General features: G+C 35.7%; 1 protein-coding gene across 6 annotated transcripts; it reads right to left on the reverse strand.

The window, feature by feature from the left end:
* Window positions 1-38,928: 38,928 nt before the first annotated feature.
* LOC125681356 (hillarin-like) lies at window positions 38,929-59,388 on the reverse strand. Of its 6 annotated transcripts, XM_048921409.2 has the most exons (12): window positions 59,072-59,388; window positions 55,616-55,669; window positions 45,037-45,231; window positions 44,613-44,845; window positions 43,681-44,229; window positions 42,581-43,575; window positions 42,047-42,211; window positions 41,294-41,491; window positions 40,947-41,029; window positions 40,656-40,700; window positions 39,692-39,877; window positions 38,929-39,604 (listed from the first exon to the last, which is right to left on the reverse strand). In XM_048921409.2, the coding sequence occupies exons 1-12, from the start codon at window positions 59,111-59,113 to the stop codon at window positions 39,500-39,502; spliced, it is 2,850 nt and encodes a 949-aa protein (XP_048777366.2). In that variant the 5' UTR covers window positions 59,114-59,388; the 3' UTR covers window positions 38,929-39,499. The 6 variants fall into 6 exon arrangements, with proteins under 6 accessions (XP_048777366.2, XP_048777381.2, XP_048777395.2 ...); XM_048921424.2 differs by lacking the exon at window positions 40,656-40,700; XM_048921438.2 differs by lacking the exons at window positions 55,616-55,669; window positions 59,072-59,388 and adding an exon at window positions 49,101-49,201.
* Between the last annotated feature and the right edge of the window lie 1,560 nt (window positions 59,389-60,948).

The following is a 60,948-nucleotide window of genomic DNA, read 5'->3' on the forward strand; positions in this document are numbered from 1 at the left end:
GGGTATTTTGTTACAACAGTACCGTGCCATAAGTTTAAGAGAAATAAAAACATTAAATATCTCTTAGTAATTCGTTGTTTTACGCTCCTTCAGCCTTATAGTTAGACAGTTGCGTTTGATTTACATACCACAAGTTGGGATTCTCCTGATCCGCGTGGTGTTATTTATAGAATGTCTAATTTATGCGTACCCGCTACTATTTGCTTTTTAAATAACCTTCTCACTGTTTTCTTTTACATGCAAATATTTTCAAGCATGTAATTAAGGGAAAGTTAATAACTTTGAAAACTAATTTATCTGCTTTAAAGTAATATGTACAAAAATGATACATGAATATTGGAGCATGAAAGGTGAAGGTAGCGAACAGTGATAAATTTCATAATTCCTATAAGCATTACAAAATAGAGAGTTCAGCAAACACGGAGCCCTGGTCATACCAAAGGTGGGATCGGGTGCCTAGGAGGAGTAAGCATCCCCTGTCGACCGGACACACCCGCCGTGAGCCCTATATCTTGAACAGGTAAAAGAAGTTATCCGTAGTCAAAATTAGTGTGCCAAGTACGGCCTAACAACAGTATGAAACATACAAATTTATACCTAATCAAGTATCTGGGCTGGATTTCTCGAAAAATAACTTAAGATTTTACAAAGTTTTTTGTTTTTGTTGAGGAATCTAGGCTGTATTAAGATTTTTAACAATCTAACGATTATCACAATGTAAGACCGTTTTTTAAAAACAATTACATGGTGTATGTAGGGATCTTACGACGAATTTTGGTCTTAAAACGATTTTAGTCAGAAGATAGTGTTTTTTTTAATGCAGGTATGCTATCGATAAAGACTTTAGTCCTCAAGATATATCTTAGGGTTGCTCGTAAAGTTAGAATGTGACGAGAATAACTTACGGCACATCTTAATAATTAAATATGGCTCATATCGAAGTTGGTGTCAAAGTTTCACACTCGCCCTTATTCAATGAAGTAAAGGAGAATAAGAGAACTAAACAGCACGAGATTTTTCGCGTATGTACTCTACAAGTCGTTTGCTAAATATGGGTGCCGCAGCAACTTTCATGCAACTTGTTCGCATGTTTCATTGCTTTGTTGCCTTTTTTGTGCGCCATCTTTTTGATATTATTAGTGTTTTTTATGTATATTGGCTGGGATCAATTTGTGTAATTTACGTGTTTATTTGCTTATTTGCAAACCTAGTCATTAGTAAACGGTTGTTTGTATTAAAAGTTGTCCCAGCCAATTAATTTTGTATATTTTGGTCTATTACGTCATTTTGTTTGAACTTGGTTTATTACGTCATTTATTTGATCATGATAATAAATGACAAATTCACTTAAAATGTGTTTTTCATTAGATATTTTAATGATTATCTAGTCACAAAAACTGAGGTACAGAGTTTTTGCTTGCATATGAGTTTTTCTATTTCAAAATTGCGGAATATAAATTACATATGTGACAGGAAGGGAGAAAATGCAACGGACCAGACAGGGATTCAAATCCGGGCCCCCTGAATCTCTAGTCAGGTGTTCTACCAACTGAGATATCGGGCCACCGGCGATCGAACCCGGCTGACCGCTACACATATGTATATGAAATTAAATCATGTAATTCGATACTAGTGTTTGTCTATCTAATATGAAAATGTCATGTGCATGCTTAACTTTTTCTGCATATGGTTTCAATTTTATTTATTATCATAATTTTTTTTAAAGACACAGAGGTACATTATCAAATAAATTGGTTTTTTGTTTTTTTTTTGCATTTTTAGACAAAATATACACATTTCTATTCGAAATTCATTAAATAATTAAACCACTGATATAATCGATCACTTGTTTTTATGAATATAGTCTAATAGTATAAGGTTTCAATTCTTTAAAAAAAAATCTTTAGAATATCGTAAATCTATCCTAGTTAGAAAAATCCTAAGAAAGCTTCTATATCCAGCTTATGATATATCTCGAGACCATTAGTGAAGTAGAATACAGTTTCGCTGCCAATAGAAATTTTGTTAGCCATACGCAGAAATCAATATCTGAAGAACTTTTGAACGGATTGCTCCAAAATGTTGACTACCCAACCCTAACAGATGAAAAGGTTTCAATTTCTTAGACACAAAATGTATAATGAGAAGCCCCGGATTATCAATCTTGGTTATTATAAAACAAGATTGCGTTTCTCTTCGTATCCTTTTTAAAATATCTCAGATTACGTCTGCATGACCACTGCATTTGCTGGTGGTTTTTAAGATTTACTATTCTGGAATGAAATTCAAATCTTCGCCATTTACATCATTTTACTCCCGAACCGTTAAGGTACATGTATAAACATTTGCCATGAGATGATTTACGGTAAAACAACTTCTGTTTGCAAGAAAGGTGGACGTAAATATTTTAAAAGCAAAATTACACTCGCTTGGTCGACTATGTGCGGGACGCAGGACCAGTCTCCTGAATGATTGATTTTAAAGTGATATTGATTGAAACGGATCTCCTGTACTAAATTCCATGTAGATGGTACTTATATCATCAGTAAAATCAATTATTATTAGGGGTTCACTGGCGCTTGGTTAGCTCCTTGCGACAAAGCTACAAGGGATATTCTAGGACATGTGCATGAGTAGTACTTTGTCCATGGGTGCGGAGCGGTGCAGGTGATTTCAGGGTCATGGTGACCATGCCTAAGCCATTGAGTCGGTACTGTACTGGACTTTGGGATGCTTCACTTTACAATACGCTAACCATTCGCTTTGTTCGCCTGTCTGCTGGGGATAGAGGTATAACACAGAAATAAAACAACTGAAAGTATGTATTCTACAACTTATGGCGATGGGGTACACTGGTAAAATTGCAACATATGTTAATAATAATAATATCATATTTATATAGCATCCTTTTCATACACTATGTACGCTCAAAGGTGCTTTACAATGCATATATACCTTACAACAGAATGTTATACACATAATACATAGAAAATAAATAAAACATTAAAAAGCAATGATATAAAAGGCGTTATCACATGTAAACAGTCCGTAGCTGTACCTATCCTGATTGTACATATAAAACATGAAAACACAAGATACCATAAATATGCTAGATAAAAAAGAAACATCAGTTTTAGAGCGTATTAATTATTAGATCCAGTGAGCTAGGTATTCCGCAGCACATGCCCGCTTGCTCTATATTCGAGCCAAATGTAGTCCGATCCCAGCCTGTTTAATGCATCAGCATTGCCTTGAAATGATAACCCCCGTGAATATGAACATGACTTTATTGATGCTTCAAAAGGTACAACAGCACAATTTACACGATACAACATATGGAATGGAACAAGGTTTGTAAGTGGATGAAAAGGCCGCAATTTTTGTGGGGGATACATGCATGGGCACAAAGGAGGCCGAGTGTAAGCACAAGTGCCTGATCCGAACGATTACCGCGTTCTGGACCAGTGTAGGTGGGACCGCCCTTCTCCCTGTCTCCAGCGCCACCTGGTTTTACATTTACCAGACTGTGGCCTCCCCCCGCTTGAACGAGGGGGAGGTGGGACCAGCCCTGGCAGGCCATGACCCACGATTATTACCATATTTGCACAACTACACATTGTTACTTTGAGCCACGCCCCCTGCTTTGTATGCAGGGTGGGGAGACCACCAGGTTATGGGGCCACTTGATCCCAGCCTACACTACGGTATCCCCCAGTCCCCGCCACAGGACATAGACACTATGTCCCCCCACAAAAATAAGAATTGAACACTTAATTTGAGCTACTCTGAAGGGTAGATGTTAGACGTGTTATTTAAAAACAACTGAATCCCAGATTGCAAGTTGTTTAGATAGATGTCTAGACCTGTTTTGGATAAATGAGTACCATCGTGCCTGAACAGGGCTGTTTCTGAAACCCTGATAGTTGTGTCATGGTTAATATAACAGCCAGTGACTTCTTGGGTAATAAACTTTTTGATAGCCTTATTGACTTTGAGGCGTTTGCTATTGATTTTGCCGCCTGCAGTAAGTGGGGCACCGTGCCAATATAATCTGGGTAACATTGATGAAACAATTAATGTGGTGTTGGGAAGAAGTACATTGTAGCGGTACAAGCTACACTGGATTCTGTGGACAAGCTCAATGCCTGTCAATGCAGGTGTAGTAAGGTCGTTAGATCCAAGATGTATTAGCAAAAATTTTGGTGGGGGTAGATGAAGTAAATGTTCAGACACCACACTATCCAGTTGGTCCCAATGCATTCCCCTGCGACCAAGCCAATTGATTAAAACAGGTAAATTAAGGTTACTTCCCCCTGGCCGTTGGGTTGCTGCATGGTGTCCTGCCCAAAAAGGGATTGATGATCCAAGGATCCAAATTGTAGGGGTACCTACAATAACTTTGGTATGGTTAGCATAAGAGAACATCTAATAAATTGAGAGTTACGTTCGGATATAACTTAAATATGCAGCAGATCGCCATCTTCCCTTGGCCTTGATTTCAGAATCAGAAAGGCCCATTTTGCTAATTCTGTTGCCATGACTATTCTGAAGCTATTTGACCTAAAGTGACCTGATACTCCTATGAATTGCAGTGATTTTTGGAGTACTGCTTGAAACTGATATTTTGTTAAGGCCTTAGTGTTCAAGTGTGCTAGCAAGGGGCCGGTTCTGGATACTCGGTCTCGAAGGAGCAGGAACTGACTGATGGTCGCAACTGGGTTAAGCGTGGAGTTATGATGTGGAGTGATATCCACTTTGGCAGAGCTGCCTATCTGGTCCGTTTTGGACTTTTGTATGATAATTTGGCAAAGGCTGTGATGCACAATAGTAATGTCAGAGCGCTGTAGTGCAATTGTTTCAGAAACTCTCAGCAGACCATAATAAGTGATGGTGAATGCCGCCGAGAATAATGTAGACTCATAAGCAGACCTACATACATTGGGTTGGGAGTGGGCAATTCGGCAGAAAAGTTCGTAGGATATAGGAATACGGATATCCTTGGTTACTCCTGCTGACCTACGCAGTCCTTCAAGGGTTTTGGTAACAATGAAACGTTTGGTTGTATCTTGAAGGCCATGTATTTTATACTTGTAGGCGATGGCATTTAGATAAAGTGATACAATCCTGTAAGATGTTTTGCAATGAAAGGTGCCCAATGTAATGTTGTAACTGTGTGACTGGGACTGGCCAAAATGGGTGGAAATGGAACTGAACAAGAAAATTGTGGAATTTGTTAAGCGCAACCGAATATGCTTGCTGTGTAGATGGTGTTAATGATCTGTGAAGAAGTCGATCTGCCTCCAGCTTTAGATTTACCAGATGTCGTGTGGCAGTGGAACTGGGGACAGGTCTGCTTGGGGTGCCAGTCGCCTGAATCTGCCCCACTGTGAACGAGATAAGGAGTCTGCTATAAAATTTTGTTTGGTTGGGATGTATGACGCCTGAATACAGATATTGGACTTGAGGCATGTTAACACTAGCTTGCGAACCAGGTTCATAACCCGGTCGGATTTTGATGTAGCCTGGTTGATAACCTGGACCACTGCCATATTGTCAATGTGAAATAGGAGTTTGGAATGAGCAAACTGGTTTTCCCATAAGGTGAGAGCGACAACCACTGGAAAATATTCCAAAAAAGGCATGTCTCTAATGATGTCTTGCTCAGCCCAACTACTTGGCCAGGACCCATGTGCCCACTTCCCCGCAAAATAAATACCAAAACCTCCCTTCGGCCCCCCTGCGCTGTCTGTAAACAATTGAATTGTTTCATCATATACCCAATGTTGAAGCAAAATCACAGAAATGCCATTGTAAGACTCTAAAAAATTGCTCCAGACCTCAAGGTCTGCTTTGATGTTTTTTGTTACCCTGATTCTGTGATGGTGTTTAGTGATGCCGATGGTTGATTTGATGAGCCGGCGACAGAAGGCTCGTCCTGGGGCGATGACCTTGCAAGCAAAGTTAAGTAGACCAATGAGAGACTGCATTTCGCGAAGCGAGACCTTTTTGGCGTTGTAGAAGTACTGTAATGTAGACTTAAGTTGATTTAATTTTTCGTGAGGGAGGCGCATGGCCATATTGATGGTGTTGAGTTCGATGCCCAAAAATGTGAGAATGTGGGTAGGCTCCACGGTTTTTTTCATCTGCGATGGGAACGACGATGTCAGTGCATATAGACTTGAAAGCCTGAAGGGAGTGGCGGGTGACAAAAGAATGTGGTGGGCCGCAAAAAAGAGTCATCAAGATAATGAACAATGAACTGGTTCTGTGTATGTTTATGGATGAGCCAATGTAAAAATGATGAAAACTTTTCAAACAATGCGCAACTAATTGAAGCCCCAAACGGTAGCATTTTATCAAAGTAGTACTTGCCTTGAACTCTGAACCCAAGCAAATCGAAATCGCCAGGGGATACAGGGAGCAGCCTAAATGCTGACTTAATGTCAATCTTTGCTAAAATTGCCCCCTTTCCAAGCTTCGCTATAAAATGTACTGCTTGGTCTATGTTGCTATAATGTACTGAACATGCTTTAGGGTCAATAAAATGATTGATCGATGCATTTTCAGGGTAAGACAGATGGTGTATGAGTCGCATGTCACCATCTTTTTGGGGGACCAGGCCTAGTGGTGAAACTTGCAACTTGGGAAATGGTGGTGAATTAAAGGGGCCAGCCACGCGTGTTAAGGCAACTTCTTTGTGAATTTTATTGTTAGCTATTGTTAAATTAGCATTAAGGTTAGGGAGATTATTGGACTCGCGTGGTGACCTAGGCCCTCTATACTGAAGTTTAAAACCGTGTAGAAAACCTTCCCGAATAAATTTGCCGTCCCTGTATCCTTCCAAATGTTTTCATAAATTATATAACTTTATAGGTGTTGCTCCCAAAGAATATATGGGACTGTTATTTTGGGCATCTGCTGCTTGGGTGGTTGTCTCCAACGATGGAATTTTGTGTTTACATGTGCTGACGTCATGCGCAAAGAAATCAAATGGCGAGGCGGCGACCTAATTCAAGTGATGCTCCATTTGTCGGTGTTAGGGCCGTTTAAACGGCGATAGCATCGTATTAATCATGATCTATTTATAGATTTATCTTCCGTTAACTGAATTCTCACGTCTTGGAAGATAGATCCGCGAAATAAAGTTGTAAGAGGTAGGTAAAGCAGCGACACCAGCTGGTGTCGCTGAATTCCCACTTTTCAATATGGAGTCCGCTCTGACTCTCCCCCGCAGAAGTCACAAAATAAAAGCGGGGTTAAGAGTCAGAGGAATCTCGGATTACATTGTAGTATAATTGTTAAGGGCGCCCAGGGTGACAGCCCGGGTGGAAACCTGTACTAAATTAATAGTTGACTATTTGATATAAAATCAAATAATCTTAATTAAAATAATAATAATAATGAAATACACACACGCACACACAGCATATAATGTCTCAGGTATAATACATTAAAACAGAATTGTTTTTTCATTTTTTTCTTTTCTTTTTTAATAAAACATCACAAAATGGTACTCGAAAACTAAGACACACAGTCAAATTAGATAATGCGATGAAACAGCAAACACGAATGACTGAAATGATAGAAACTAGTCCTGGAAAACTTGTGTTTTCAGTGACTTCTTGAACGCACACAGTGTTAAACATATGATTAACATATGTTTTGAAACATATGATAATCATATAAAAGGAGCACTTAAAGGTCAACGTATGTTTTCAAACATATGATTAACATATGTTTACAATATGAATAACATGTTTGTATAATCTTATGATAAACATGAAAGATGAAGATAACGAACAGTGATCAATCTCATAACTCTTACAAGCAATACAAAATAGATAGTTGGGCAAACACGGACCCCTGGACACACCAGAGGTGGGATCAAGTGCCTAGGAGGAGTAAGCATCCCCTGTCGACCGGTCACACCCGCCGTGAGCCATATATCCTGTTCAGGTAAACGGAGTTATCCGCAGTCAAAATCAGTGTGCCAAGAACGGCTTAACAATCGGTATGAAACACGTCAGACAGCATTTGACCCAATGATATGTTGTGATGACGAACTAGATCGTTATAACGACCATAGAATTTGCGAAATGCTGACTTCAATCGAGACTGTTGAAACCCCTGTACCAACAACGTGTTTGTCAGTAGCTTACCTCGATTTAAAAACTGACTATACGCAGAACAAGCTCTTGCATATCGAATCAGTTGAGATATATAAACACCATATGCAGATGATAATGGAATATTGCTACATAAATATCGGAAGTTGACGATGCAGAAGCTGAAATCATCCCGTTTGTCATACAGTTGAGTTGTCAATTTACCGTTAATGTCTACTTTCAATAAAATATATAAGTATGAAGCAGAAGTGGAAGACTCTGTGGTGTCCTTTATTTCGAGCTCACAGGGATATATCAAATCGACATATGAATGAAAGTTATTATTGTTAAAAGACAAAACGTCATCGATATATCGAAATGTCGAATTGAAGGCCACAGCGAGAGAATTTTTCTTCTCACGTAGAAGTTTTTGAATAAATTCGGCTTCATATGAATATAGAAACAGGTCAGCTAACAAAGGAGCACAATTCGTTCCCATGGGAATTCCAACAGACTGTTGGAAGACCTGATCACCAAAGACCAAGAAGATATTGTCAATGAGGAACTCTAGCATATTTTTTTATTTCAACTTCAGAGTACTTGTGCGTGGAATCAACATATATTTTGTTCATATGATATTCAAATGTTTTTCTTATTATTTTCGAATTATCTGCATGAAAAATTGTAACATGTTTATATTAAACATATGTTTAAAATATATCAAACATATGATTAATATATGTTTAACATATATCAAACATATGTTTAATATGTATTAAACATATATTTAACATGCATTAAACATATATTTAGGATATGTTAAACATATATTCAACATGTTTTGAAACACGATAATCGTGAAGGGACACACAGCATATATGTTTTCGAACATTTGTTTACCATAATTGCTGATAATATAAATGTGTAGGGAAATGGAGAATAAATTTTAAAATGTAGTGAATATGTAAAAAAAACAACAACAAAAAACGAGCCTGCATTGCTTTATAGTTGTCTGTAGACCAAGTGTATTGAGAACTCTTTGATTGACAGACATGATTAACAGATTTGAGATCGAAGGTCACGGTGTTTTTCTTGTCCGACCGAAAACTGGAGAAACCTTTCTCCCATGGTCATGCAGTAGGTAGATAACTAGTAAATGACTCCTACTGATGTAGGTCAAAAGGTCAATGGCGCTTTAAAGGTTAAACGTCACGGGGTTTCTAGCATATTAACAGCAATTGGCAGTTCGTTAACTAGGGAGTCCTTCGTCCAATCTTCATCAAACTTCGTAGGCAGATTGGTCATGGCTAGTAAATGTCACCTAGGCCCCTATTGATTTTCATATCAAAATGTCAAAGGTCACTGGGTTTTCTAACACGCATATATCAATGATTGATCGAACTATAACTAACGAACTCTTTTTGATGGTCATCAAACTTCGTAGACAGGTTGGTCATGGCTAGAGATAAACCTCTTGATATGACGATAACCAATGGTATCGCTGGACTTTTTTAAGCATATATACGTAGCAACCAACCGATAACAAAAACATTTTATGCTGTGTTCACACTATCACGATTCAAGCCACGATTGAAATCGTGGTCTTCATCGTGCACTTAACGTGGTGATCCTATCAAATCTTAGTAGACCTTGAGGTCACTTTTGTTTTGACTGTTAACATTTTTTCTTCGATCAACACGATTGATTTTCAGTCGTTATAATCGCATCAGATCGTATTGCATCGTAACAAAGCGCAACATGTCGTATCTAATCGTGCTCCCAAATCGTGATGATACCAGTCAATCTTTTACATGATAAACACCACGCTTTGTTGCGATGTCTTACGATCTGTCACGATAGTTATAATATAAGCATACAGTAATGCTGCAGATGTCACATTGTCATCAACCTCAACTTCCGCCATTTTTAGTGGTTGTGGGTTGTGTTGTTCACTTTCTAGATGCTAAAAATGAAATCAATGGTCAATCGGGCTGTATATGTACCTGTTGTGGTCCAATCGTAACTCAAACAGTGATCATCTTCGATCCTGATCATCAAAGACATCGCGATCACAGTCATGTCCTATCGCAACACAGCGCATCGTGATTAACGTATCTGCACGTGCACGATCGTCCCAAATCGGGAATCCGGATCGTGATGATCATATAAGATCGAGGTCTAATCGTGAACTTGATCAGGGCGTATGTGATCATGACAACAGAAATGTATCGTGAGCTAACGGGACCAAAGCACAACAAATCGTATAAGAACGAATTAAATCGCATCGTCTTGTATCAAAACCTGAAATTCCAGAAAACGTCCGCGATCAGCTACGAATGGTCATTCGTGACGTTCGTGGATCGCAAGACAGTGTGAACCAGGCATTACTAAGTAGTCATCCTACGCAATTTTATCAGAAATTTATTATCACTGGTGGAAGACCCCAAATAGCTTTAGGTTAAAGGTTATGATCATGTTTTCTACCCATGAATTTCGGGTAAAGGAACAAATATGCTTATGCTTTTTTTACTATTTACCTTCGAAAAAGCAGATGTCTTAATAGTCCATTGGATTTTATTAGGTAAAGCAGATTTTCTTCAGTCGTTATGAAGAATGCACTTTCAACTGATAAGTATCATACTTAAGATAAAGTTACTACTACTAATATAATGTGATTAATCGTTAATCACCACTAGTAGATCTTTAGGTGAAGGTCACATTAGGTTTCTACCATTCTTAGATAATTAGGACACGCATCAGGCGGACGCAGGTTACAAGATATTTTATTTTAACGACACGATATGATTCATTGCTCTGATATTTCTTATTCATTTATGAATGTTTGCAGTCTCTCATATTGATAAATCCATCGAATTCATCCTCAGTCTTGTCAAAATTATTTTTGAAAATGTACAGCCCCATCTCAATGACCCCCCCCCCCTAAAAGTGGCAGAAAAAAGAGTGCTGTTTATGAAATGAAATCTGAATTCCAGATCAGATAAAAAGATATCTATTTCGAAAAAAGGCTGTGAAGGGTTTAGACTGATTACTTAAATGAGTTTCGAAATTGTTATATTTATATGAAACGTGACACAATTTGATGTATTTATTAAGTTCTGTGTGTTATCGATCGAATGCTAGCGGAGTAGGGACAAGGTCGATAACCTCAAAAGTTTGTTTTGTTACAGGATTCAATAACGACACATTATTGTCCCGATAAAAAACAATTTGATTTCAATATATGGGTTAATTTATCTGGATTTTTATTATAAAAACTGTGATATCATGGTATTGTAGAAAATTCCCTTCATTTGACTTCCAGGGATTCTAAATTGCTTTCTAAAGTACATAAGAGTAGGATGAGAGAACTAAGTTAACTGGTGTGAAATGGATCCACACAAAATATCATTTGTCAAGGGTGAATGTACATGTACTTATTTATTACAGGGGTTCCAACAGTCTCGTTTAAAGTCAGCATTTCGTAAATTTTATGGTTGTTATAACGATCTAGTTTGCCAATACAACCTGTCATTGCATAAAATGATGTCTGACGTGTTTCATGCTGATTGTAAGGCCGTTCTTGGCACACTGGTTCTGAATACGGATAACGTTTTACCTGATCAAGAGAAAGGACCCACGATGGGTGTGACCGGTCGACAGGGTATGCTTACTCCTCTTAGGACCTGATCCCACCTCATACACGAGGGGTTTGCCCAACTCTTTATTACACCCCCCGCAACAAGTTGTGGGGGGTATACTGGAATCGGGTTGTCCGTCTGGCTGTCTGTCTGTCTGTCTGTCCGTCCGTCCGTCTGTAGACACAATGGTTTCCGGGCTCTAAAGCATTATCCTTTCCACCTACCGTCACCATATCATACATATGGACTACCCATGGGATGAAGATGTTCCCTATCGATTTTGGGGTCAAAGGTCAAGCGCACTGGACATTGAAGTAGCAATATGGTTTCCGGGCTCTAAAGCGTTATCCTTTCCACCTACAGTCACCATATCATACATATGGACTACCCATGGGATGAAGATGTTCCCTATCGATTTTGGGGTCAAAAGGTCAAAGGTCACGCGCACTGGACATCGAAGTAGCAATATGGTTTCCATTTAAAGTCTTTAACGGCTTTTTTCATCGCATGGAGATGCTGTGTTCCTAGATACCTTTTGGATCATAATACTGAAGTTTATTTATACCTATTAACAACACCCTTTGGGAGATTGGGGTAAGCGGGGGGTATTCTTAGTGAGCATTGCTCACAGTACATCTTGTTTTGTATTCCTAACAGGAGTTATGGGATTGATCATTATTCGTTTTATCTTCACCTTTTTATTAGCTATATCTAAGTTAAAGATATCCCGCTCTATTACGAATGCTGCATTTTTCATGGAGTGGAGTAAGAACCTTGACCTTCTCTTTTGAATCTTTGTGGCACCTTGCAATGCTTTCCTTGATATTGGTGTTTTAAATTTCACAGAGGTCATTACGATAAACTCGGTTAATTATCACCACGAGGTACTAGTTAATCATTGCATGGAGCAGAATAGATATAAGACATGAAATACGTGATTTCAGATTTCTTCGTGCTTACCATGCTTTCTCAGCCAATAACTATTAAACGCAATGGATATGGCTGCCTTCGTGAACTGCTGGTAAACGTCCATTGTGATAACAGCGTGCATATGCATTATATTGCCACATGGGCTTTATTGATTAAGATCGTGTTGGAAGGTGTGATCCCACGTGACATTTAATTTGAAGATGTGCATACAAGACTCGTGCTGATACAAAGAATTTAACGAGAAACATTCCATCCATTATCGCATACTGCGTTTCGCCAGTTGTTCGCTTCCCATTGAAACATACATAAACTCTATAGCCTTTCAATATCCAATGTTACTATGATTATGATTGAATAATGCCAAGCTTTCTGATTGGTTAAGATCCAACAAACTTAAAAAGAAAATAGAACGTTGTATTTACTTCTGCAATGCTTCGATGTGAGTAAAACGAATTTTCCACCATCGAACCAAAAATAGAGTTGGAATTCCCAAAATAATACAATTGGTTATTATTTTTTGTCGTCCAATGAAAAATCACCTCTCTTATCACTTTTGACTTGGTCTTGCACTCTTCCTGATACCAAAAAAAATGGCCAATCAGGTATCGTTTTGTAAGCTCTAGTAGCCGGTTTTTATGTTGCTTGTCTTAAAATTATAAACAAGAAAACATTGATATGTTTAAGGTCAATACGATTATTTAGCTACCCAATCGCCCTCCGTGCTCAGTGAATAGTACACTCCTCAGGTAGCTAAAACATCGTATTGACTTAAAAATATCAGAAATTATATATTCTTATAACTATGCTCCACTCTTTATAAAATAAAATAAAGTGATTTTCTCAACTCCTGTTTTTAGAGAAATATTTCTCGCATTATCATTTGATTGTGACGTCATATCTTTTCTATGATTTACGTTACACAGTGAAGTAAAATATTTTTGTATTGTTTTCTTTAAATTTCAATTTAATATAGCTTTCTGGTAGACAGCCTTTGATTTTTAAGTTTACACATATTATGTAAATCATTTTCGGGTATGCTCTCTCTGCCTGTGTAATTAGTTTTTGCATTGAAGTTCAAATGGGGATTTTGATCATTATGAATTTTCTCGAAGCTCTTAAATTTATGCACTAAGCTGTGGGTAAAATGGGAGAAAAATAATCCTTCATTATTTATTCGTGTGAGATAGGGAAATTCCACCTCTGAAACAAGATTCACTCTCAAGAACTCTGCAAAACCTCGTCCTAGTCTGCAAATCTTGTCCCCTCAGTGGAATTTCCCTATCCCACACTCGTACTAATGGAGGATTCTATTAATTTCAACGTACAAAGTATGTCTCTTATGTTTTTCTACGCAATGGTGTTGATTATAATGTTGATAGGTATCACCTGAATAGTTATATATCCTAATAGAGTTTCTGCTTGGGCATGATTTGATCGGCTAAGTGAAAATCAGCGGATCAAATAATCAAGGGTTAATGAGGGGAGGGGTTGTAGACCCAAGATAGGTTCATTACATTTTCTTTGGTTTTAGAACATGTTTATTTCAAATCTTTCCTACGCAACATGACGTCACAATCAGCTGTTACTTTCACACTGAAAATATTCTTATTCCATGGATAAATCATAGTATTTCATCGCTGAACATGTAATAAATGATGATATGTCCAATAAACACACCACGTTTCGGAGCTTTTCAGGATTGGCTGGTTCAAATAGGAAATAATTTCTTTAAGATCTACTAAATACACCAATTTCATTCAAGCATCGTCCTAGTGCTGACTATGGCTACAATTTTCGCCCGATTATGATAATTTCCAACATCTTAACTCCTAATTATGCGCCGTGCACCACTTTTCTTTTCACATATACCGGTTACCTGCGTCATAGCATTTAACATCTCTTTTTTTTTTCTGGAACATGTTCGTAATCGCTTGATAATTGACTCTATTTCAATGTATATACGGCCTAATGCTTTTGTTTTTTTCACTGCGTTTATTTTATTTTATTTTTGCAAATAATTACCACAGCGCTAAAACATACCCCTGGATATTTCTTTTGGTGCATTGCCAAATGTATCTTTGACTACAAAATCAAATTTAAGTTAGCTCTATGCTGATCTAAATTTCTATCAGATTCAAAAGTTTATCGCCAAAGTTTTATTTTAAAAGCGCCGTGTATTCCTTAATGATGACATGTGAGGCGGTATTTTGCGGTTGAAGATATGTGAGTTTTCAGTGTACGTTGAACTGGAGAGTTGAATATTATATAAATCAAATATTATTTACACTATCATATTCGTACAAATATTTGATACTTTCATTTAACTGCACTTTGAATCTTTTCTTGATTTTTTGATAAATAAATGTTTCTATTCAAACAATTCGTTGCTCCACAATGGCAGTGAATTGTTGATCAAAATTCACATAAAGTTTGAAATATCGATTTGCATTTATTGTGTATGCATTACAACATCTTGTCTCTTGGTAGAATATCAACATTTATGTTATAAAAATGAAATAATTTACATTTTCTCTGACAATTACAATACATATGGTAGTTGACATAGCTAACATATTCTTTAAAAGATCATTTATCATACCTGATTTTTCGAAAATAAACCTGATGTGACTATGAGTCAATTAACTCTGGAGAACCTTTAACTCAATTAAAAATGTCTTCAACTTCTTTACCACTGTTTTTGCTTTTATTTTAAATCGCACAGAGTTAGAACTTGTTACATTACTCATGGAATATTGCTATCCCTTTTTGTTTCTGAAAAATACATGATTACTTTACATTATGAATAAACAAATATATATATATATATATATATATATATATAATCCAAATAGAAAGAGTTGATATCACACAGTCAAAATAATTCAATAAAAAAAAAAGCAGGAAAATATACAGTTCCAAAATATATTTAAATCACTAGCGCTTTCTGGATTTTAACATCCATCCTCAGGTGAATACAAATTAATAATAATAAAATGACCAACGACACGAACAACCAGATTGTCAAATGTTCGGGACGACCTGTCCATTCTTCAGGAATAATAACAAAAACTACATATAAATACATCTAACACTACAACTACACTAATCTACAAACGTATTTACAACGCTGACTACATGGTTTGTTGGTTTTTTTTTGTTTTGTTTTTTGTTTTTAGGCTTGCCAATCAATGTTCAAAGCGGAGCGAATTAGGACATGACTTATTCGTACAAAGAACTGATCCAAAATCAAAGTGCTTTGTATAATTTTTTGTATTTGATCTTGTATCTATGTTGTGGATCCGACACTTTTAGGTATCGGGTGTTGTTGGAACTTAGTGTTTATATATATATATATATATATATATATATAACAACAGCAATAAACAAGCAGCCCCACCTCTACAGAACGTGCCAGTTAATGTATTAGTATTAGAATTAGACTACTATATAAAAGGACATTTGCGGTAAGTCGATGACCTTTAATTTGTCTGAGAATTTCTATCAGGAGGAAGTCAAGTTCCTTCTATCTTTCCTTCTGAAACTAATAATCGCCGTATTCAGCCGCTAGCTACGTAGTGTGTATTTGACATACATTGCGCAAGTCTCATTTAACGGCGTATTTAATGTAGAATTTTCTGCATTTCACAATGACAGGTTTGTTTACAAATGTTGTCGTGTTTTGAATTAACTTTTACTAGTAAATGAAAAGTTGAAATATATCAACAAGAGCCGCATAAACCATGACGGAATGCTATCTTGCATAATATCATTCATTGCCAGAAATATTACCGTTTTGCTAATTTGCATAAATCGCCATGTTGGATTCCTGATAGCTAATGGCCGAACAAAGGATTATATAAGAAAACAACAGTTAACATATAATTTATGCTACATACCTTGAATTTCTAAAATCCTAAATACATTCACGAAAGGAAAGGAACTCCCCCCCCCCCCCAAAGCAATAAAATAAGTATAAAAGTGAAAGTTCCAGAACAACTGAAAGCATCTTTTCACAGAAATAGATCCCCCAAAAATGCCACGAAGTGTCAACTTCAGACTTCTGCTCATCGTATGAAAAAATCTTAAAGTTTGTTCAATAGAAATTTTACCATAAATAAACTTAAAAGAAATTTTTTCGACAGGTACCCGTGAACATAATCTTACCCCCTCCCTTAGTTTACAAAATAAAATTACTCGTTTTGATATCTGTTGGACTAATAAATGTAAATAATTGCTATTATTTTGCATCCATATACATATATCTCCAAATCGACTTCATCATGACTAAACACAACGTTTGTGTTCATAGGCGCTGAACCACTGGACCTAGATTTTTCCAGTTTATTTTACAAAGATATTTGATTTCCCTGTATTATACTCAATAAGATGTGAACAATTAAAAAAATATCCTGTTTGGTTGAAGGTCAAAGATTTACACTGATAAAAGAAAACCGGATAAAATGTAAGAAACACAATCCACCGCCTCGATGTTTTCGCTCTAATTTTAGATTTTATGAACTATATTGGACGGACTAATCCGGGTGACCCTTTATTGTTCTGTATGGCCAGTAGTCTGTATGTGCATGTGGACAGTTTATTACAATACTGTGATTTTTAATGTTGATATTATATGTTCCAATTTTGTTTGAACATTTTTGGTATTTTCCGGACGGAGTTCATGAGTTGCTACAGAGAGCGCACCGCCAGACTGAAGTGAAAATCGTTTAGTTTCCTTAATATTTAAGATCACTCTACAGTTGCAACATTTTTGTCTTCTTGACAAATCAATAAAGGATTACTTGTAAATGGACAAGACTCTTCTTACCTGGCTGCACGTACATGTACTTATCACAAATAGCTCCAACCCTTACTATCCAAATGCCACAAAAAAGAGGAGGCCAATCAGGTCCAATCCCTCCTGATGTTACGCGACACACCATTGGCTATCCCCCCTCCGAAATACTCGGGTGTTTTTATTGTAAAACTGTTCCGAAGAGAAGTCTATTAACAGAACTTAGCTCAGTCGGTTAACATGTCTACTGCTGATCTGTATATCACAGGTTCGAGTCCAGCAGGGGTTTTAATTTTTTTCAGATTACTTTCTACTAAAAACTGCATTATTGTTTTTACTAAATAAAGTAAATTCAATGTTTTCAACTTCAGAATATTATTAAACATATCCTCCACGTTTGATCCACATCAGATTTCTGTGGTATGTTATTCGTCCTTAATTAACAACTCATTTTTCTTCTTTAAGCAATCTTTTACTTTTTATATTCTCTTTATCGTACGCTTTATTTCATTCATATTTGCGATATTTATTTTTTCATTAATTTTCCCAATTTTAGCTTTAGTTAGTTTTTTGTTTCTGGCAATACATCCATGGCTCATTCTAAAAACAAATAATTCGTTCGCAATGATCGGGTAAGTTTCAAATGTATACATTAATTAATGTCTTTAACTTTAAAGCTTTCCAAATATCATATTTGTTTGTTTGCATACTTTTTATGAATGATTTACAGGAATTAACCTTGTAAGCATTTCATGTAGATTTGAAAAGCTTGTTTTCTGCATTATCGCTATTGTGTAGTACTCTGTCAAATTTCTCTCAAGTGTTGATACATGTGACTATATTCAATCACATTTCCACACCGATACTGCTTTTAAACTGTCTTTAAAAACCATTTAAGAGATCTTTAACTATTACAGAGAGTTAATGCAAAGCACAAATTGATTGTTTTTTTTAATTTCATTTTTGTCAGAAATTTAAATAGCAATATTTTTGTGTATACATGTATTTATTTTTATAATAAAAAAGAATTCTATGAATGTGTTCATGTTGTTTCTTTAAATACTTAATGACAAGGGGATATTATCTAAAATGTGGAGACTATAGTGAAGGACTTGCAGGGAAACTTCGATATAAAATCATGAAGTTTTCTAAACGTTTGCTTTACATTGAATTGAAATCTCTCTTGTCTCTAAAATAGTTATTTTTCTGAAAAAATTATTTTAATCTAATTTTGATAAATAGTTATACCAATGGTTGATATGAGTCAATGGTTGATATGAAGATGGTAAAACATGTGTTTCAGTGTGCCTGTCTCTAACGTTAAACTCGTCTCGGACATGTGTGTGAATACTGGAGACTACCATTTTCTTAATTAAATCTGGAATATTTTGTCTAGATCTACTTTGGGGGTTAAAATGCCCTATATTTGTTGGGGTTTTTTTTGTTCTAATTTTTTGGGTTTCGAATCATCACTTTGTTGCTACAATTTTCGAGAAAGGTTTTAAGATTCATACATGTTATGTACCTGTTTTCGAAAATAAAGTCTACTACAGTGATTAAGATTACTGAAAAATTAATGGAAAAGGTAATCTGTGAGCAAATACGTACCGATTTACAGTGGTTGATAGTACGATCAATAATCGTTATTTGTCGATTTCGATCATTCTGTTGCTACTATACAAGTATTTTATTATATAGATTTAATTGTTGACTATAAATATATTTTATTTATTTGATTGTTATCTACATACAGATACTTTATTGTATTTAACTGTTCTATACAGATACTTTATTGTATTTAACTGTTGTTTATACAGATACTTTATTGTATTTAACTGTTGTCTATACAGATACTTTATTGTATTTAACTGTTGTCTATACAGATACTTTATTGTATTTAACTGTTGTTTATACAGATACTTTATTGTATTTAACTGTTGTCTATACAGATACTTTATTGTATTTAACTGTTGTTTATACAGATACTTTATTGTATTTAACTGCTGTCTATACAGATACTTTATTGTATTTAACTGTTGTTTATACAGATACTTTATTGTATTTAACTGTTGTCTATACAGATACTTTATTGTATTTAAAAAACTGTTGTTTATACAGATACTTTATTGTATTTAACTGTTGTCTATACAGATACTTTATTGTATTTAACTGTTGTCTATACAGATACCTTATTGTATTTAGCTGTTGTTTATACAGATACTTTATTGTATTTAACTGTTGTCTATACAGATACTTTATTGTATTTAACTGTTGTTTATACAGATACTTTATTGTATTTAACTGTTGTCTATACAGATACTTTATTGTATTTAACTGTTGTCTATACAGATACCTTATTGTATTTAGCTGTTGTTTATACAGATACTTTATTGTATTTAACTGTTGTCTATACAGATACTTTATTGTATTTAACTGTTGTCTATACAGATACTTTACTCTATGGAGATACTTATTTTCACTTGATTTTTAACAATAATTTATATGATATAAAATTATTTAATTATTGTCTATAGAGATAATTTATTGCATTGGATTGTTATTTATAGAGATGACTTACTGTATTTAATTGTTGTCCCAAGCTCCATTCTTGAAACAAAATTTCATTTTTTGATAAAATGTCACTTACAAATTTTATCTTTAAAATGTACTTTTATATGATACAGGTATTGATATATCCTAAGTATTGTTTTTAAAGCATCATAGTGTATGTTAAAGGCTCCTTTTATCTTGTAGGTATAGTAACGCTGCCTTTCGAACACAATTTTTTAATTCCACATTTTTGCTCCTAGAGTTGATGATGGCGAACCCCATCAAAAGTACTTTTTGCAATAACAATTTTCATGGTTGTGACATATATTTCGTAATCAGATTATAATATTGTATGAAAACAGTCAGTCTTTGACAATTGATTTATACATGTATAATGTGAACATTTCTTCACTAGCTATTTTGTGTGCATAAACAACCCCTGTCTGTGTGAATGCAAGCTAACTATGTAAGCTTATTATCGTAGAATATGATAATTTTCTCTAAACGAATTTGTTACGAACTCTGCAAGGTTTATAGAAAAAAACCCAACCCAGATCGAATGAACCAAGAAATGAACTCTTTATTAAGATTTCTCTGTAAATGGGATTTTTCTGTAATCAGATATTTATCATAAATACATTTCTAGACGAAGGAAAACAGTCGTTACATCTACACATACTCCTAACGCAGGTTATGGAAATTTTTCTTCAATGTTTTCGATCTTAATCTCCCGTTTAACAAATCAAAAAAACAACAACAACAACAACAAAAAAAAAAAAAAAAAAAAAAAAAAAAAAAAAAAAAAAAAAAAAAAAAAAAAACAAACACACACACAAAATTAAATAATTACATATGTAAAAAAAAAGAGAGAGAGCATTTCTATCCAGATAATATCACCCGTTGTTAAGTAATCGTTTCCGTTGCTATGTACGATCACCCTGGAGGGTATGACTTTTACTCCCACAGGGAAACATTATGTTAATTTAAAAGTTTCTCGACCAATCACATTCGAGTATTTTACATGAAAGCATAGTGAAAAATAAAATCACATGCGTCAAATTGATGCGCGTTCTGTTCGCCGTAGATTTTAAAAAAAGAAAATACGGTCTGCAGTGTGGTACACTGACACTTGGTTAATTGGTGAGTTTCATACGAATTTGATTCCAGTTTTTTTGGCACTCTACTTTTCCTTTTAGCTCTTACAAGTTTTTTGTCATTTCGAATTTCCAAAATTTCGGCTTGAGCATCACTGAAGAGACATTATTTGTCGAAATGCGCATCTGGTGCATCAAAATTGGTACCGTATTAAGTTTTACATACTGATTGTTAGACCGTTCTTAGCACACTGATTTTGACTACGGATAACTCTGTTTATCTGATCAAGATATAGGGATCACGGTCGACAGGGGATGTTTATTCCTCCTAGACACCTGATATCACCTCCGGTATATCCAGGGATCCATGTTTGCCGAACTCTCCATTTTGTATTGCTTGTGGGAGTTGTGAGATTGATCACTGTTCATTATATTTACCTTTCATAAGTTGAAAACACATTTCCTACGTTAGACATAAAGTTATACTTGTGGTACACATGTCCCGTGGGTTGCCGAAGTGTGTTAGAGGAAGGCCATGAATTTGTGAATTGCTTACCTGTTACATACATCCAACTTATGACTAACTTGTAAGCATTATGTTTGTATACGTTAGAAATTGTATACAAGCACAAAATTTTGATTCATATTCAGTGGACGGCAACTTATGCCACCGTATTTCAATGTGCTTGCAACTTTTTAAAACCTTATTTAAAATTCATTCAACGTACGCTAACGTGTTTGCTTTGTTTTTCATACGTCGACATGCGTTGATGCTAAACGTTGTTGTATGACAGCCGCATTAACGCATGTAGTATCTAAGCTTTTGGTATACTGTGAAACAGCTGCAGTCGCACTTCATCTTCCAGCAGTGTTTGACACGGTTGACTATCACATGGTTGGAAGGCTTCTACATACGACTATTGGTGCGTGAAAGGTGAAAATAACGAACCATGATCAATCTCATAACTCTTATAAGCAATACAAAATAGAGAGTTCGGCAAACACGGACCCTTGGATATACCAGAGGTGGGATCAGGTACCTAATAGGAGTAAAAATCCCCTGTCGACGTAAGTCAGATTCTGTACTTGAATGGTTTTAGACATATCTCTTCTCCAGGTTGGCGGACGTGCATATCAATGCATCAAGATCTTAACTTTTCATTTGGATTTCTCATTACCGCAAGGTAGCATATGTGGGACAGTCATTTATACAGTCTAAGCAAGTACGCTTAAATTTGTATCAAAGAACCCGGAGCTTCGCTGCTTGGATATGCCGATGGCCACTTTATATACGATAGTTTTAACTCTTAAGGCCAATACTGACAAACAACGCATGATAAAAAATAGAGACCGTTGAATTGGACATGATTTTTTGCCTAACCGGTAACAAGATCGGAAACAAGTTCCAAAACTTGGATATCCTCTCCCTCAAGAAAGACAGAAAAAGCATGATACTTAAGTACCCCTGGATTAAGACTTTAGGCACTGCGATTCCGTATGGGTGCAACGACAACATATATAATGTGAAAAACGTGACTAGTCCACCAGGAAATAACATGAATGTGATTGGAATTTTTCTCTACGCACAAAGATGTACACGGTGTCACATCATATTTACCACACGTCAACACACAATTGGGTCTACATCATATTCACACAAAAATTTGCTGTTTTCTGTTGAAAGTTTTGAATTGGTTATTTGAAGAAGTCAAAACTAATCCATTCTTGGGTTTTTCAACATCGCAATGTAGATTGAATTATTGGATTACAAATGTTGCCCAATCACAGGCTCTTTAGATCAGCACGGATGACGGATAATAATCTTTCGATTCGAATTACGCCGTCCATTCCTCAAACTTAAAACTAACAAAGGAATAGATACTGTCAACAGTAGCAACATTTTTCGTCATACAGAAGTTCAGTCTTGTATTCCATCACGAAAAGGTGAAGATAAGGAACAGTCATCAATCTCATAACTTCTATAAGGAATATAAAATTTGGATTTGGGCAAAAATGGACCCCTGGATATACCAGAGGTGGGATCAGATGCCTAAGAGGAGTAAGCATCCCCTGTCAGCTGGTCACACCCGCCATGAGCACTATTTCTCGATTAGGTAAACGGGGTAACCCGTAGTCAAATCATCGTGTAAAACACGGCCAACCAATTGGTATAAAACATGTCCGACAGCATTTGACCAAATGACAGGCTATATTGACAAACTTTGAATTCAAGTTTACACTCTGTATTTCCTACAAATATACTTCTACTATTTCATTCAAACTTTTTGCTTTCAAACAACTTTACAGCACTTGAACCTAGATAATATTATACAAAATCCACCTACATCTTCTTGTTCTTTCAACTATAGTCCAGCTGAACATGCCATCACTGGTGATGTCGATAACGGTGAAAATGACAACTTCAAATCACATATTTTGAAAAGGTCCAAAATTCTGAGAGTTCCGATCTTTCAATTGACGACAGACCTTCATCTCTATTTCGAATTCTGTCGAAGATTATGTCAGACGATGGAATTTGACACCTTTTCAGAATAGATATTTTAATCATTCTGAAAAGGTGTTAAATTCTTCTTTTTCAATAATTTATTCTGAATAAAAGGAATATTCAAATCTCGTAGTAGACACATTAATAGAAACGTTTGTACCATCTATCCTGCTGTGTGTAGTAAACCAGAAGGGGTGACAGCATAATGAATATGCATTGATTCCAGCTGACATAGCTTATAACGGTATTGTCTTTGTTTGTAAAGATCACTATTACAACTGTATTTTAAGTTTACACCTTGCATTTCCTACAAATATACGTCTGCTATTTCATCCATTTCTTTTTTTTTTTTTTTTGCTTTCAAGCAACTTTTTGTAATCCAAATTATACTCCAAATTCCATTTTCAAAGACGAATGTTCTCAAAATTTTAAACACATTTGGTATCTCAGTCAATAAAACGAATGAATATAAATTACCATACCTATACTGGATTCAAAGACTACGCAAAAACCCCTGCAATCATAGATATATACAGAGATACATTGTATGATCCTGGAAATTTTCTACCAAGCCCTCATTTCTATTCCTCACGAAAATATTAACTGCTGTAAAGGAGAAACTTCAGACAAACTGTGCCACAACATACGCAAGAAGTGATATAAATAAGACGTGGATTCTCAAAAATTCCAATGAACTTTTAGTATATTTGAAATCACAATAATATTCCCACATTTAACGCATAAAAACTTTTAATTTGTCAACACTTTACACACCCATTCCTCATGACAAATTAAAAACCAGGCTTTGTGACATCATAGACAGCTGTTTCTCTAATATAAATGAAACAGTGAATTCATATCTTGTGCTCAGCCACCCAAAAATAATTAAACACCATTCTGATTCTACGCACCAGTACTCGGAAGTTGATATGATGCTGGAGTTCTTCATCGACAGTACTTATGTAGTCTTTGGTGATCAGGTCTTTCAACAGTCTGTTGGAATTCCCATGGGCACGGAGTATGCTCCTTTTATAGCTGACCTGTTTTTATATTCTTATAACGCAGAATTTATTCAAAAGCTTTTGCATGAGAAGAAAACACTTCTTGCTGTGGCCTTCAACTTGATATTTAGATACAGATATATCGACGAAGTTTTGTCTATCAATAATATTCATTTTCATTTATATGCCGATTCGATATATCCCAGTGAATTCGAAATGATATCTTATTGAACATAGGTGCTAACAACCAACTGAAAACTCAACATGATGACAAACGGGATGAACAGTTTCTCCATCATCAACTTCCAATATTTAAATAGCAAAATTCCATTATCACCTGTATATGCTGTTTATGCCTCTCACTGATTCGATTCGCGAAAGCATGTTCAACTTATGATGGATATTTGAATTGAGACAAGCTACTGACAAATGATTTAATGTTACAGGGGTTTCAACAGTCTCGTTTGAAATGAAAATTTCGTAAATTTTATGGTCCTTAGAAGGGTCATATTTGCTAATACAACCTGTCCTTAGGCCGAATGCTGTCTGTAGACGTGTTTCATACCATCATAACAATTGCAAGACCGTTCTTTAAGTACTAATTTTCACTATGGATGATTTCGTTTACCTGATCAAGATATAAGTCTCACGGCGGGTGTAACCGGTCAACAGAGGTTACCCTGTGCCGAGGGGTCCGTGTTTGCCCTACTTTTAACCGTGTATTTTTTATGGGATTTATGAGATTAATCACTGTTCTTCGTTTTCACTTTCCATCTTCTTTTTAAACTGACATTGACGAGGAGCAGGAAGAGGTTTTAGTCAGTCAACGTCGATTGAAAGTCGAGTGATTTAAGAAGAACCCAATTTTCGCTTAGTTTAATTCTTTAAAAATCGGCTAATTATAAGTACTATTAGTCAATTGGAAATGCTGTCTGTAAATTTGCATGACCATTATCGCTATCAACATTTGTGGTACATCTAAAGGGAGATAAATTTTACACAAGTTTAGGCAAACTGTAGGTTGTCTAATGATTTCATTCCTCTCCCTGTGTATGTGTGGGTTGGTGGTGGAAGAGAGGAAGATGACATATGTCCAATATTGTACAGGTGTTCATTACATGCGTGGACCCTCCCCAGGTGTTTCACCTCATCTGATAAAACTTATTTTTAAGACCTGTATGGTTTTTTTTAATCACAATATGAGAGTACTTTTGGTAGAATTACTACCGTACAGTATTACCGTGTTTTAAAATCCTTCCAACCTGCTTTTAAAAGAGTGTTAATTTCAAATAGACTACATGTATTGAGAACTGCCAGTGTTAATTTCAAATAGACTACATGTATTGAGAACTGCCAGTGTTAATTTCAAATATCATTTAGAATTATTCACTCAATTTATGTAGCTCTGTCTCATGATTTTGGATTATGCAATGATAATGGAAAAAGATACAATTAATTCGCTCTTCCTATTCAAATACATTCTATTGTTCAATCTTTGATTAACTACCGAAGCGAGTTCTAAAGTGAAATAACCATTTACAGCATAAAGGTTACATAATTAATTACTGAAGCGAGTTCTAAAGGTTACAGGATATGGTGCTGTTTTTCCTGTAACATTCTTTATAATCACGATTATGTCGGACCAACGAATCAACAATGAAACAACTGCTTTGCCTTTAACACAGCGAGTTCTAGCTTGTATATAACTTACAGATAAAGTTAAAAATACAGACACTGTAATTTTGTATCCATGTGTATTCATTGAAAATAGACGACGAAGTAGAACGAAATGTCATGAAATAACAAAGTTGAACAAAGTGAATATAAACTAATGACTAGAAATAATTGCCCAAGGATTTCCCAAAACATCACGAATTATGATGAGAGAGAATAATTATAGAGAGATTCTTTATAAAAATTCATACTGACGAAGACGTGCTTCTCTTGATTATATCGATGGCAGTTGGAAAGCAAAATCGATTTCTATTCTACATACATGTAGTAAGAAACTGTGGCGGGTGAATCCGTGCTTGATAATGACTGGACGGTGGTTTTATGTAATGGAAATGAGTTTATTGGGCAAACTGGGAGCACGTGGGCAGGGTCGCCAAAAATATAATTCGTAAAGAGGCCCCAAGGAACATACTCACGCGCTCGATTTATACTGTTATACACCAAAGTTTAATGATCGATTTCAATAATACAATTATAAGTCAGTTGTGTATTCTTGTACATATTCCCCCCCAAGTGTATAAATATCTAGAGATCTTTATATAAACTAGAAAAGTTTGTTCACGTTCTATAAAAAAATATTAATTCTAAAATGTTTGCGATACAAATTAGTGTGCGATTTCACATCATAACGATCCCCCGCATTAATTTGGAAATTCTGCTCAATAAATAAAAAAAAAAAATGCAGCAAACATACTAATTATAGGGTGGTAATCAATTATTCTGACCTAATTGATTTGAAATCACACTACAACTAGTATATTTGACTGATCGAACGTGTTTTATGAAGTTCGATAAAAATCAACCATCGTCTGAATTAGCACTCATGATAAGCATACTTATCATTACGTATAAATAACACATGATGCGGCATGTCATGAAGTTATTTCATGGAAGCATGATAATCATTTGAGTTTAATGAAAGAAATCTGAGCAATAAGATGTCGCCTAAGTCTTTTTAAGCCTACACAAATATTAGTTTCTTTACAGTATTCTTTTTTAATGAAAGAGGAAAGTATCATTTAATTCTAGTACAGTGAATTGCATTTGACCACTGATTGCTGATAATTGCCTCTTCCTAAAAGTGTTTTAAACAGAAGATCTGCTTTGTCTGGCAACAGGTCTCTGCCTTAGCAATTACTAGCGGGTGCGCCTGATTTGTCTACACCGTGGTACACCCGGTGTAGTCGGTTTACAACTTATAATCAAGTGCAATTTGGTGTTGATATCGATCCTCATTGGAAAATTAACGATTTTAATTCAAATCAAGTACAAAATAAATAAGTACTTGAATTTGAGATTTTATTTACGAAAATGTATTTTAATGTGTTAATAAATTTATACTAGCTGCAATAATGTATCCCTCTCCGTGTTTTACGTCCCTCTCTCGAATTTTTCATTCATATGAAGACGTCACTATTGCCGGTGAAGGGCTGCAAAATTTAGACCTGTGTTCGGCGCTTACGGCCTTTAAGCAGGGAGGGATCTTCAACGTGCCACACCCCTGTGACACGAGACCTCGGTTTTTGCGGTCTCATCCGAAGGCCCGCTCCAATTAGTCGCCTCTTACGACAAGTATGGGGTACTGAGGACCTATCCTAACCCGGATCCCCATGGGACGTCAAGCGTTAGAGTTCTAAGATCAACAGTTATGCCTTCCATACCGATAAGTATGATAATGATTATGCCTGTCTTCAACATGAGACCACAGGTGCTTGAGGACAACGAAACAGCACCTTCCCTGTATAAGAAGGTTCGGGATCTGATATACTCTGATAGGTGAATTCAGGTGGAAGGAAGAAATAGCGCAGGCATTTAGCATTTCACATGATAGCGTTTCAACAATCTTGCATGATCGTTTAGGTATGCGCAAGCTAACTGCCCGTTGGATTCCCAAATCCCTTAGCGATTAGCAAATGGCAACCAGAGCATCTGTATGCAGCACCTTGTTGAAGCGTTTTAGGTCGAAAGATGATTTTCTTTTGCGTCTGGTGACTATAGATGAGACTTGGGTTCATTATTATGAACCAGAGAATAAAGCTCAGAGTCGTCAGTGGGTAGGGCATGGGTCCCCGAGGCCAAAGAAGTTCAAGGCGCAATCATCTGGTGGCAAGGTGATGATCACAGTATTTTGGGACGCAAAAGGCGTTATTATGTTGGACGTTTTACCCAAGAGAAGTACAATAACTGCAGTGTACTATGTAAACTTGCTAGACCAGCTGAGAACCGCCATCCGTGAAAAACACCGAGGTAATCTCTCTAAAGGTGTTTTGCTGCAACAGGACAACGCGAGAGTCCACACTAGTAAAGTTGCAATGGATGTTGTAGAGCGAAACGGGTATGAATTAATACCACATCCTGCCTATTCGTCTGACCTACCTCTTAGAGACTTCTTCATATTCCCAAACTTGAAAAAGGATATCCGTGGGCGTCATTTCCAGTCTGACAAAGAAGTCGTGACGGCAGTTGAGGAGTGGGTCAATGGAAAGGACCCTAACTTTTCAGTTCTAATGTGATGCACCTGAACACCGTTTGTCTAAGTGCATCACACTAGAGGACAATTACATCGAAAAAGAAGAGGTGGATCTCAACCGGAAATAAGGTAAGCTGGTTACTTATTGACTAACCCTCTTAGCACCTAACAGACATATGGACAGACAAACATGTATTTTTTATTACAAAAAGTTGCCATAATGTTAAGCAACACTGAACACACTATGAATTATATACAGAAACCACAGAACAAATTGATCCATCATCTAACAGACCTAAAATGCACTCAATCGTATGTTGTTCCTGAGGAAAATTAGAAAGCATCCGAGCAAGTGAGGGTAAATCATTTATCATCAGGGACAGCATGCAATCGAGTACATCTTAGAATGATACTTAAATACACTGTCACTACTATTTAACAAGGTGGTGAATAATACAGGGTTTAAAACATCTGCTTTGGGAGCCATCAATATATCCCTAAATGCGAATTACTTCGGAAAATCCATAATAAATGCTGAATTATGAATAGAGTTGTCCTCGAACATAGGTCACTTATAACTTCCTCCTTTTCAAGTGAGAAGGATAGTTTTTATACATTCGGTTCATTTCCATCTAAACTTTGAATATGTATTTAATAAGAGCCCAAATAGGTTGAGATGAGATATCACTGCGTATCTTGGCAGTTCTTGTCTGGTCTAGTTACATTATTGAGACGCACAACCAGGCACGTAGCCAGAAAGAAAATGAAGTGTACGCAAAGTATAGCAAGAGGTCTAGGGGCCGGAAGCCCCTGAGTTTTTCCAATGAAATCACCTATTCACAAAATTATTTTCTAAAGTGTTTTATTATGCAAACCGTGTGTGCTAGGACTGACTTTACATTCGTTCTACGAATTGTTTTTCGTTGTTTTCTACTGGTATATATGGTAAATGTCACTGATGACAAAGCATATCCTAATCTGTCTACTACATGTACATGTATGATGTACATCAAAGTGATATTCGGCATGATGTTAATGATTTGAAATTCAAAAAGGACTTTAAATTTCATTGTATGGACATCATGATGCTGATTAAATCATAAACCAGCACTATATAATGCAGTTATTTTAGGTACAAATATCTTAACGACAAAGATCTCTCTCTCTCTCTCTCTCTCTCTCTCTCTCTCTCTCTCGATCGATCGATCGATCGATCGATGTGTACGCAGTGATGTGTACTTGCGTATAGGCAGCAATGCGCCTGACATTAATTATGTATAGTGTATTAAAATGTGAACACATATTCTTGCATAATGATTATGTCTACATCCAGTGGTGGATCCAGAAATTTGGGAACGGGATGGGCACAGTAAACGACTGGGTGTATGGAGTCTGTCTTGAGGACCCCAGTAGGTCCAGGGTGAAGCCTAGGTGGGGTCAAGGGGGAAAAGCCCTGTAACTACTAAGTTCTGCCAAAGGAAGACATATATTTGAATGTTTTGGGCATATTTCTACAGATATATGTCATTTTTGTGAGAGGGCATGGGCCCAACACTGGATCCACCGCTGGAATCTATAACGTTTCTGCGTGGAAAGTACAAAGTCATGCAATGCAGATCTTATTGAAGATAAAAAGAAACTCGTACTCCAACAGCTACTCCACAATAATATTGTCATCTTATTCAGTGTTGCGTTTTAGTTCAGTTAGCGCAAGTGAGGAAGTTGTTACATGGCGTAGATGACTGTTGATCAAAGAAATTTACTAGCATTCTGTAAGCAGCAATTCAATGGAATTTCCATCTCGTTTGTTCATGTTTTTGTAATAAAGTTCTAAAATCACAAACATATACAGCTGCTGAAGAAATATTACCTTTTGATAATTTGATGCTTAACAGGGTGGATACCATTTTTGTGAATATAGATACTGATTAGAAGGAAAATAGTACCAATTCATTTCCCATAAAACTCAATGCATGCAGTACAGTTTTTCTGATGATCGAACTCGAGACCTCTGGTATAACAGTCCAGTGCTCTAACTATCGAACAAAAGGGTTAACCCATCAGTCAGAGGAAGTAGGAAGGTCATGCACAGTAAATGGGTGTGTGTGTGTGGCAGTAATCAGCTGGGGGTTGTTTTGAGAACCTCAGTGGGTGCAGCAGGGTGAAGGCCCGGTGGGGAGTTAGGGGACACAACCCCCTGGAATTACTGAGTTCTGACAAATTAAGATATATATAAATTAAAGTATTATTTTGGACATATTTCGACTATTTAAAGATGGATCATATTTTATGAAGAAGGGGAACGTGCGCCTGGCTCCCCAACGCTGGACCGCCTCATTGGTGTATCTACATTTAACACTAACACATACCCCTACCACGATAATTATCTATCGATATTGTGCAGAAATTTCTCACCCCTACAATTAATTCAAACACATATGATATTTCTTTCAGTTCCAGTTTTCGCCAATCTCGTAACACTTGGGCATTTTATACCGTTTACTTTGAGTAATGGCCGTTCGGTATAACACCCGGAGTTTGGTACTTCTTTTCCATTGAAAATTTAAGTATTGTTCTTCCTTCAGCGCATGACAGGTTAATCGTGCTTCCGCTTCCAAAACGATCTGCAACAGTTCAAGTGTACATAGGTTCCCATTTGAAATATGTATTTCTTGTCCAATGTAGAACGTTTTGTTTATGATTTGTTCGTGTTACTTTCTTCTAATTTAAGAACACAGCCTTTGTCAGGGTTATTAGACTACAATGTCTTACTGATTTTGGAGCCATGTGGATGTGTTTGATATCAATGTGGTATCAGCTGCAATTAAACATACAGGGTGTGAAGTCTGACAGGTGTGCACCAGTTGCACTCTCATCCAATTTTTGTCAATCATGAGAAGGAAGAAGGATGATAATTAATGTCTTCTATGTCCGATTCATGTGTATTGAGTAAATTTACCATAGAACGCATGATTTCTTTTGCAAGGAATCTGAGAGTGTACACCATCCTTTGCTATTGATGCCTATATTGAACAGCTTGAAGAGGACGCCTATTGGTTCTCTCAATACGCTACATATACATCCGGGTGTCTTTCCTTATAATGGTGATCTACTTCTATAATAATGTCGCTGCTATGCTTCCGCAATCGGAGGGAAATCCTTGCTGGAGAGGATGTGAACAATTGATTGAGTTACTGAATCTCAAATATCCCCGAAGCCTTCTATATAACACATTTTCCAATTTAGTTGTATATAGAGTAATATCTTTTTATTTGTTTTTTAACTATTGTATTCTGAATTTCTTGCGACCTTTAAAGATAGTACATGTGCATATACATGTAATAGTGACGCCTTTCTTAAATTATCTTGGGTCAAATTAGATCAACTAATTAGTTACGAAAAAGAGCGATTATAGACAAGCCTATCATCATTTACAGGTACATAATCACGTCAAGCTTGGAAGATTTGTTAAATAGCAATATTGTTACCAAGTTGACAGATTGTTACAAACATACACAATTCCAGTTCATTCTTTTTTTTTTTTGTATACACATGTAGTTCAGTTTCATCATTTGTATTGCACAATATTTCTTCAAATTTATAATGAATTATATCAGGAAGCAGAATTTATTCAGAAACTTCTACGTGAGAAGAAAAAAATCTTTTGCTTTGGCCTTCAAAATTTCGATATATCGATGACGTTTTATCTATTAACAATAATAATTTTCATTCATATGTGGATTTGATATATTCCTGTGAACCCGAAATAGAAGACACCACGGAGTCGTCCACTTCTGCTTCATACTTATATATTTCATTGAAAGTAGATATTAACGGGAAACTGACAACTCAACTTTATGACAAACGGGATGATTTCAGCTTCTCCATCGTCAACTTCCCATATCTATATAGCAATATTCCATTATCACTCGCATATGATGTTTATATATCTCAACTGATTCGATTCGCAAGAGCTTGTTCTGCGTGTGATCAGTTTTTGAATCGAGACAGGCTACTGAAAAACGAGTTGACGGTGCAGGGTTTTCAACAGTCTCGTTTAAAATCATTATTTTGCAAATTATCTGTTCGTTATAACGATCTAGTTTGCCTATACAACCTATCATTGGGTCAAATGCTGTCTGATGTGTTTCATACCGATTGTTAGACCGTTCGTGGCACACTGAACTTCCTTTACCTGATCAAGATATAGGGCTCACGGCGGGTGTAACGCCGGTTGACAGAGGATGCTTACTCCTCCTAGGCATCTGATCCCAACTCTGTTATATCCGGGGTCCGTATTTGCCCGGCTTTCTATTTTGTATTCCTTATGGGAGTTATGAGATTGATCACTCTTCGTAATCTTCACTTTACAGGTACATGTATGTATTCAAGTACCTAATTACATTCTGGATAGCAAGTTTTGATTTTTTCTTAACGTTTGGATAAAATATACTTTTCAAACAATCAACATCAATGATCTTCTTTAAATGAATACATATATAAATAAAAATAAATGTGTTTATAAATAAATTTATTCGGTATACACAATATAATATAGAAATAAATTATATTTACATACCAAGGATAACCCAAGAAAGCTGAAAAGGTTATTTTCAATGGGGTCCTCGGATGTTGGCGCTAGGGGTTCATTCTCTAGTGTTACCACAGGGACCTGAACTATAGATACTACTTACCCATCCTTTTGATATTTTTTGTGGCGATAATTTCTCTGAAATGTGTAGACTCCCTGTCTATTTCATCCCCCTTTCGATTTATGTAATCGTTTTACGCTTTTTGCAAGCTTTAGAGATTGAAAGTGTGCAAGTGATTGCAGCATTGCTTACGGAATTTTGGCAAGCGGCAAGTCAGGGAGATATCATACTACAAGTTTTTTTTAACCCCAAACCCATCTCATCTCTTTTATATGTCACAGTCTTGCGTGCATTGATCGGACAGGGTTTCTTCTCTTCCACTGGCAGCATTAAAGAAGTACACATTTGATGCGCGACGTGTGATTGATCCGCAAATAATCCCGAGACTAAATAATGTCAGTGCGGACCAATCACACGGCGCGTAGCAAAACGAAAATGGAAACCAGCAGAGGCAATGGAATTTTCAGAAAAGTAGCGATGATAAAGATATGGCTGAATTTCTTGGACGCATGACAGACTTGAAAAATGATCTCTGATTTAATAAACAAATGTTTCTGCAACACTATAAGCAGTATTTTCGTTTTCTGAAAAATGTATCCGAATTTTTTTCTAACGTCAAATCATAACAATTTTGAGCACCGATTCGAATAGGATTAAATACATGCAATATTAGCATTTCGAAGGGGTATTAGGATTCAGTCGATTAGATAAAAGTTATTTAACGGTAGTGAAAGATTTAAGTACAATTGATTAATATATTTATGTAGATTTTGCTTACAAAACCTTCTGACCAAAATTTAGTCGGAACGAGCTCGTTGAAAAATGACGTTTGGATGTAAGAGTATGGGGTATATAAGGAGTGTATATAAGGACGTCAACCGAGGCTCTTACTAGTAGGAATAACACTAAAAGCTACACTACACCAGATTATCCGAGGACCGCAGACCTCTGCCAATGCTCCCCAAACACTATTAGTTATCTGCGATATTCTCTTTCACAGATTGTTCCCAAGGCTTAATCAGCTCTTGGAAAGATTTCAGCTAACCCATCGTGAAATTATTAAGGAAATCGCCTCTGCAGTATGCATGTAATCTTGTTCAGACATAAACAAAGAAGTTCAAATAATATTCATCTTATAAAGTAAACAGATGGGTGACATTTTCAAAATACACCAAGATATGCTGCAGATGGATAATGAAAAAATTAAATGAAGATCACCGACGAAAGTATATATTGAGATTAGTTCTACGTGTATTTTATTCCAGTTCAACATCTTAAGATCGCGATCTATACTCTACTGACAATGGCGGGTAAACTACGAGATCCAACTTAGTAATGGTACATTTTGAAGAGTCTCTGCATAAATTAATTACCATAATGAAAGGCGAAGATAACGAACAGTGATTAATCTCGTACTTCCTATAAGCAATACAAAACAGAGAGTTGGGCAAACACGGGCCTAGGAGGAGTAAGCATCCCCTGTCGACCGGTCACAGCCGCCTTGAGCCCTGTGTGTAACTGATCTAGTTTGTGAAAAATGAATAAGTCTTATAAGTTGTGTATGATAACAGACCATAAAACGCAAAAGTTTTCATTCTTTAAAGGAATACTGAACTATGTTTCTGAAAGACATTATATTCAATACAGTTACGTTTGTAGTCTTTTTGGAGTATGCAACATCAAAAATAATGCAATTTGTCATTTTAAAACATTTCTTTGCAATATATTTTTTTCAATTATCGTATGTATTATTCATATTTATTATTGTAAATTTATATGGCGCTTTATCTAATCAGCACACTTACCCTAAATCGCTTTAACATGTAAAACAAACTGAAATAAAGAACAATAAATACATATACATAAAAAGACATAAAATGATATCAAGCCTAAGTAACATAGAATAGGCAAAGCCATGTAAGGTGTTTTTAAACATAAAAATAACTGTTTACATAAATACCGAATTACAAATTAAACGCAAGGTTTTAAAAAGAACTTAAGAATAAAAAATCCAGCGGGAGGCAGTTCCACAGGGTTGATAAGGACACATCGAATCGTCTTTCACCATACAGTTTAGTACGAACACATGGCTTTAGAAGGGATAAGGAATCGACAGACCGAAGGGTTCGCTGAGGACGGAAGACTTAACTAGTTCCTGAATGTATGCTGGACCTAATCCATATAGAGCCTTGAAAGCATACAACAGGATTTGTTTTTCGTTCGATATGTAATGCTGTGAAGCGATATGAGAATTGGTGTAATATGCTCATGTTTCCATGAACGTATCACTAGCCTAGCAGCAGTGATTTGAAATTTCTGTAACTTCTGCAAGGATTCTGAATTAACACCATAAAGAAGTGCATTTTCATAATCACGACGGGATGTAATCAGTATTCTAACATGTCCTGCTCGCATCCTCCGTCATAAGAGATCTAATTCTACCGATATTACGAAGTTGGAAATAACACGAGTTAGTCAATGCACTTATATGACACTCCATGCTAAGTTCACTGTCAAAAAACATCTTAAGATTTTGACACATGAAAAACTAGTGATGATAGATCAACCAAAAGTCAGTTAATATCCTGAGAATTCAGTAACCTTACGTCTTGGGGGTAACGATGATAAGTTCTGTCTTTTCCTGATTTAGCTTGAGTATGTTGTTTTGCATCCAGTTGTCAATATCAGAAAGACACCGTTCAAGTATGTCTGTAATGCTGTCCCAGCTCTTATTCGAATTTATAATCGGGTATACCTGAGTGTCGTCCGCGTAGCAATAATAACACGTGTTGTGCCTCCGGTAATTTTCTCCAATTCGGTTTAGTGCATATTATCCCTTACTAAATTGCAATTTATTTCGTATGTACCCATACCTACCCAACAACAAATTCATAGAAGCACTTTTTATTTACACGGTTTAAAATGGAGGTCAGAGTAAGGGCTGCATTAACTCTGTGAAGATGACAGTTGCAGAAAAGGTGATGATAACGAACAGAAATCAACCTATAGCTCCTATAAGGAATACAGAATTAAGAGTTGTGCAAACACGGACCCCTGGACATACCAGAGGTGGGATCAGGTGCTACATTTGGTATTAAACATGTCAGACAGCATTTTACCCCATGGTAGGTTGTACATGTAAATTAGATCGTTATATCGACCAAAATGTTTGTGGGAAAATACTGACTTTAAACGATTGTTAGACCGTTCTTGACACACTGATTTTGACCACGGATTACTTCATTTACCTGATCGGGATATAAGGCTCACGGCGGGTGTGACCGGTAGACAGGGGATACTTGCTCATTCTAAGCACCTGATCTAACCTCTGATATGTCCAAGAGCTTGTTCTGCGTATGGACATTTTTTTTCAATCGAGGCAGGCTACAGACAAGTAAGTTGATGTTATATGGGTTTCAAGAAAAGGCAAAGATAACGAACAGTGATCAATCTCATAAGTCCCATAAGGAATACAAAAGAAAGAGTTGGCCAAGCACGGACCCCTGGACATACCAGAGGCGGGGTCGGGTGTCTAGGAGGAGTAAGCATCCCCTGTCTTGATCAGGTAAACGGAGTACTCGTAGTCAAAATCAGTGTGTAAAGAACGGCCTAAGAATTGATATGAAGACGTCATACAGCATTTGTCTTAATGACAGCTTGTACTGGCAAACGAGATCGTTATAAGGACCATAGAATTTGCAAAATGCTGACTTTAAACGAGACTGTTGAGACCCCTGTAATATCAACTTGTTTGTCAGTAGCCTGCCTCGATTTGAAAACTTATCTGCCTCGATTTGAAAACTAATCATACGTACAACAAGCTTTTGCATATCGAATCAGTTGAGATATATAAACACCATATGCAGGTGATAATGGAACATTGCTACATGAATATGGGAAGTTGACGATGGAGAGGGTGAAATAATCTCGTTTGTCATAAAGTTGAGTTGTTATTTTGCCGCTGATATTTATTTTCAATAAAATATCTAAGTACCAAGCAGATGCGGATAACTCAGTGGTGTTCTTTTTCATTCGAGTTCACAGGGATATATCGAATCGACATATAAATGAATATAATTATTGTTGACAGATAAAACGTATGCGATATATCTAATTGTCGAGTTGAAGGTCACAAGAGATTTTTTCTTATGTAGAAGCTTTTGAATAAACTCTGCTTCATAAGAATATAAAACAGATGAGTTAACAAAGGAGCACAATTCGTGCTTATGGGATTCCCAACAGACTGTTTGAAAACTTGATCACCAAAGACTACGAAGATATTGTCAATGAAAAACTCCAGGATATTTTGTTTTTATTTTAACTAAAAAGTACTTGTGCGTGGAATTAGAATGGTGTTTAACAAAGTAATTTTTTGATGACTGATCACTAGATATGGATATTTCGTTTTTCCATTTTTGCTGAAAAAGGAACTGTCTGTGGTTTCAAAAAGTCGTGAGGAGCAGAGATAGGGGTTTGGTAGAATACATACTGGATCCAGCAATGTATCTTTGTAATGGTTTTGTGAAGTTTAGGAATCCAGTATAGGTAACTCATATTTATATACCTCTGGTATATCCAGGGGTCCGTGTTTGTCCAACTCTTTATTTTGTATTGCTTATAGGAGTTATTAGATTGATCACTATTCGTTATCTTCATATTTCATCCATCCATCCGTGACTGGGATATCAAATGTGTCTAAAACTGAAGCATGATTTTGAAGACTTTCAGCTTTTGAAAGGGCAGTTGGAGTATAAGTACGATTACGAAATGTGGAATTAATGCCAAGTTTGTTTATAATACAGTTGTAATAATGAGCCTTACAAACAAAGGCAATGTTGTTTACAATCTTTGTCAGGTGGAAACAAAACATATTCCTCATGTAACCTATCTAATTCTTTGATCACTTCTGGTTTATTAAACACAGAAAGACAGATGGTACGTACTTTTGTTTTATTGTGTCTAATACGGGATTTTGATATTCCTATTATACGCTTAGTCCATTCTGACAAGGTTTCAAGTTCTTTATCATAATTTTCGACAGAATTCGTAATAACGTATTTAACTTTCAACTAAACAGAGAGGACACAGACCCCCTGATTCTATAAGATAATCCCACAGCTGCCTTCTATCGGAAGATAATCCCACAGCTGCCGCCTATCGGAAGATAATCCCACAGCTGCCGCCGCTAGGAAAAGTAGATCCGGAGAAGCTACTGGCACCGCAAGAGTATCTCTGACCAAATGTAAACTAGGCTTTAGTGTTGGAATTGCATTTACTGCCACCCGCTATATTCGAAATTTGCTACATGGTTTGCACCTCCTTAACTATGTTCGAGTCAAATTGAAATGGGTCAGTAATCATGAATATCTAATCAGGCAAAGTGTAGTTCCACGGACGAGTACGAAGAACTCAAATCTATCACGGTAGTTCCAGTAAATTGATAGAACTAGTGCACAAAGATTTTTAACTGATTTATCATAAAATATAACAATAATTCCTCAATTTTTGATACACATATTTACAGGAACAATAAATTAACAAATACTAATTGGACAAGAAATGAAGCATGTTCACAAACACACACACCAAGTGAGACGTAACGTACCACTAAATGATTGATACACATTATAAATCAAAATACAACAGATGTTTGTATCACTGATCCATTGAGGGACGGATTAATAGATACTATATTGTAAAACATATAGCGTTTTATGGACGTATTATAATATACAATATTATGTAATATAATGTGTCAAGGACGGAATAAGGGTTTTAAAAATTAAAACTAAAAATGCAAAACACAAACCTCAACATTGATAGCTTAACCGCAATTCCAGTAATCTACACCGTTGTTCCCTTATGACATAAATCTGTACAATAAAATGACTATCGGTGTAACGCATATGGGTGTTTTCAAGTCAAACTGGTACCGATTAAACTTATACATATCTACATGTACTAACACCACAGACAAACAACTTGGCAGCATAGAAATGATTTCCTGAAAAGGTGAATAAAGTGTCTCTAAGCTATTGACGTCCTATCTTTCCTTCGCTTGCTGGTCCGTGGTCGAACTGTGTGGACAATTTCGGCATTTCTCTTCTCAATTTCCTCCGTTAAACCTCGAACCTGGCAAAAAACAAAGGTACCGATCATTAGTTTGAGTGATTTGAAAAGAGACATTGTTCTATAATTCGAATTCTGATAAATATTTACCCAAATATAAAACGTTGCTCCACCAGCGCTGACCATGCGCACTTGATCCAAAGTAAAATCTCGAATCAAATCACGTGCTCCAAGAGCGACATCTATGGGAATGCTGTCTACCTTAAGTTCTTGAATTTTTCTTTTTATCGATTCTTTTCCCATCTTTCCTAAAGCAATTTGCACGTTTTTCCAATCCTACAAAATTCAGACAGTTTATACTATAGTACAATGCATAAAAGTTAGGGAGGGACATTTTTCATTGCCTTTAATGATTATTAAATTAATGGCTTCCACTGATTAACCAGTTTCAAAGTAAATACATGTAACTGAATCAAGTTTATCAAACTACATTGTCAATGTGCAATGTTGTCTTCAATTTATCATTTTCAATTCAATGAAGATTCAGAAAGAAAGAGACACAATATACATTGTACATTGATTGTTTTACGTCCCGTCGAGAATGACACAATATACACCTTTAACAGAAAACACACAACAGTACGTATTACAATGTAAAAATAATACAGCATTTTAGAAAGCAATTAAAATGGTTTTCTCCGCGCAGTACTTTATATGATACTAGTTATGGTAAAATGACAAATTATTTGTTATCATACAATTGGGTATCTTTTATTTAAATATTCTTAAAAACACATTTGCTAGGTTTTATATTATTGGACAAAATAAACATTGCATGCATGAGTATTAATAGAAGACTTCATGCGATTATCAGTGGGGTTAAAATATATATACATACATACATGCAAATCTTCATCGATCACGATATGTAATATTAAGCAATTAAAAGCATGCAATCGATCTGTAGTTCATTTGATATGCAAATTATATTTGATGGATGACATGCAGCGATGAAAAGAGGTAGGTTCTAATAAGTTTTGCGATAAAAATACGATAAAAGCATTTCATAAGATGTAAGGGAATTTTTCATTGTGATCATGTTTTGAAACCTCACACTTTGGCTATGGAAGTTTGGATCCTTGTAACGCTTCGTGATTTTCTTTAAAATTAGCAAATTGCAGATATCATTACTAGTTCGTAGTTAGATAAATATGATATCATAATCATTTATTAAAGAAAATAAAGTTCCTCAGCATAATTCTTGCATATAAAAGTATTCTTTTTATAAAATACAATGAAAACTTAATACTACAATGTCATGAATTGTTATAAATTCTATAATTCGATCTAATACCAAAACCAAGTCATTCTGTTCCCAAATTAGACCCATCAAAAACAAATTTACCTCTGTTTCCTCTTCCCAGTGACCAAGCAACAACAGTGACGCCATCATCACGTGATGAACAGCAGGTGGTGGATGTTGATAACCTGCACAGAAAAGTAATTTCAATTTAGGTTAACCATAAAGTTTAGTATAGGAATTCAATATGCACATAACACTCAATAAAACGGAACCTAGTTTTATTGTTAACCTTTTGACATAATTTGATCATAAACTCCTTCAATGATATATGTTCTATGTACAATATACAAGAGTGAAATAAAAGTCATTGAGCAACTCAATTTTATGGCTTTCCACATAAATCAAAAGTCACGATATAATTGCATCAACAATAATTGTTCGTCCTTTACCTTTAATTTCTGCAATGGTTTTCTGATCCAAGGCCAAGACAGCATGCATAAGTTTGGCGATATTTCGCAGACGTTCCAACATGGATTTGGCGCGAACAACCTCCTCCACCAGCCTGTTTTCCACGTTCTTAGTTTTAGTAAGCTGTAGGGCAGTCTTTATAGCATCCAAATCCTTCATCTCTGTAGATTCATTCAGTTCTGTGTGGAGGCAATGGAAGCATATGTATAGATTGTTCTAAGTAGATTCATTCAGTTCTGTGTGGAGGCAATGGAAGCATATGTATAGATTGTTCTAAGTAGATTCATTCAGTTCTGTGTGGAGGCAATGGAAGCATATGTATATATTGTTCTAAGTAGATTCATTCAGTTCTGTGTGGAGGTAATGGAAGCATATGTATAGATTGTTCTAAGTAGATTCATTCAGTTCTGTGTGGAGGTAATAGAAGCATATGTGTAGATTGTTCTAAGTACTACTGTAGGTTACATTAAAAAGAAACCTTTCATTCTGATCCTAGGGAAATGTATAGATCAATTGTTCTAAATACTACAGTAACCGTAGGTTCCTCTCATTCTGATACTGGGGAAATGTGTAAATCAATTGTTCTAAATACTACAGTAAATGTAGGTTCCTCTCATTCTGATACTGAAGAAATGCATACAAATATGCTCCTGTCTGAAATTACTAACAAAGTGCAAATGTCAGATGAAAACAGACAATGTAATTTGTGATAAAATTGAATGATCTGTGTCTACCTCTTCGACATCTCATCACATTCAGTTCATTTTCGCCGTACTGAATATCGTCTCTAAGAGAAGCCAGTCCAAGGTTCTTGAGGTCATCTAAGGCCAGCTCCAGGTCCGTCTCGTTTTGTTCCTGTATGGCTTTCTTCATTGCTTCTATATACTCTGTGATTCTCGCTGAAAATGCAATTACAAAAATCTGATGAAACTCCTACATAACTGTGTTAATCATTATCTTACACAAAATGTTTACATCAAATAGGAAAATATTTAAGGTAGAATTTCCTTACGAGAGGTGACTCTTGAATTGATGAATTATTCAAGTTTTTGATAGGCTTATAACGTTTATGAGCGATTCCCATTAAAGTTTTGACTAACACGGATTACAGATTAACATTTTTGAAAAATATATCTTACTTTATGAGTTTCCTTACATAATACCTGTATCTAATGATATCTATATTTAAGTGAATAACCGGTTTGTTGTTTTATCTATATTTAAGTGAATAACCGGTTGTTTTATCTGATATTCGAGGCAATACGTACGATCTCTCTGTACTTGAGGTTCAGGAGGAGGTTTGGGCATTTCTGGTGCTGCTTCGCGGACTGGCTTGGATTTCTTCTTGTGAGATTTCTTGTACTGAACAATGTAATCAAATACGCTCTCGTTTCCTCTGCCGCGATTGCCCATAACTTTGATGCCGTAATTTCCAGTCTGCGGCAACCTTATCTTGTAAGTTACAATATTACCATCCACCGACTCTTCTATCAGTCGTTTGGCCATTTCTGGTCGGATGGTATTGCCGGTTAGACTAAGTGAAAGTTCAACATTTTCTTGGGTCTTCTCGAACGCAATTTCCAGCACTTCCTCGTCTGTATCAATCATTCCACTTTCGTGTGTCAGCGCTCGAAGACCCATGGCATTAAATGCATCCTTACATCCAAGACCTCCTTGAAATCCACGTGGAAATGCATAATTCTCTCCTTTCTGTTCTGAAGAAACTATGTAATTACAAATATTTTTAGATTCTTTATCCCGTTCACCCTTTGCGTACAGCTTCAGAGCGTACTCCCCAGACTTGGGTGTATTTACATTGAATATGACGTCACCATTTTCCACACGATGAATCACGTGATCGGGTATAGGTTCATTTTCACTACCTCCTTTCACTAATTCTCCATGGATTTTCATCTTGCTCCAATCCTTGTCACTGGTGGTTCCAAACCTCACTTCAATCTTCCCATCGTCTTTATTTTTTATTTCTCCCGCGAAATGACTCATTGGCGCTAAACCACATTCCATAGTGGCTCGTCCAGGACCCCAGCCAATGATCGGACATTCCGGAAAAGGTTCAATTGAATCGTCTTCTTTTCCAAAAACCAACTTGTATATGGCAATCCAGTCATAATCATAAGTCTTATCTCTCACCGTCACGTCTTTTCCGACAAGTTCAAAACGAAAAGTGTCCGCAACTGGTGACCGAATTCGAATTGATACTGTTTCGTCATTTGTTCTTTGCAAGAATACATATCGATCGTAGCTGCAAAGAAATCAGACTAAATTAATGACAGTGCTAAATATGGAATATAATCATCTTTATACAAACATGATGCATATCAAAGATATAAGAGAATAGTTGACATACCGAGGGAGGTTTCCATGTGCTGATTTCATTCGTAATAACAGATACTGGAAATCAAGATTTAGAGACCTTTCTCTAGGCAGTTCAAATGTCAGATCTGTTTCACTTTCACACATGACCACACATTTCTTTGGGTTTTTTAATTTTAGATTCATATTGAAATATCTGTCTTTCAAAAATGCATTTTCTGTGAAATCGTCCTCCGTGACTGGATTTTCCAAAAGTTGCCATTCTGGTTTACTTGGCAAATGTGTACTAACCATCTGCTCAGGGTCAGTGAGAAAATAGTTCTCATCACAAGAGTAAAAAAGCTGCCTGCTCTGCATATCATTGTTCGTTTCCCCACCGCCTTTATCCACCACTTCCCACATTTCTTCTTCCGCTCCGCCTTCTGCGCATGTGCCCCAGTATGCGTTAACGAAGCGCCAGTGTCCATTCACCAACACCGCATTCCACTCTCCGTAGTGTTGTTCCTCATCCAGCTTCTCCCCAACTTCATACGTAGAGCCTTTCAGTTTGCCGTGAATGATGATGCATGGTAACTGTGCAAATCTTATAGAGAAACGTGTGCTTTAGGATCTTGCTAATTTCAAATGTCTGTTTCCTAATAAATATTCGATAGAAAAGCAATTGTTGTTGTCTTTGATTTTATTGTTTATACATAAGGTGCTGGATAAATGGCGCACTAGTATTTCTTGATTACACTAGAAGTCTTTAGTAATTTAAAAAACAGCAACAACAAAAGGCGTGTGTATTTTTCTTTCAGTGATGTACATTTTAAATGTATTTTTAGTTAAATATCATTGAAAATAAAGAAAAAAGGAACTGAGGCTTGATGAACGTCGAATATTAAATATAGTCCCAATGAAACAAGTTACCAGTTAGGTGAAAAATGAAAAATAAACACGATGAAGTGTTGATTCCTGTGATCTTACCGACAAAGAAGGCTGATAAGTTGAGCATAGTTGCCCTTTCTGTGTTTAATTCGCCACAGTTGGAACATTGTATGGGATTGTGACGGTTCCTTGTTGGGAATTTTCATGCTATCCACAGACTGACAGGTCACCCATCGATAAATAGCTCGGACTTTAGACAGGTCATCATCCAAACCCTCCGTGATGTACTCCACTAGGTTACTTAGGGGTTGTTTAAGTAACTTGGATGGCGCCTGTGGAGTAATATTAGTAAACACACATAAGAGAAGTATTGCTAGAACATTATCAGTTGTTCCTTTTGTGTTGATTATCAATGTTCTCTAGAAAATACGATCAGGAGGCACTCACTATAGAGTTTTACATATTAAGTGTATCCATTCCCACATAAAGTCTGGGAAAGGAATATTGGAAAACTTTTACATACCTTGACAGCCCGCTCGTCCACTTTCTTGAATTGGTTAATGTCAAAAATTTCATTCTTCTTTGTTGGCGGGGGAACGGGTGGAGGCAGAAGTTTGGCCTTTTCCACATCGTCAGCGAAGCAGTGTAGCTCATCACATTCCTTGAAAGACGGGATCAACTGGTAAGTGGAAAGCAGACGACCCAGTTCGGGTGCAACCTAGACAAAAGAAAAAAGAGATCAATTTCACAGTACAATCACCAGGAATTGATTACATAACTTGTCTACCACGCAAACAATATTTGGACAACCTTCATTACTATCAGTACTGTGAAAAAATCTTCGTCATTTGTAAACGATTTTTTTTTTTTTTTTTAAGAATGACAACGGTGGTATTGTGAACGTATTGTCTCGATTTGAACAATTTAACATTTCTTTGTTTGACATACATAAGCCTGCCAAAGTTTACATAACATTTCTCTTTAAATAGAAAAGTAAAGTAGGGGCATGTTATCTGAAGGTTTTTTTTTTTCTTTGATGATTTTGATTTATGTTCCGTAAATACGGAATGAAGTATTCGAGACAAAGCAGAAACAAATTACTCCGTCCCTTTTATTTTTTGTGCATGATTTATCACGTCTTTCCCTACCTTTGTCGCGTTCTCATTATCGTTTTGGTAGTGTTCTCATTATAGTTTTTGGTAGTCAAAAGACAAGAATGGTAAAAAATAAATAAATGTATGTATTTGCCGCAAATGCATACATGTCTTAGAAGAGAAAATACCCTAACCTTTAGATAAACAACCGATCTGCAAGAAGTATATTGAAAAACGGAGATAATCTGATAACACTGACAATTATTGGGGGAAACATTCACATTTTGTTATGTTTAACAAGTTCTTTATCCTAGAAGACCGGAAAGTGAAACTTCTGCCTTGTCTAAATGATACCAAACCGTCATTTCCTGAGTTTAAAAACTCCGAATTGCTAGTCCTACACCACACCAACAAAAATTATCACCGACAAAACAGAAAGTTACTGCACCAACCTGTTTACATGCGGCTTGTGTTTCGCGTAAAACTCGGGCAGAAATCATTACTACTCCATCCAAAATGTTGTTAACCCGGATTGTATTGCCAAACACCAAAAGTGCTGCTTATCCAATACCAAAGACTTACTTTAACACGGGGGAAATAATGCATATTTACTAAGAACAAAAGCAGACTAGCCATTGCAAAGATTAGGCTAAAGGTAGATTACAGCAAGACCCTACGAAAAGTACAACAAAAGGGGAGATAATCATGAATTATATTTCATATCCAGTATTGCATATAATGGAACATAACAAATGTAGATTAGCACCACTTAAGAGCAACCGAATATGAAAAATTATGATGAATTATACTTTAATAGAAAATTCGTTTTTTTGAAACTCGACATAAGCATGCATTTCGATTTATGACAAGTAGTGGTCAACGCGATTAACGGCAAGCACGAAATCTCCTTTGGATATGTATTTAACCGTTTCAACTTTCAATACGAAAATCCAATTCGATAATCGACGAGGTATTACAAATCTTTCAAATTTTTATTGTTAAATGATCCCGTAACTTATTCTTGTAATGTGTATGTATGTACTCAGGTATAAGTGTGTATATACATGTATTCAAGTACAAATGCTTTAATCGGCTTTGCTGTGTTTCTCTCTGCTTAGACCTGACGTATTAAAGGGAGATTTTGTTTCTGTGGTAAGAAGACAGTTTAAACCCCTCTTACACACACACACACACACACTGCATCACTTTAAGTCTTTATCTAAACCTCACACACTATTTGTGTGTATAAAAACCTCACAAATCCAAAATTAATAGTGTGCAAATTCACAATCAGACAAATATTGTAACTGCATTTGAATATTTCATAGTTCTCATTCGGTAGAGCAGCGATGTACTATGAATATGTAAATACTCATTTATAAGTAATCAAGATTACAATACCGCGTAGAGCAGCGATGTACTATGAATATGTAAATACTCATTTATAAGTAATCAAGATTACAATACCGCGGGGTTCGATCTATGATTTTCGTCATATTTGATCAGGGGAAACTTATTTTAAATTTATCATCTGTCTATTTCAAATCATAATGTCTGGTCAATAATATTCATATTAAACCCATTTACGACAAATCAGAGACACGGGGAGCCCATTGTTCTTACCTTTGGTTTTCCAAACGTCGGTTCCGTGGAAGGGGCCTCAGGATCTTGAGGCTTTTTGGAGGTGCTTACTCCCATTGTCAACAAATATTTCAAACTTTATACCATCGAAACGAGACGTTCAATAAACTTCCTCATACAAAGGCATCCCAGGGTATATTGCAACTCATTGCTGATTGTGTTTAAAATTATTCGTGTAGTTGTTAAAAAAATTTAAAAACGTGAGCCTCAAATAAACACTCTACCTAGGACCTTTAAATCGATTTAAACATTGCATGATTGGACTAGTTAACACTCTCTGTGCCTACTGATAGAACGGTGACAGGAATAGAAGCATCGATAGTCTTTTCCAAAGCGAAATTACTTAAATTGGTTCCCCGTAATATATGCCAGAGACGAGTCTTAGGTCCTTATCAGTTATTGATAAATTAGGAATGGGGGTTGTATTTGTATTTTTTTTTTATATCAAAAGAGGGGCACTTGACGACATACTATGCCTGCGCCTAGTGAGTTGTTTAGTAATTCAAAATGTTGATTTCATCGATTCTTTCAGGAACTGATAGGAAATAAAACTTATTGTAATCCCTATATCCCTCAACAAAAAGGGAGAAATAAGCATATACACAAAAATGAATGATCTACTGTACTTGAATATATTTATGAACATTGTAGGGGTATCAAATGGGTCTTTAGATGTTAACTGTTACAGGGGTTTTAACAGTCTTGCTTAAAGTCGCAAATTCCATTGTTGTTATAATTATCTAAATTGCAAATACAACTTGTCATTATGTCGAATGCAGTCTGACGTGTTTCATACTGACTGTTAGACCGTTCTTGGCACACTAATTTTGACTTCGTTCTTGATCAAAATATAGGGCTCATGGCGGGGCGTGACCGGTCAACATGGATGCTTGCTCCTCCTAGACACCTGATCCCACCTCTGGTGTGTCCAGGAATCCATCATTGTCATACTCTTAATGGGAATTACGGGTTGATCACTGTTTGTTATCTTCACTTTTTCATGCACCAATATCACTATATATCAAGATGTACTTCAGCATTACCCATTTTAAATCACCATACCAAAATGAATAATTACTGCATCAGTGAGTAGTAGTGTAGTGTCAAGTTTAATGTGGGTTCATATAAAACTTGTGTTTGTGCTTAGATCCACCCCCCCCCCGTTTCTTTTTGGCCTGCTTTCGCTTTGGGGAGTATTCCGTTCGAATTCGACCGGAATAAGAAAAATCGAGAGAGATATCTCTTTATTGTAGAGAATATTTATTTTTGTCTCCTTTGGTCGCTTAGAGATATCTACTTCTATCTCTCGTGAAAAATCTTTAAAGTTTAACAGATATCTCTTTCAACTTAAAGAAATATTTCTCTAAATGATAAAGGTTTGGTTTGAACATATTTTATTGCATATATAATATACAACAGGTCTGAACACAAGTTCTTACAACTTACGAGGTTCTCACCTTAGATTAATTGATAACAATTGTCATAAAACACATGTATAGATAAAATAAATACATGTACATTTAGCAAAGGTATCTGCAAGTGAAAGAAATACCTCTTAACTTAATGAGATATCTCGTTCCCTACAAATATATCTCTTTAAAATAAAGATATATCTCATTACCTTAAAAAGATACCTTGTTTTACGAATATATTTTAACTCTGATTGCTGTAGCATACACATTCAATCAACATGCTAAGTATCCACACATACCAGAATTTGATTTCTAGTGTTTAAGACTACTAGTGTCCGTAATTCAAATACAAAACTGTATAACAGGGCATTTTCATTATCAATCTATCTAGCTTTGAAGATGCTAATTTAGATCATTAGAAAATATGTATTTCAAATTACCTTAGTCTTTTTGCCCATAGTCCTGTCTGAGGTATTAACTTGTGCACATGGTTTGGGGATGAAGTTTTCAGACTTTCTGATAAAGTTGACGCTTATCTAAACTTTTTAAAAAGAACTTCCTATAAGTAAACTAAGAGACCATTGGACTATTCATGTTTACAAAAGCGATACGGAAGTCATATCTCGATGCTGTTTGGTTTTGACATGCGGGACAATTTATCACCACGAAAAATTCTCATGTTGGGCAATAAATTGGTGATTTTAAAATGTGTTTACCTTTGCCGCTCAAAACATTTATTCTATTGTATTTTGAAACATAAACGGTCCTTTCTTTCGGTGAAATTTGAATAGATAGCCCAGATATATAGCTTTGATGAAAGGCGAAACATTCTGTATAGTCTTATATGTCAGCAACTTAACTATGTGATATTTGTCTTCAATGATTTTTCTTCAAACTTTAAGAATTTGAAGCAATGTAAATTACTTTTAAATGACTTGGATATATCGACACCCCCCCCCCCCCATTAGCGCATTTTCAAACAGAGAACATGCACTATAATCATAAATCAGTGGATTTTGAAATTGATGTGCGTCCCTCAAGACAGGTATAATTATACATGGTCTTATATTGGCGGTGTACATAAGTTAGCGGAAGGAGGAAATCATGAAAAGCGCTAAAACAAGATTATCCATAAAATCAGCATATTCACAGTGTGTGTCTTTTCTTACTAGGATTATTTCCTAGTCTTTGCAGAAATCAAACATTTTTATCCACTAATATTAATGGTTACTATACAAATCACTAAAGTAAGCTGAATACCCGGTGTTTATTAAAATATCTTATCCACGGTGCAGTTACATATTAGAAGCAGACACAAAACCCCAAATAGAAGTAATCCCGTAGGGATCCGGGTTAGAATAGCTCAGTACCCCTTGCTTGTCGTAAGAAGCGACTAAATGGGGGCGGTTCTTTGGATGAGACCGCAGAAACCGAGACACCGTGCCACAGCAAATGTGGCACGATAAAGATCCCTCCCTGCTCAAAGGCCATAAGCGCCGAGCATAGGCCTAAATTTTGCGGCCCTTCACCGGCAGTGGTGACATCTTTATATGAATGAAACATTCTTGAGCAGGACGTTAAACAATATACAACCAAATACAACCATTTAGAAACATAGCAAAATTTCGCTACCACTTAGTATTATAGAGTGGTGCTTTGCAGAAAGAAACAAAACTGTGTTGCTCACAGTGATGTTCTATTCAAAAGCATTATCAGATTGTATTTGGAAAAGTAAGATGCCATTTCATTTAATAAAAATCGCTTTGAATAAGAATATTTATTAATTATTACATCACATGAGATATCGCTATTTACAATTGAAGTACCTTCTTGTTTAAAAAGTATCCCGATCTTAGGACGAGATACACGCTTACTCTGAGAAATAGTTTTCGTTTCAAGAGAAATCTCTTTTATCTAACCAGTTACACATTTTATAGAGATAAAATTTTCACTTTTAAAAACTATTAAAATTGCACTCTCTTTATTACACTAAATGGTGGGGAGACGAACAGACAAATATTCCACTGAAGGAAGACGAATTTATTCAAAGATCATAAATAAAAAAAAAAAAATACTTTCATTGAAAAAAAAGTCAGAATCTTATACTTCAACCCTTTGATATTTCCGAACAAAATTATTTCACATGGAGGTGTCATTACAAGTATGAATCAATATTTTAATAATTTACGCACAGGTGTCCCTAAACATTGAAAGAATAGATTTTTTGTGCTTGGCGAATCGACTGGTGTTCATGAGATCACAGGACCTAAACTGTCGCTTTCTTACTCTTAAACTGATTATGCAATTCCATTCTGTATTCGAAAAAAAAATATATCTTATTCGAAATTCCGATCTCTCTTTTTAATGAAATATATACGAAACCTCAATTATGATGTCTTATTTTCTTCAAAAGATTTTTCATGAGATAATACATATTTTCGTTTTACGTGTAGAAATATATTTTATCATATCTCTTCTCTTCATTGTTGTAATCATCTCATTTTTGTCTACTTTGGACTCTTGAGTTAGAAATGAAATATTCTGTTCTATATATGTTATGCAGCTCATGAATTAGAAAACTAACTAGAGCTTCATTTTCGACTTTGGAATACAAATCGTCAGAATGAAATATTACTGCTCGCAGATCAATGATTTAACTTCAAGGAAAGTTTTTTAGTCACACTATCACCATTGTGAGACCAACATTACCGTACATTGCTAAGACGTTATATTGTATTTTGAACATGCATGCTTATATTGTTTGTTTGTTTGGGTTTTGTTTTGTTTTTTACCATTTTTTGGGTATGCTCTTTCTAAATTAATGATTTTGAAAATTTAGAATTTTCTCAGAGCTCTTGAATATATGCACTGAGCTGCGGTTAAAATGGGAAATTCTACCCCCAGAAACACGATTCGTTGTCTGGAATTCAGCACAGCCTCGTCTTAGACTGTGAATATTTCCCCCCGGCTGAAACTTCCCTATTCCACGGGATTTTTGTCAATCTCGCTAACATTCTGTATGCATATATTTTCGACTGTAACACGGCCTCTCAAACATTATTTACTTCTCACCCTGTCGTTAAAAGATATATTATTTCTGTCAACCTAAAATACACATTTCCACTTAAACACAGATAAGATATTTATAGGGTTCATTAAAATGTCAAAAACAATTAAATTAAAAAATACAAATCGAAGTTTATTGCGTCATTAAAGATAACAAATGCCAGTCGATCGATTCAAGCCATCCAATCAATGCCTGGTGTTCCCACTTAACGATCGTTTTACAACCGTACACATTTTATCTAGTCCAACGAAACCCCAGATAAAGAAGTCTGACCTTAAATCATTTAATGTTTAACCAATCAAAACAAAGATCTATACAGCTTACCTATACTAACATAGCATGCTAGAAACTGAAAGTAGTTCTAAAATTAGACTTGTATATATAGTTTGTTATGTTCCAGTGATCTGTAAGCAGAATTCTAGTGCCGTGGAACTGCAATATCTGATTCAGAAAGATTAAAACATGCATTTCATGTTAGACTGTATTACTAAACTACCAAAAATATCTGAAAGGCAAGGACTTTTAAATCATCACATTTTCACACCCCCCCCCCCCGTCCCATTAATCTACCTAAAACATAGGGATATACTCCATCGTTTGATATCCTATTATGGCACTACCCTACCCCTGGGGCCCCTGAATTGAACAAACTTGAATAAACACTACCGGAAGATGCTTCCGTATTAATATGAATGATAATGATCCAACTGTTCTTGAGAAGAATTTTAAATATTTTCCCTATCTAAAACTTTGATCTCCTATTGTGGCCCCATCCTTCCCCCTGGGACCACAATTTGAACAACCTTGAATCGGCAATGGCCTTACCTGAGGATGCTTACATATTGATAGGAGTAACCATCGTCCTGTTATTCTTAAGAACATTTTTAAAGATTTTTCATATATACGAGGATTGCTCAATATGTAATGTGTATTGTACGATATCTCAAAAGCATTTGACTCAAATAGTGAAATGAACATTACATCCCTTCAAAGTATTCTCCGCATTAACATTTATCAATCTCATAACTCCTATAAGCAATACAAAATAGAGAGTTAGGCAAACACAGACCCCTGGAAATTCTATAGGTGGGATCAGGTACCTAGAAGGAGTAAGCATCTGCTGTCGACCGGTTACACCCGCCGTGAGCCCTATATTTTGATAAGGTAAACGGAGTTATCCGTATTCAAAATCAGTGTGCCAAGAACGACCTAAAATCGGCATGGAACACCTCAGACAGCATTTGACCCAATGATAGGTTGTATTGACGAACTAGATTATCATGACATCCATAGAATTTGCGGAATGCTGACTTTAAACGAGAGTATTGAAACCCCTGCACCATCAACTTGTTTGTCACCGATCATACGCAGAACATGCTCTAGCATATCGAATCAGTTTAGAACTATAAACACCATATGCAGGTTATAATGGAATATTGCTACATAAATATGGAGAGCTGACAATGGAGAACCTGAAATCATCCCGTTTATCATAAAGTTGAGTTATTAGTTTGTCGTTAATATCTACTTTTAATAAAATGTCTAAGTATGAAGCAGAAGATGACGACTCCTTAGTGTCTTTCGAATGATCAGTGACAAACAAGTTGATGGTGCAGGTGATATCGAATCGATATATGAATGAAAGTTATTGTTAATAGATAAAACGTCGTCGATATACATGTATCTAAATGTCGCATCGAAGGCCACAGCAAGAGGTTTTTTTTTTTTCTTCTCATGTAGAACTTATTGAATAAATTCTGCTTCATATAAAAGACAATTTAACATACATTTGCTGACATACTCTACAGAAATTGTTTTTAACGATTTCCTAAATCGTTCTTACGATTTTCTTCAGATCGTTTTCCCGAGTTTTAAAATCGTTCTTAAAGACCCAATTTTAAGTTAACACCCCCAAATTGTAAGCTACCTGTCAATCAAACATTTAACAATAGATCTCAGGTGGAGTAACATCTGCAGACACTGTGGTCTGGAGCTACCCCAGAGAGGTGTTTTGATAACAATAACAGCCAGTATCTACAGCCATTCTTTAGATCTTGAGGAAGCCCAGTATACCTGAGTTTTGATAGCATTGACCTGTCCACAACTGCTATTTTCTTGTAATTCAATTGTTTTCAAAAAGACCCCTGAACAATGCAATTTCAATATAATTGTATTTTTTCCCCTCTATGTACATGTATTATCAGAAATCAAACAATAATTTCTAAAACTTGTAACTTATTGAAGTAATTTATGTCATCAGTTTATGATACCTCTATATTTATAACAGAAATTATTCATTGAGTCAATGACTGAGAGAGAAAGAGGGGGTGGTTGTAGAATGTGTCAGCTACCCTTAGGAATACAACCATTATTCAAACAATATGACAACAGAAACTCTGCAGATGTCCCCGAGACAGGTCCTGTGTATATCATAACTATAAAAAGGCATGGACAGGTAGATTTCTACCATGTTCTGTCTCTGTGTATTTCTTTGAGTGCCATGGAATATAGCAATTAACACCTTGGTAGACCATGGCCACTCCAGGTAAATAACATCTGTTTAGATTAGGCCCCGCCTACATTTTCACTGATGTAGCAGGGGACAGTTTCGCACTATAGGCCCGGTCAACTTTTCCAAAAAATGGAAATACCCCATATTTGAAGTGATATTACAAGTGTAAAAATGTATACAATAATTTTAGGATGCATGTCAAATGTAGCTGAGTGCTTCATAAAAATGTTGATATACAACATGTAGGTGTCACCATGATTCCTAGCATATAGATGGGTGCAAATACGAAACTAAGGCACGTGGTCAGTTGCTGAAGAAATTCCGGTGAAAACATGCAGGGTCTAGCAAAAGGTCTGTAGCTGTGAGGGAAGGTGGATGGCCCCGTATGTGAGGTAGATTTTTGAGAAGGGCAGATAGGGTTCTTGATTGTGCACAGTGTCTAAATCCCCATGTTTGGTACTGTGATGGTGTGGGGGTGGTGCGGATTAGCCCAAATGAGGGAAAATCAAAGCAAAAAAGGGGAACCTGCTCAGAGCATGTTTTGTGCACCAGCACCAGTATTTATAGATTACATGTAATTTAGGGTCATAATTTATTAACTACACTAATATGAAATACAAGTATTGACATAAAAGGAAAATATGACTTTTCATTAGTTTGTCATAATCTGACTTTGGTGTATACCCCCTATCCACATGTTTCAAAACCAAAGAAACTGTCCCTTGCCACCTGACCGTACGGTCATGAGATGGGTCTTTAAGATTTGTCAAATCGTTCTTGTGATATTTTTTAACGTTTTAACAGTCTAAATGAATTGTTTTAACGATTTTAAAAATTCAAACAAAAATAGTACATCGTTTTTACGACATTCAAAATAAAAAATGTTGTAGCCTAAAGATTTTCTAAACACTTTTAACGATTTGATTTTTTTCTATTCAAATGGCAAGAACAGCCTGTCGTACAAAATCACAAGGTTCGTTCTTTTCAATTTCGTGGCAAAGATTTTTATATATCAATTCAAAATTTTAAAAAAATCATCAATTTCATTATTTAAGGAATAAAGTGCGTGGTTTGTATTTTGGGGATAGAAGAGTTGAAGCATGAGGAAAATTTGCATAATCGGAAAGGATCTCTCGTGTTTCCGCTTCGATTATATCCCAGCATTCAATCAAACTATAGGCATTTATATTTTCTAAAACTTCTTTCTTTAACAGACTATAAGTTTCTATATCAAGTTAAAAGGCTTCTTGCGTGCCAATGTATGTGTGTTTTTAAATCGAAATATAAAGTACAATGAAACAGCATGGGTTTACTATTGATGAAACATCAGTTAACTATATAAATGTTACGGAAGGCAACACCAACACAGACAGTACCTTATTTTCTCTAGGCTTTTCTCCATTTTGTTTTTGGCCTCCTGCATCGTGTTCCTGTAAATATCGTGAAATTGATTTTTTTTAAAAATACGTACTTGTACAACCAATTTAGCGTTGCTTGAAGTAAGCAATCTGTATAAAGAAATAAAAGTAAAAAATTATAATGTGCAAGAGCAATCATTAAGAATTGATTGACGCAATGCTCACTTCTGTTCATTTCTATACATATATGTTACATCATCTTCCCAAGTCAAGGAATAAATAAATGTACATGTAAATAAGGAGCGGAACTGATCCGAAACCTTTCCCTTGGGAAGATGCTGATCATATGAAAGATGAAGGCAACGAACAGTGATATTTACAGATTTCGATTATTTCACTAAGGATCCTTCATTGGGATCAATAACAGTATTTGACTTTTTAAAACAAGAGGCCCATGTGCCACGTCGCTCACCTGAGTCACCTTGGCCCATATTTAAAGATTTTTCCTATATATTCGCATGTAAAACTTTGGTCTCTATTGTGGCCCCAAGCTATCCCCGGGGGAATTTGTTTTATATAAACTTGAATCTGCACTATGTCAGGAAGCCTTCATGTAAATGTAGACTTCTTTGGCTCAGTGATTCTTGAGAAGATTTTTAAAAATTTGCTCTATATATTTTGTATGTACAACTTTGAATCCTTATTGTGGCCCCACCCTACCCCTGGGGGACATGGTTTTCACAAACTTGAATCTGCACTATGTCAGAAATCTTTCATGTAAATATACACTTTTCTGGCCCAGCGGTTCTTGAGAAGAAGATTTTAAAGATTTTTCCTATATATTTGTATGTAAAACTTTTATCCCCTTTTGTGAACCCATCCTATCCCAGGGGGCCATAATTTCAACAAAATAGAATCTGCATTATGTCAGAAAGCTTTCATGTAAATTTCAACTCTTCTGGCTCAGTGGTTCTTGAGAAGATATTTAAATGACCCCACCCTATTTTTACACGTTTGTGATTATCTCCCCTTTGATGGGGGCATGGCCCTTGATTTGACAAAAGTTGAAAGCCCTTCACCCAGGAATGCTTTTTGCCAAGTTTGGTTGAAATTGGCCCAGCGGTTTTGGAGAAGAAGTCGAAAATGTAAAGTTTACAGACGTACAGACAACAGAGTCACTTGAGCTTTCTGCTCATGTGAGCTAAGAAATAAGTTTAAAATGATTCAATCAATGAGACTGTAGTTGCCATTTTTTTTACTCCTAACAATTAGACATTCCTTGGGCACGAAAAAGTGAAGTATATGTTTTTAAGAGATGTCTCCTTAAGTTTGAAAAGTACCTTGAACACATCTTTCTTCTCCTTCAAGAGATATCTTTCAAGGAAGTATTTATCGTGTCACACCTGCTGTGACACGGGACCTCGGTTTTTGCGGTCTCATCCAAAGGACCGCCCAATTTAGTTGCCTCTTACGACAAGCAAGGGAGTACTGAGGACCTATTCCAACCCGGGTCCTCACGGGAATATATTTAATAAGAATGATATTGGAGACCATACCTTACCCTGCTGAATACATCGACAACTTCACACAAAATTGACAATATCGCACATTTTACCATTTATTCCTTATTTGACTGATTTTCTCCACAATTTTGCTCTATCAATTAGATCGAATGATTTTTGATTATCTCTAAAATAACAATTGTATTTATAATTGACCCCTTTTCACTGTAAATGTAGTTTATCAAAGTTAGTAAATATAAACACGTACAGGATAAACTGTCCTTTGATCAGATTCAAAACCAAATTGCGCATCCCCAAATTGTTAATTCTATCTCATTGCAGAAGCCTAGTGTCAATAGCTACCCATACAGTTAAATTGTTTGTGTCAATACACCCACCCCTTTAAAACAACCTTTAGACTGCATCTGGGAAAACAATATGAACGGAACATTTATAGTATGTACGGGATTAATAAACATCTTCTTCCAATTTATCAAAGAGCGAACAAATAGGCATTTTTATTCAAATAACTTTTCAATACATGTAGGGTTTAGAATTTTGAAATTAAATTGCATGTGAATACGTCAAAGTAGTCACGAAAATATCTTTGTTGCGAAATCAAAAGATCGTAATTCACAGTTCTGTTGTAATACAACACTTTCGATTTTACAGACACGTGAATTCCAAATTCACGACAAGTTCTGCAAACCAAAACCTACATAATAATCCCAAACTTCCGCCCTCGAACTTTTTATAATCTTACCAATCTCCATGCCGCGGAGGAGCCGTTAAAATGATTGGGCATGGGAAGACTCTTCCTTATTGTCTCTGTTAACTTACATTTGATCTATATTTAACTTTTCTTGGTCGATGATCAATCTTGGAACCAGTGCGCCGAAGATTGTATTCTTATTAAACCCAAAACAAACACGAACGTCTGTGTTGAGTATTGGGTGCCAACATTTAGAGAAATCATTGTCAGTTTGTGAACTTTATTGTACCTGATCATTTCTAGACTGTAGAATATTTTATTGATGCTAGAATCATTTTTCCACCCAGGGGATAAAATTCACGGTCAATGTCTCTTGGTCCTGAAAACCTTTGAGAAAATTCAAAATCCTTATTTGAATTCAAATGCAAAACCTAATTAGTCAGAAAGAGCATACCTGAAAATGGTTTATACTTTATGTGTAAACTAAAAAAAAAACCCTCAAGGTTTTCCCCTAAAAAGTTGTATTATATTAAAATTGGAATTTTTTCACCATGTCATTGATCAATGACGCCTCAAAGCGTAAAGACAAAATCCCACATGGCTGCCCCATTCGGTAATGTTGGTCTCACACTGATGGTCATACGAGAAAATGCTTTCCTTTATCTTATCAATTTGTGTGTTTTAATAGTCACTTTTTAAATTTTGGCAAGGGGAAAAAAAAAAAAAAAAAAAAAAAACAATCCAAAAATTCAAATCGATATATTTATAGGAAACATTTACGGAAAGGAAATGAACTACAAGTAAATTGTTGTTATGAAATCAATTCGAGAAATTTAAATACCGTGTGTTTTCTTTTTTATGGTCTGCCATTTTCATGGGTAAATCGGGTAGCTGGGGTACACATACATATCAAGTATGGTGCATTTACAGTGACCCTGGATTAACTATTTTAATTACTCTTTTAAGTAAACGAATCAGGCAAACACGTGCTCATAAAATAATTGAAGTCATAATATTTGAAAGACCATTTTAAAGGGGAATGAAAAGTAAATTCTATAACTGCACGGAGTATTCTTAAGCCGCCTTCAACAATAATGGGTCTTTTCAAAATATGTATACCATTTTATGATTATGGTTTTGCAACATTTAATCTTGTAATATATATGTACCTTTACATTATTAAATTCCTATTGCATTCTATACTTGAGAGAGAGAGAGAGAGAGAGAGAGAGAGAGAGAGAGAGAGAGAGAGTACCGTACCTTCACACTAATTTTTGAAGATTCACAACCCATCCCAATCATTACTTTTCAAAGCAAAGAAATATGTTCGAACAAAACATTAAGTCCTTTTTGAATGTTTATCAGCCATTCAAACGATATGACGACTTTCCATCAAAACAGAAAGCTTCTCTCTTCTTAAATGTCTTTTTACATGAAAAATGTTTTTAAATGGACGGATTCGAGCGAGTTCCAATGTATGCACTGGTTTCTATTTTGTTAATAGTTAATCTTCCGTTGAAAAGAAAAACTTTTAACCCTTTTACCTAAATACTCAACAAGATACTGACTAATTCATTGTATTAAGTCACTAAGCCACTTACATTTATTATATAGCACAAAGAAAGACAATGTTTAGACCGGCAGGATATTTTGTTTCCATCGACCTGCTAATCAATAAGTAAGAGTCATTAAGAGTTTCGTATCGGCACTAGGGGTAGATTTTATCTTACGTAATAATAAAACACAGCATGGACACTTTCATTGGAAGATTGTCAATTCATGCATTGTAACCAAATTCACTCACTACTACGTATCAGCTGGGCAGACAGTGGTGAAAACGATATACCCGATTTAAAGTATCCTGCTTCCGCAATTAATGAACCCGTAATCTAATTATGAAACATCTAATCCTGTCAACCTACATCTGATAACACTCACAAGCAGTAAATCAGTATGGATTGATTGTATATTGGTTAACGTCCCTCTCGAGAATTTTTCACATATATCATTTTTCAGTCCGTGCACACAATACACGAGTTATCATATCAACCAGTTTATCCGACTAATACGATACGTAAAAAGCCTGGGCGCTTAATCAAAGAACAATGGCATCCATTCATAGCTACTATTTAATGTTCTGATGATAGACATGCTTGCGATTGTCATTATAATGGGTGGGGGTGGGGGTAAAAACAAAAGGATGCTTTCCCGTCGATGATGTAGAAATTGTCCCATACATATCTCAAAATACAGGACATTCACACTCCATCATTTGTTTTTTATAATTGGTTTTTGTTATCAAGTTGAAAAGTCAGTGTTTATATCCAGAAATAATAGCATTGATTCGGCATAGGTTTATTATTGGAAACTAATAACATTGATATAGCATAGGTTTATTACTGGAAAATGATTTGATACAGCATATATTTATTACTGGAAAATAATAACATTGATACAGCATATATTTATAATTGGAAAATAATATTTTTACGGCGTAAGTTTCTTATTGGAAAATAATACCATTGATATAGCATATATTTATAATTGGAAAATAATAACATTGACACAGCATAGATTTATTACTGAGAATAATAACATTGATACAGCATAGATTTATTACTGAAAATAATAACATTGACACAACATAAGTTTATTAATGGAAAAAAAAAACAAAAAACAATTAACCCGTTAGTAAACGTCGTGTTCAAAGCCATATGACCAAATTTCAATGGACATTTCAACTGTTCAAGTCAAATTTCGACAATCTTTTCATGTTCTATCTTACATTTCAGGTGTACTGTCAGAATGTAAATAAAAGGAAAAATTTAATGCTATTTAACGTTCTTAATGAGTCCAGATTCCTGAAGAAATCATACCATGTATTTATTTTCTTTGCTACCACAACTTCACCATGGTTGGGAAAATCCATTTCATTTTTCGTTTGACAGACCTAACCGTCGGTCTGCAGCACAAAATCTGTATAAACTGCAATCACGTGGTTTCTGCCTCAGACTTGGAGCCAATCAGGATTCTTCCAATGTCGCATTCCTTACAAATATCTCAATAGGAAGAGGAGTGTGGGAATATTCAGTTAAAGGAAAACAATCTCGTCTTAAGGTGTGTCAGATTGAACTGAC

This window comes from Ostrea edulis, chromosome 1 (assembly GCF_947568905.1).
Source record: "Ostrea edulis chromosome 1, xbOstEdul1.1, whole genome shotgun sequence".
In the NCBI taxonomy this organism is placed as follows: Eukaryota; Metazoa; Mollusca; class Bivalvia; order Ostreida; family Ostreidae; genus Ostrea; species Ostrea edulis.

Coding starts and splice junctions, on each gene's coding strand:
- LOC125681356 (XM_048921409.2), bottom strand. CDS start 59,113: ATGATTGGGATGGGTTGTGAATCTTCAAAAATTAGTGTGAAG. Junction 44,230..44,612: donor CTTATCAGCCTTCTTTGTCG/GTAAGATCACAG, acceptor TTTCTCTATAAG/ATTTGCACAGTTACCATGCA. Junction 39,878..40,655: donor CAAACTTCCATAGCCAAAGT/GTGAGGTTTCAA, acceptor TGAATTTTGTAG/GATTGGAAAAACGTGCAAAT.